This window comes from Cebidichthys violaceus, unplaced genomic scaffold (assembly GCF_023349555.1).
Source record: "Cebidichthys violaceus isolate CVI_PGR_0920_01 unplaced genomic scaffold, fCebVio1.0.p SCAF_13, whole genome shotgun sequence".
Lineage (NCBI taxonomy): Eukaryota > Metazoa > Chordata > Actinopteri > Perciformes > Stichaeidae > Cebidichthys > Cebidichthys violaceus.
This window is the reverse complement of record NW_027176296.1, coordinates 7184740-7246000: the sequence shown is the minus strand read 5'-3', so window position 1 is coordinate 7246000 and position 61261 is coordinate 7184740. Positions and strand designations below refer to the sequence as shown.

At 39.5% G+C, this 61261-nt stretch overlaps 3 protein-coding genes across 8 annotated transcripts in view; 1 reads left to right on the top strand and 2 right to left on the bottom strand.

Moving 5' to 3' along the window:
* Positions 1–1402: 1402 nt before the first annotated feature.
* rfx2 (regulatory factor X, 2 (influences HLA class II expression)) lies at positions 1403–29563 on the bottom strand. 3 transcript variants are annotated; one of them, XM_068707586.1, is made up of 18 exons: positions 29407–29563; positions 17324–17432; positions 16607–16696; positions 15424–15506; positions 14519–14789; positions 13185–13259; positions 12072–12253; positions 11753–11872; positions 10668–10789; positions 9670–9788; positions 6391–6503; positions 6125–6276; positions 5369–5466; positions 4812–4961; positions 4465–4673; positions 4220–4373; positions 4061–4103; positions 1403–3535 (listed from the first exon to the last, which is right to left on the bottom strand). In XM_068707586.1, the coding sequence occupies exons 2-18, from the start codon at positions 17429–17431 to the stop codon at positions 3414–3416; spliced, it is 2211 nt and encodes a 736-aa protein (XP_068563687.1). In that variant the 5' UTR covers position 17432; positions 29407–29563; the 3' UTR covers positions 1403–3413. The 3 variants fall into 3 exon arrangements, with proteins under 3 accessions (XP_068563687.1, XP_068563689.1, XP_068563690.1); XM_068707588.1 differs by lacking the exon at positions 13185–13259; XM_068707589.1 differs by lacking the exon at positions 16607–16696.
* Positions 29564–32688: 3125 nt separating this feature from the next.
* On the top strand, positions 32689–55920 carry acsbg2 (acyl-CoA synthetase bubblegum family member 2). 3 transcript variants are annotated; one of them, XM_068707584.1, is made up of 15 exons: positions 32689–32770; positions 41763–41898; positions 42401–42522; positions 44693–44964; positions 46269–46357; positions 47616–47736; positions 48099–48179; positions 48268–48417; positions 49292–49468; positions 50338–50519; positions 51080–51322; positions 51445–51662; positions 51882–52021; positions 53136–53382; positions 54322–55920. In XM_068707584.1, the coding sequence occupies exons 2-15, from the start codon at positions 41786–41788 to the stop codon at positions 54438–54440; spliced, it is 2274 nt and encodes a 757-aa protein (XP_068563685.1). In that variant the 5' UTR covers positions 32689–32770; positions 41763–41785; the 3' UTR covers positions 54441–55920. The 3 variants fall into 3 exon arrangements, with proteins under 3 accessions (XP_068563685.1, XP_068563683.1, XP_068563684.1); XM_068707582.1 differs by lacking the exon at positions 32689–32770 and adding an exon at positions 37624–37784; XM_068707583.1 differs by lacking the exon at positions 32689–32770 and adding an exon at positions 39876–40043.
* A 2215-nt stretch (positions 55921–58135) lies between these two features.
* mllt1a (MLLT1 super elongation complex subunit a) overlaps positions 58136–61261 on the bottom strand; it is a 20089-nt gene continuing 16963 nt past the window's right edge. For both annotated transcript variants that reach the window (XM_068707580.1, XM_068707581.1), the window contains exon 12: positions 58136–61261. This exon is cut by the window's right edge and continues 3321 nt beyond it. The gene's annotated coding sequence lies outside the window, so the exon portion shown is untranslated.

Here is a 61261-nt window from a genome sequence, read left to right as displayed (position 1 = left end):
ACTCCTCCATTAGGGGACTGCTTCAAACAGTTTGTCCAGGGAGGCTTCCTTTACAATTTGTCCTGCCCATCTATGGGTCCAGGAGCTGGAAACCACACTGTAGACTTGAAGAGTCACACAAGGTGATTTTTTTTTTTTTTTCTACATACTATACTAAAGATTTATTATGACTTTTTCGACATACTTTGACTTTTTTGTTTTTTATCACTTTTTCCTGCATACCATACTATTATTTTTTCGACACACTATACTATGACTTCTTTCATGACTTTATTGACATACATTTTTTCAACACTATACTATGACTTTTTGCGACGTGTGACTTTTTTAATGACTTTTTCCACCATACTTTTCTATGACTTTATTTGACATACTATGGCTTTTTTATGACTTTTTCAACACTCTATACTATGACTTCTTTCATGAATTTTTTAACACTTTTTTTTCGACATACTATTACTTTTTATCACTTTTTCTGACATACTATACTATGAATTCTTTGACTTTTTTGACATACTATGACTTTTACGTTTTTCGACATACTAGTCTGACTCTTTTTGACATACTATACTGTTACTTTTTGAAACATACTATAGTTATGATTTTTTCCGACATACTATAGTGTGACTTTATTATGAGATTTTTTTTCCAACCTACTGTATTATGACTATTTGCCATACTATACTATTATTATTTTTGACATGGTATACTAGGACTTTTTTTAATCACTTTTTCCAACATTCTCTACTTTGACTTTAATACCTTTTCCTACATACTATGACTTTTTTTCGATATACTATACTATGACTTTTTTAAATCACTTTTTCCGACATACTATACAATGACTTTGTTTGACATACTATACTTTTACTTTTTTGACTGACTACAGTTACATTTTTCATGACTTTTAACATGCTATAATATGACTTTTTCTGACATTCTATACTGTGACTTTGTTTGACACACTTTACTATGACTTTAATACCATTGTGTTACTTTATGGGGGGTTTTCTACATACTATAATATGACTTTATTCGGCGTACTATAATAGGACTTTTTTTAATCACTCTTTCGACATACTATACTATGACTTTTTTTCAATTGTTTTCAACATAGTCTACTTTGGCTTTTTTCTACATTCAATACTATGACTTTATTCAACATACTATACAATTCATTTTTAATGACTTTCCATAGGCGCCAAACTGCCCACTGCTCCTAATACTAGGATGAGTTACTGTTTGGAAGAAATCTCTGGCGCATCTCAAAAGATGAAACGAGTCACTTGTGAACAAAATATCTTCTACCTAACCTTAGAAAAATAAATTTTGTAAATCTGATGTTTGTTCCAAGTAGAGGTTTTGTGATGTTGTTTAATAAAAAGAAATGTGCTCAAACATGTTTGGTTTACACCAATTTATTACACATTGTGACCAAGTACAAAATACAGCTGAACTATGCAGTTTATTACAGACCATCATCTGTCCTTGGGATAGTTAAAGTGTAGTCAAGAACAGGTTTGAAAATGCACAAAAATAAGGGTTCAGTATACTTGTAAGAAGAACCAAATCTAGTTCAATAAAAAATAATCCTCCGCCAAAAATCTAAAACAGCCTTACAAAACATTACAAAGTACATACAGAAATTACTTTTTGCTCCAAAGCACTTGAAGGCAGATTACTGTGACAGGCACAAGTTACAAAAAGCCTTAAATAACTCAAGGATTCTCATCGCTACAACAAAATCTGGGGGGGGGGGGATAAATCAACCAAACCAATTTCAACACAAAGCTGATGATCAAATCAGAATAATTCATATAAATAAAATGTTCTTTTGTGAAAGTTTAATAGCGTACTCTGTACCGTAACGCCACAGTAATAATTGAATTCCACACATTGAACAATTGAATTGGAAACAAATTTATAACACACACACACACCAGTCTAATCAATTACACATCAAAGCATATTCTTCTGATACAATGTGACCAACCAAGTACAGTGTGAGGAGAGAGATTAGGCAAAGACTGAAGGCCACTGAGCACACACTTTCTACATCATACAAAGATATATATATTTTAAATGTATTATGGACAAACTCCCCAAATAACACACTGTATTTTTATATCTATTTTAAACAGAACATAAGACTTTAATCTGAGTAACAGCATGAGGTCAAAATATCTGAAGTCGGGGAGCGTGTGCCGGCTCAGATGCCAACGAGATCCTCTTTCTGTGTAAGAGTTTTGGTTTTACAGGTCCATCGCTCTAACGTGTAGTGATTTATCTTCCTTAAATTAAATGTACAACCACTTTTTTTAAATCAAGAAATAAGGCTCAATATGAGAGACCAGATTCCAGTTTAGATATTAACATACCGTCTCCATCAAACCGAATAATCTGGATTTATTCCCAACTCTGTGGCAGTTGAGTGAACCACCACAGGTCTGCACATATGAGTCCCTGTATTCGAACTTACTGAATGCATCCTTACACTGAGGAGCAATCACAGGATTGAAACCATTAGTAGAGAACTTTTTACAGTGGGAGACACAAAACTGCAATGGTGGCTACATTTTTATTTTAATACTTTCCTAATGTCATCTGAGCCGAACAGAATATAAATCTATTGAGGTAAACAAACCAACATCTTACACAGCCACGGTAGCATACTGAATTCCCTGCCTTCCTGACTACTGCGACACTGTGAGGCCCTACAGAGCCAGGCCTGTGGTTGAGCTGGTGGGAACGACTGAGGGAAAGGTCCTTTGGGTCAGTAGGTTGCATGTTGTTGTTGTTTTTTTTTTAATCTATTTTTTGTGTGTTTGCTACGAGGTGCAGCAGAGGCAACAGGGAGTATACACACCTACACACTTATCAATATTAAAGGTGCTTTGAATGTCTGAGGTTTGGAGACGATACATTCATACTGCGGTAGAGGCACAGCTGAGGGACAGATAGACATCGGTAGTGGTGGTTTCAAAGTTAGGATCTAAGGCACTCAAATGACACTATGGCACAGCTAGTTAAAATTTAAAAAATGAGAGAAGAAGAAGAATCACAAACACCACACACCACCACTCAAAGTTACACATCCAATAAAAAGGTACTGCACATAGTCATTCACAGTTGCAACAAAAACAGAAAGAAAATGTAGACCTGTGTTATGCCCCTGTGAGTAAAAAAAAAAAGAAAGAAGAATAATAAGTGAGCTTCCATGGAGAAAGATCACTGTCCATATAGTTGCTAGTGAGGGAAGGACTGACATTGCTACTTTCTTTTCTATGTACATTGCACACACTGACTGAAGAGGGACACCGTGAGCTCAGCCCCAAAAGCCACTTTAGGTTTCGCCTTTTAGAGGGAGATGCTGGTCCTTGTAGCCTTGTAGTCCGGCCCCGTTCAGACTTGACTCACATCTCCTGCAGAGGGTGGCTCATTTCAATCCTCTCTCTTTTGACAGCTGGTTCAGTAGGGCCCCTGGACGCATCAGCATCACTGCCAAGGTCACTCATCTCATCAGAGAAGGACGCATCTAGTGGCACAAAAACAGCGAGGGAATGTTAAAATAGTTCATTTACAACTATGAGCCTAAAACCAGTCACTGGTGCAGAGAATGTAGAACAACAGAAGCAAAGGGACAAATACAGTTGGGTTTAAAGCTATAGTACAAATCTATTCCCACAGTATTAAAAGATTACACAAAAGATTGTATACTAAGCATTTAAATAGCAAATCATACCTAATTTTGTTATTGTCAACAAATCCCATTGAAACACAAAAATATGTAACCGTTATTGTCCTCAACTTTGGCTTTGGTGAACCAAGTCATCAGACATTTGGGGGTAATTGTGATATTTGCCTACACATGAAATACTTGGTGGAAAGATTTATTAAGATTTAATGTACAATCAACTGAACACTGTTGTTTTTTTTAAGAATATCCCCACACTGATCCGTTTAACATTTTTTGCGGAAAAACCCAGATCCAGTTAGTTAAAACTCTCAGTTAGCACAATCAGACTAATATCAAAACTAACAGTGTATAATACAGGCTTACCTTTTTCCATTAGTGATGGTATCATAGAGGTCAGATCACTGAACTGTGATTAAAGAGATGAGAGCGCATTAGTCAACAAAACAACTCTTTTATTTATCATTATGATTAAAATGTTCTTTTAAACTAGAGCAGTTTATACATAAATATCTTCTTTCTTACCTCTCCCATGACAGCAATAGGAGTTTCTCCGGTGGCTTGAGCCACTCTGTGTTCCACCAGGTAAAACATGTATTCATCATACAGCAGGCGAATCAGGTGGAAGGAGCCAAAACTGGCTGCACTACGCAGGGTCAGGTCTCTGATCACCATGGAGCTACAGGAAGGAACAAACAAACAGATAATGTATAAAATGCTGTTTGTAGTAAGGAAAGTGAAACAACAAACTCACTAGTCCCCCCTCGTACCTGTAGAAGGACCATTTAAGCAAGAACTGGCGTGCAGCTTTGGGGAAGCTGGGGCTGCCCTGGTGAGGCTTCAGGACCTGAGAGACCACATTGTCGAGCCAGGTAGCCCACTGGTCCAGAGAGCTCTGCTGCTGCAGGGTGACCTTAAAGTCCTGCTCCAGACGCTGAACCACACTTTCGTCACACTGACATACCCATGATGCCTGCTCCTGTTAGACACAACAAATACACCCAACCACATTTAGCAAGAATCCACAAGCAAGAAACGGAAAACAGAGAGTTGAAGGGAATCAACCGTCTGCACCTTCTGACATTTTTTAAACAGGGAAGCTGTGAGATATGCTAACCTGGACGTTGGCAAAGTCCACCCGGTTGAGGTCAGAGAGCATCTGGTTGATCTGGGAGGTGTTCTGGAGGACGGCACGGGCTGCTTGGGCCAGGTGGTTCAGACTGGTGTAACGTCTCAGCGTCTGGGCAAATGCACTGACCACCGCCACCTACACCAGAGAGACAGAGAGTCCACGATAAACCCTGAAATTTGATGTCACTATGTTTTATTATTATAACCAAATTATGTCTTAAATGCAAGATGTTAGAAACTAGTGTGGGTTTCTAGGGCTGTCTGTCAGAAGTTCACCAAAATGAACATGTAAATGTGATGCTGCTTCTTGCATCTACATAAACTTGAACACTCTTTAATGCGTAGATCTACTCTGGTGGTCAGCATCACTCTGTGACAGGTTCTGTGTGTAGTAATATATAACACTCATGGATCACAAATCAGCCACGTGAGATGATTATAGGTAACTGTCAAGATTGGATATGTGAGGAACTGATCTGCGCACGACACATGTTTTAATATCAAACTGTTTAGCGGCTGTAGAAAAGGAGATTTTCTTGTTACCTTGGTGCGAATAATCTCTTGAGGAAAGTTGGTCATGGCATTAGTCAGCCAGCCCTCCAGACTCTTGGCAAAGTTACGGATGGCCTGAGTGAGAGTGCCTGAAGACATAGAACAGCCTGGATTACAAACAGACTTCACTACAATCATAAGTAGAGTTATGCAAACACAGCCAACTTGTGTGAAATTCAAGCAGATCTGGAAAAGAAAATACCCTTATTTCTGTTTTATTAAACACCTAATCATTTGTGCTTCAACATTAATTTAATGGCATGGCTGATACTTGTGAATTTGACTGTTAGCATGATATTAATAAATACATGCCCAACAGTATCTGTTTACAACCCTGCTCAAAAACGGGACTCCTTTATCTGTATGAAAGCACAAAAAGTAATAAGATATCGTTTTGTGTTAGGCCACCTTGTTACTATTGTTTGAGCTGTAGCTTTAACATGATGTTAATAAAAGTCTTGGCTGATGTGTTAACTGGTCTCTGTTGTCTCACACAAACAGACTTAACTACACTGTGTATGCATAAAACATCGTACTGAGGTTTCAAATAGGTAATACTGGAACACTGAGAATTAGATTTAGCTGAATTGATATTACTTGTGTGTATTCTTTGTATTTAAGTGAGGTCATTCAAGAGTTTGAGGATTTTGGCAACCACTGACAACTAACACACACGTCTTAATACATTGTACTATGTCATAGTATCTTATTGAAATCATAATGGATACAGATATCAATAGTACTGACTGGGAACAGGACGTAGCACATCAGGGATGAGGATCTCTACCAGAGCCTGGTAGAGGATGTGGTCACAGCTCCTCATCCATAGTCTGACTGGTTCATATTTACACAGAGACACCAGCTTGTCTCTGGGGATCACACCCTCCATGTCGTCATCACTACACACAGACGGGAGGGAAAAAAACTTAATTTAGCTTAATTTAAAAGTAAGTACAGTAGTAGTTCTCTTTTCAACACTGAAGCCTCAGCTCTTCCTGTCTATGTCATCTGACCTGTTGGGGATGGTGGTATTTCCGTCACTAGATGGCGGTGTTGAATACCAAAAGGTCTGCCAGAGTTTCTCAATGTAGTGGAACTGGAGGTTCATTACCACATCCAAAGTAGCCTGCAGGAGAGGGGGAGGAAGGGGGGGACAAAACATACAGAGCTGAACCATGGCAACCAGACACACAACAAAGTTTCTACAGGCAGGAAAGCAGCCTCTCGCTCACTGCAGGCCTTCCTGGTTAGACAATGAGCCAGCTCAAACACAGCTCCCTGCACATTAATCATCAGGAGGATCCGAGAAGCCACGTTTAGGCTTCATCTGGAGTTTTTTTTGGGGGTTGATTTCACTCAGTTATTTTTGATCTTGGTTTCCTTTAAAAAAAAGCAGATTAGTATCATAGATCTTTGCATGCATTTGCCTCCTTTTAGCAGCGAGGCACTGACCTGAACTAACCCACTTGATTTCCTTTTTCCTGTTCATATGTATGAGGCTCTTAGAAAGCAGAGTATGCTGCACTCAAGTGAACACTGAAAGACTGCAAGAGAAGCTGTGGCTGTGATCTAAAATGATAAAACTACAGTTCCAGGGCTTTGTCAGAGAAGAAGCAGTAACCTGGTTCTAAACTCTAAACCTGAACACGCATACATCAAAGTAAAACCGTAAAAGTTATTCAGTCCGCCTGCCTCCACATGAGGTCAGACTCTGTTGTTTCTAGTTCAGTGTATTTCTACGTTGAGCGTATGATTCACACCGTGCAAAGAGATTCTCTCCAGTCTCTGTGTGGCAGGACATGCACTTGCCGCTGGATCTTGTTACACAGCAGCGGAGGCTTCAATCACATGATATGTTTTTGCTTCCTCTCCAGCTGTTGCCATGGCAACCTTGTTTACGGTTGCCCCGGGCAACAGGTCAAACACAGAACTCCAAAACAAAAAAGGAGAATTCCCCATCCCCGCTAAACTAGAGCGGGTTTTTGCCTCCACAGTTTTTGCACCACACAGGAAAAACAACTTGCCTGACAGAGAAGAAAAAAAGTGCGGAGGAGACATAACACATCTGTGCACATACACATCACATGTGGTCAACAGGGTGATTTACTAAACACCTAATCATTTGAGCTTAACCATTAAATTATTGGCATGGCTGACACCTTAATATTTGACTGTTGTTACCATGACATTAATGGATTCAAGTCCATTTACAGCTCTGCTCAAAAACTCTAACTTTAACTGCATGAAAGTAAAATAAGAAATAAGATTTTTGTTTTTAACGCTTTAGTCAACTTTATTTGTGTTGTAACTTGAAATGATGTCAATAAAAGTCTTGGCTAATGTGTTAATAGGTCACTGTTGGCTCACAAAAAAAGTGAAATGCATAAACATTACACACAGAGAGGCAATGAGAGCTGTGAGAGTGACAGAAATGTGCTGGCAAACAAAGACAGGAGCCCATGTGCCTGTCCACAGACAAGGCAACACAAAGGCCCACAGGGAGGCCACCACAAAGACACCAAGATGTCCACCCAGCGCGCTGAAAGGTTAATTGGCATGTCTTGAAAGCTGCACAGAGATGAAAAGACGGCTGGAACAAAGGGAGCGTGGTGAGGCTGGACAAGGGAAGGGCAGGGCTAATATGATAAAGCCAAAGCATCGCTGCTTTAATCACAGCCTCACTCCTGTCTGAAAAAAATATATACCAAAATTTGAATCTTCAATATTATTTCTACTCTTCTCATGGCCTGTGCATTTCATTTTGGCGGGTTATTCTTCTGCCTACTCACATTGTTCTACCAAGAGACTATGAGCCCTGCAACCTGTGAGATGTCATTATGCAATGCACTGTTTCTTCATCTTTATACTGAAAGATACTTTTATACTGATACTTTATCCTCTTACAGTTCTTCATAGATGTTTCTGTTGAAGCTGCACACCTCTTGACTGCTGTAGTTTGCTTCCATTGTGCCTCCTGTTTCCAGATAGGTACATCCACTTATTAAACCAATACACTATGATAAGGCCAGCATTATTCTAGATTTTTGTATTGTCAAGAAATTCCACAAAAAGTCCAAAACCAACAATGATTACAATACTTTTTGAGCCACTTAACTATTGTTTAAGATGTCTGTGGCACTCGGCCTCAAGCCCACTTGTCCCTAATCAAAGTAAATCTTTAAAAACATAAAGTGTATATATTTGGATTTTTCTTTAAAGGCTTGGTAGTTATTTACAACAGCTGGGCACTATTGTTTTAAGTAAACGGTACTCATCCAGGAGTAATTAGTGTATTTGATGAGGACTATTTTCAGCAGTGGCTTACTACACATTTAGTGCTCTAGTGCAGTCATTCACAAAGACTGGGTCGGGACCAACAGGTGGGTCGCAAGAGATTTTTTGGGTTGCCAAATAGATTTGTAGAATTTCCTCCATAGTCCTTTATTCAACATTTTCATCTGCAGTACACCCTAGAGAAAATTGCGCTACTTCTCACTTGATTTATTACCTCAGTAAACATTGTAAACATGAGTTTATGGTCTTGATCACTAGTTTTAAGTTTTCTTCAATACAACTTGATGTTTGTTTTGTACATTTTTATAAGTAGACCATAAAGCGGAGTATGCTTTAGGGCAGGCTTACTGTGATTGACAGGTCGCTACCGCTACCAGAGCTGGATACAGTGTCACTACGTCACTCCTCCGTAGACCATATATAGTCACTTCCGTTCACCGATTCCAAAAATCCAAGATGGCGACAGACAAAATGCCAAAGTTGAAGCTTCAAAACCACAAACCAATGGGTGAAGAAACGACGACTACGTCCACTTCTTGAATACAGTCTATGACTTTAACAAAGTTGTAATTTATCAGTCGTATACCTATTGAAAAATAATATACGGTGATGCGGAAATAGCAGTAAAAATGGTCAGGAACGCTCATTTACTCACAAATTCGCTGTGCTTACGATTTATAGATAAGGCCTATTATTAAATAGGTCTCTATTGTTTGTCATTTTAAAAAAGTGGGACCCGAAAAATTAATTTCAGAAAACATTGCTCTAGTGATTGAGCTGGACAGGGCAGTTTGTGGGATTGTCTCAAAATAATCTTTAGTGTTAGTGATCCTGGTTACATGATTTGAAGCAATCACACTTCACACAAAAAGCATCATACATTTTTCCCACATGTGCAGTAATACTCCCAATGACCTGTAAACAGTTTTTGACGTTTGTTCATATGAAATTCACATGTTAACATAGCATCAGTTACAAACATATTCATAGAGCTGTACCTCACAGTGGTCTCTGTAGAGTGTCTGCAGTTTCTTGATATCATTCATGTTGATGCGCTCAGGCAGAGGCTGGGTGCCCAAGTCAGGAGAGAGAAATGGAGGCAAGGAGTGGGACGTATCTGCATGAAACAAAGATGTGGACAGGTGTCACTCATTACACACACACACACACACACACACACACACACACACACACACACACACACACACACACAGTCTAAAGTTTAGACTGAGGAGTAGACAGAAGGAAACTGAGGAGAATAACATAGGTTTAGACTCTATGTTATTCTCCTCAGTTTCCTTATGTCCCCTTTGTTTTTGTCCCTGTCTTGTTTTGTATAATTTCTTGGCGTGTATATGTGTTTATGCACTTGTCTGCCCTTGTTTTGTACTCGCTTTTCTACACAATGAAAAAAAGGGGTCCTATGGACAGATCTTGACTGTGAAGCTTTCCAGCCCCTGCAGGGTTATCTTTGGTCTCTTTGTTGTCTCTCTGATTAATGCCCTCCATTTCCTGTTCCGTCAGTATTGGTCCTCTTTTGGCAGGTTTGTGGTTGTGCGTTATTCTTTACATTCTTTTGTCATAAAAGATTTAATGGAGCTCCGTTAGATTGCACACAGGTGGACTTCATTTCACTAATAATGTGACTTCTGAAGGTAATTGGTAGCACCAGATCTTATTCAGGGTTTTTGTTATTTTCTAGTTTTTTTTTAAAACAAGTTTTTTTTTTTCAATTTACCAATTTGGACTTTTTTGTGTACATCCCTTACATACAATCGAGATAAAAACATAGTTTAATTCCAGGTTGTAATGCTACAAAATAGGAAAAAGGCCAAGGGGGTGAATACTTTTGCAAGGCACAGTATATAAAACTGTATGGATAGATCATAGAGTGTCAACACAGAAACACATATCCTATAACTGTCTAAACAAACAAGATACTTGACAGTTAATGATTATTTGTATATTTGTTGACATACTGCTGTCCTGTCCTTACCTATGTACTGCTGGTGGTGTTGGCTCTGAGCAGCCACAGACTGCTCTGGAGTGCTGTTACAGTTCTGAGAGCTCCCACACAGGCTGTCAGACATACCGTCCACCTTCTGTAGAGGTTTGAATCTATACACACAGCAGAAGACACAACATGTATGTTAGCTGGGTTTTGAAGGACTAAGAAAACAGGAATAATAAAAAAATGTGCCATTGAGGGCTGGGACTAAGCAGGTTTTCATTCCAATGAAAAAACACAGATAACTCCCGGTTAAGCACATCTTTAACAAAAGCTGCTTAGTGAATAACCAGGGTTGTGATTAAAAGGAAAATAACATTTTCTAACAGTTTTCAATATTGTTTTTGGTTTACTGATACGCTTCTTCCCATTGTTGCAAAATGTTTTGCCTTCGAGATGTTTTTGCCTCAGTTTGCCTTTACACTATACATAGTGTAAAGGCAGCGCAGTAGTGACCTTTATACACACACTACAAAGAATACTGAAGAGTAACTTAGAACCAGGCGGAAAAGCAGTTTTTCACTCCTCTCTCTAATTTAAAGTTTCAAGTCTGTTTCACCTCTGAGACAAGGTGTAGTTGGAAGTGTACTTGTACATGTAGACACACACAAAAATGATGTCTTGGTGTACTGACAGACCGTGGAATACACTTCTGCACACTTCCCTGCAGCAAGGTGAGAAGGTAAACCACTGAGGTTAGCATTAATGATTTTCAGGGGTGCTCAGTTACTCTTTAAACATACATTCAAACCTTCGCTACCAGAATTCTATGAACAGAAATTGACTTTTTTGCCACAATAGGTGCAACTGGTATCAACACCTTGCAAAGAGTATGTTTTGGCAGCACTGAAAGCAGTCCTGTTCTAGAGTTAGAGGTAAGAAGATGGGCGAGGAAACATTTTTTATTAACACATGATATGTATTCAAATAGGCACTTAAACAATAATAATTGCCACAGAACAAAATAACCACAAAATGGCATCGGATGAATGGAAAATGGCTAAAATTTGTGACAAATGTAACAGAGCAAGACAAGGAAACGTTTAAACCAGCAGACAGGGAGAAACGCTGACCTCTGTTTCTGGTGGACAGGCTGTTGCCTCATGGCCATGTACTGAGTGTCTTCCTGCAGCCTGTTCAGCGGTGAGTCTGGCTTCACCCGGATGCCATAGTAATGATACTTAGAGTTGCCTCTGGTAGATTCATGAGAGAAAAGCCAGAAACCAGTGAGGAGGAGAAGACTTGCCATCAGTGTAATCACTATCATTATCCTCTCCCATCAGCAAGACTCCAATGCCTATAAGCATCATCATACCCGTCATATCTATAATGATTACATGATTACTGTTATCAGCATCTTCAGCATCGGCAACAACCTCTTCCTGTTTGTACCTGGTGCCGAGGCGACGGGTCCGCAGGCCCATGAAGACTGAGCGGATGAGCTTGCCGAAGGAGGCTGCGTTGACCGGGTCCAGTTTCTGTTCCTGACAGTGCCGTAGGTAATGGTTGTACAGGGAGCACCGGGGCAGGCTCACACCCTCTGCTGTCTCATAGTTGTCCAGCAGCCACTGCAGCTAAAAACACACACAGAAGAAGACACAGTTGCACAATCGGTGAAACCCAGCAAGCATACTAATCTCTGTAACACCTAGCAAGAAATGAAGAGGAGCAGTGTATCTTATTGGCACATCAGACAGATAACACACACCACACACACACACACACATCACATAACCTCCTGTTTTAGGAGGTTAAGCACCAAAGAGACCACTGCACTCCTGCTGAGGCTACGCTTCTATTCTTGACTGAACCAGTAAGAGACTACAGCATAAAGAAATGCTGATTGAGTGAACACTCAAACATCTGAAGTGCTATTCATTATATTCTCCAAGACAAGTTAATATTGAGGCAGACACAGTTTTAGCTCTGTCTGTAACGGCACAATCAAATATTTGCATTAAAGCTCAAATTATACATTTTCAAATCAGATGTAAAGCAGGTACTTCAGACACTATTCATACAAATGATGTGGCGATTGTGAGATCCCAGCTCAGGTTAAGAGCTGGTAGAGAACAAATCTAAACTTCTAAATTTCCCATGGGAGTAAAAGTCTGGATGGAAATACTACATGAATCTTCTTAGATTTCATTATAATCGAGTCACAGGGAAGTGTCACTGCAATAAACTTTAATGACACAGAGTGCATGCCTAAGTGTAAATCATGCCTTGGTGAAAAATCAATCAATTTAAGTCCATGCAGGGTATTAAGAAATAAACACAAGATGCATTATTAAGAAAAAAGTGATAGATAGCATATGCAAGTTCAAACCAAGGATAAAAACTATTTGGAACAATTGTGCATGTCAGTGGGACGGTGCAAAGTAACGTTAGCAGTAGGCAGCGTGTTCAACGTTGCAGGTCAAACACGCTGCCTTTAGGTTCAGCTTTTGTTTGGTTTTTATATTCCCTCATGTCGTTTTTGAAGAAAGTTCCTGGTTGACTTACATGGCTGTTGAGCAGGCTGCTTTTGTGACTTGCAATTCCTTCAGACTTTTGGAGGTTTTCAATCGCCATTTCAAGCTAAAGAAGGAAGCATGCAAAAAAAAAAAAAAAACAGAAGAGGGAAGAAGCAGGGAAGTGAGAGAGATAGAAAAAGAGAAGGGAACAACAATAAGCAGGAAAAACACACACAAAAAATAAATTAAAACAGATAAAGGAAATAAGACTGTTAGCAAGCAGCCAGATCTCTGCATTTCCATTAAAATCAGTCGGTGTTGTAGCCAAAACCATTATCAGCTGACAAAAGCATGCAAATCAAGGGACTCATTGGGTTAAGCTGCTCAGTGACAGTTTACGGTCAGGCACTCTAATGTATGCAAATAGGAACCACAAACAGGGGCACAGGTCACGTCAAGTTTGAGGACAACAGGTCAACAATGTCTAACCTAACCCCACTCCCAAAAATGTATCAAACAATGTAACTCTGAATTCATATTTAGATAAACAAAGAATCAGACAGAGTGAGATGTATCTACAACATCAGCAGGAGTGCCATGGTATAATACACAGTACACATGGCATATTATTCTGTCTTTGGGCAAAAAAAGTAATAATGGAGTCCAATTGGTGGGCAAAGTGAATGACAAAACCAGGGACATTCTGTTGAGCCGCAGAAGAAAATCAAGTCAAAAAAGAAAAGATATGTGGTTCTGCAGCCAAACTGGAGACATAGAAGAAAAGGAAAAGAAGCAGGCAGCGTTCCAAACCTTAAGAAGGCTCCAGAGGGCTCATGGCCAAATGGTAATGAGCCCCAGGGGTTGCTTTGTTTCACAGGGCGCTCAAGTGCCTGTGAAAACCTCTGAAACAAGGCATTGCTGAATTATTTAAGCCAGTGTCCCGATTCTACAGGCCCTCTGCCCTGTACCGCTCTGCTCTCTATGCGGTACTGCAGAGCCATGAGGCCCCAACTCAGGTTGCCGTAAACCCTGTCGGTCTCTCTCTCTGTCTTTCAGGCTCTGGCCAGTCTGGACACAGGCTCAGGTAGCAGTGATGACAGGATGAATGTATATCTCACAACGCCGTATGGTAGTTGGGATGTCTACTCAGTAAGCCACGTTGTACTAAGAGTTAAAAGTAAGGATTTATTTACATATTTTAGAAAATAAAAACTATAACTTGGCCACATAGCAGCTAAGACAAATTATCCCAGAAGTATATTTGGTCAGTCACTCATTCTTTGTTGGTTGTGAACCACTGATTTGGAGTTTGTTGTTGTTTTTACGGGAATATAAGACCCTCTCTATTGGAGTATCACAAACATTGGTATGGGTGTTGCTCACCATAGCTGAGGAGGAGCGTGATGAGTGCGATATGTGGTTGCGGCTTCCCTCCATACTTCCTCCATGAATCAGGTAGGCGCTTCCACTGGAGATGATGTGGCTGCTGCCCACGTCCATAGCGATGCCCACCATGCCGTGAGGGGGCACCCCACCACCGGCAGAGGAGACCACCGTGGTGACATGAGCTCCACCGGCCTGTGAGTCAAAGTACGTGCCCCCACTGCTCTGCCCATACAACTGAGCCTCGGGGTTGTAGGAGTAGGCTGTTCGGCTGGGGAGAGATCATTGTAATTAGGAATTGGGATGTATTTCTGTAATAATGCTATACAAAGCACATTTAAGGACAAATGATCAATTGTAGGAGGCCGATGAAGAGCATTTACAATCTTCAATACAGTACATAATCTTGCTTTCAAAGACAATAATAATATAACTGGTATTGTTAAAATATTTGGCCATGCTGGAATCAAAATACATAAACTGTGAAGAAAAATCACGTTGGCTTTAATTAGCTTAAATGGTGTTTTGATTAGAGCCTCATTAACCTCATTAAAAGCAGTTGGCTATAACAAATCATGAGAAAAGTGTTGTGGAAAGCCTCACTTGTCCTTATGCTTTCTATCAAGCACATATTAATTCATAATTCAAGAGTGGAGCTAAATATTACGCACAGTACTGTCTCTGTTTAATTTGAAAAGCAAAAATAACATAGTGGCAACCAAATTAAACTATGTTAACAAAAATGTTTAAATGTTTAAACCTTCTTTTTTTAAGTTATTACTGTAATCTATTTCAATAAAACCATTTACATCACTGGGTTAAATTCAACTTCATGTCTACTTTAACTACACAATGAAAAATATGTATCCTTTGATGTAATTATAAAGTAATGCAACATTGCTTACATAGTTCCATTGGTGTAAACAGTCTCTCCGCTTTCTCCTACATATTGGACCTGGGATGGGTAGACATGTTGCACCTGCTGCACCTACAAAGAGACAACAGGAGATCAAAGCAGGGAAAGGAAATCTTTATTTATGTTTCCCTATTTGTACACATGCAAGTCAACCTGGAACTAGAATTGTAAGAGTAACTGACTCTTTCTAATCATAAAAGTACTGCGTGAAATGAAAACATTTGTTTGTGGGTGTGAGCATGTGCGAACCTATTACAGGGCGCACATGAGGTGCAATGAAAAGGTCTGTACACCCCTTGTTGTTGTTTTTAATTGATTTTAACATGAACTGATAAAGACATACATGTGGTTTAATAAAGATTAGCTTGATTTGACAAACAACTTATGACGAATGATATACTGAAGAGCAGTCTATCTGCTATTGGCTAATGTTGTAACGTGACATCACATGGAAATATAAGACAGGTACCTAACGCAAGCTAATAGTAGACAATCAGGTCAACTCCTGGTTTCCACCATTAGAATAGACGCTACACACCACAAAGAATTCATGAAGGGATTTGGTTCAAGCCCCCAGGAATCACCAGACTTTGCCATATTATACACTGAGACATCATCACAATAAACAGCTGTAAAGCTAAGGAAAATCACACACATTTAAAAATAATTATTTTAATCACCAACCATTGCTGATTTGAAACCTACCAAGAGTTTTATTAAGATGTCATTTTCATGTTATTCATGTATGCAGGCAGTGGGCCAGGCTCAGCCAGAGAAAGACACTTTAGCACATGAGGGGTACAGGAAGCAGGAGAAGCAGTCTGGCACAAGCTCGGGATGAGCAACTTTCAAACACGGTTTGGTTACTGTTTAACTTGTTTACAAAAGGTCATGCCTACAATGCCCCCATCTGTTATTATTTAACCTGTATGTAAATTCTGACCTGAATGAAAAACTCATCAATCACATATTAGTAAGTGACACAATTAAGCCTGGATGAAGCTAGCTATATGTTTACTTGCTTATTTAGTATTTGTGTTACTTTCTTGTGGAAGAAAACACAGTATAGGTCTCCAACTCAGTCACAAAAGCCAAAATAGGTCGATCTAAAACCGTCAAGGGGTGTACAAGTATTTTCACAGCACTGTATAAGTATGTACAGCACTGTGTACCTGCTGAGAGACCTGTTGAACCCTGGGTACTGAAAGCTGCTGTACTTGTCCTCCCTTCTGAGCTGAGCCTGTAGCTTGAACCAGCACCCTCTGTGTGGATACAAGACATAACTCAATTACATAGGTATGCACGTACAATCACACACGTACACACATAATTGTAAACATATGACAGTCAACACAAGACGGGCAAACACCCCCCCCCCCCCCCCGAGATTTGAAGCACATCCTGAATGTCAGTGCAGGACAGTGGTGTGTTAGTACAGTACTGCAGCACTGCATGTTCTTAGTGTACTCCTCTAAGAATCTGACACCATGCACAAGCACAAAAATAGAAAGTAGCTGGTTTGGTTTACAAAATAACTCTTTCATATATTTTATACTTAACATTTGGAAAGAAATAGGATGGAGCAGTTAAAGTTAGAGTTGGTGGAAGACTCATTGCACCAGTGCAATGAGTCTTCCACAAGCTGCTAGCTTGACAGCTGTTAGTACTAACAATAGCCGTATTTGCTGTCTACGTTCATAATAATAATTTTAGGGGAGTGGCTTTGGAGGGAGGTCTGAAGAGACGGGCTGTCAGTGTTACTGACGTGGTCAACTTTTTTTGTTACTTTTACTAGTTTTTTAAGTTTACTAACTCTATCTTTAAGGCATTACAGACTTCCCCCATGTGTCCCGTCATTACAGTAGCAGCAGAGCAGAGGTAGTACCTACCTGTTGGGAGGCTGGCACCGGCTGTACCACAGGGGCCTGAGCTGATGATGAGGTCCGCAGCGCTGCCACGCTGGTCGTGGTGTCTGACCCTCCTTCTGAGCTCTGCATGCTGGGTTGCAGGGGAGACATGAAGAAGTGGAAAAGAGAAAAGACATGAAAAGGGGGGATTTAATACCAGACTGAAGAAATAGTCTTACAGGTACACTGGAGCTTGAAATAAAAGAATAAGAGCATTTCAAGTCTTCCACCCCACCCTTTCTCTCTTGGAGCCACCAGGGGATTCATTGTGCCCCAGGGGATTTCTGGCTTTACCAAGTCAAGCTGAATCAGTGAAGCTCTCAGAGCCCAGGGGGCTGCCCACCTTTGGCCTAATCACTGGCAAAATAAGGAGCCCAACAGTTTTACACTGCTGGTCCAGTTACAGTACAGGAGTTCAAGTTATCAACAGGACTGAACTGCTTCCTGAGGACCAAACGTACTGTCGCCACTCTGCTTTCCACTGGGTGACAATGTGCACAGCATAGCAAAGGGGAACTAAAAATGGAGTGACACAAAAGGCTCTCTAAAAAAAGTACAGAGAGGGAAAGAGCGGGAGTAAGGCCGGGACAAGAGAAGAATGGAACTGCGAGGGGGAGTGAGTAGATAAAAAACAACTTCCCCACTCCCTGAAAAAAGAAGAAACTAAGGGGGAAAGATGAAAATGTCAGTGGGGCTCCAGCCCCTGACAGGGTCGTGATGATATCCAGCGATTGTTTCGTATGAGAGCTGTTCTCTGAGGGCTCCAATAATCCAGCTGATATGAGGAAATTCCTCAATGCTTTGTAAACGTTTGTCGGTTGCTATGGTGAGGAATCCATGACGACCACCCCCAACTCAACCCTCCTCCTCCTCCTCCTCATTCACTCCTCTATCCCCCCTTATAAAGCTCTTGGACAAGAACTTTCGAGTGCGACCGCAAAGAGAAGAGGGGGAGGAGGATAAGAATAAGGGAGAGGAAGATACGGCACAGTCGAGGAGGGGGGGTTGATTTGATGAGCAGAAATCCGGGAGCAACAGGAAACGTCAGTAAACGAGAGAATTGTGTTCACCTGGAGCCACAAGACACAACCTGCTCTAGACATGCTAGTCACAACACAAGACATGCAATATAATGTTATTTGAACTGGAAGAGATCTGACGAGCACTACTTAAGCTGCAGTAATCTGGAGGCTGAGCTATTAGATACCAGCAACAGGTGCAGACACACTTGTATTTTGGCTTTCTTGAGACTCAACCTAAAGTTTCTGATGGAGCGGCACCAATAAAGCCTCTGCTTACAAAAGAATTAAAAAGACCTTCCTGCATCTGTTGCATCAAATCAAGTGCTCTAAATGTATCAATTAACAACATTGCTGCCTTACATCATCTAACAAACACAAACAAATCTAATATAAGAGAATAACTAAAAGGGCTAAATTAATCCGAATCAAGTAACCCAACCAGTGACAGATAGGAAGAGGAAATAAATTCAACCAAAAAGTTCACACCAAAATAGGAATCACACACTCTTTGGTGGAACATTTTCAGAGTTAAAAACTATGCTGATACAGGATAACACCAGTCATTTATACAACCGCCTAATTGTTGGCACTAAATACGATACGATGATGAAGATATCAAAGACGCTGAAACAAAATCTTTCCCACAGGCAAAAGGAGATTGCAAAGGCATATGTTTTACTAAAAAATGGTTTCCTGACGGATCTTCCCACTCGAAAATAGTGATTGTCATTTTACCCAGAATCGAGCAGGACCACTTTTGACATAGCTCAAGATAGTGTTTGAGGCTGCATCACATGTTGACTCACAGGAGGAGAGAGTCTGGCACTTTCACTTTTTATTTTTGTTTCAAATGTCAATTAAAGCATCAGTCTGCCAATTACAGCTCTCTATGGTAGGTGACCAAAATACAAAATAAAAAGAAATACAAACTGCCTGTGAATGGAACATTATACTTACACTTACATTACCTGAAAGAACCAAAGACATTAAACAGATGGACCTTGACTAGATTAACCTTGATAAATACACTACTTGATTTTATATAACCAGGAGCACACATTTGCTTAACAAACGTCCCTGCTACAGCCGCATAACTAACAGTTTTCAAACTCAACTCACAACAGTGTTCACTTTTACCCATCAGTAGGAACTTGGAGGGATAATTAGGGTTTGGGGGGCACTAATGTATGCTATATCCAAATCAGAGAGTATACCTTTAAGACAGAAAAACAACAGATTTGGGTGTGCCACCACTTGTATTTTCCATGTGTGGAGATTTTGCCACAGGCAAAGACACTGCTCTGCATTCATGACTAACAGGCTGAGAGGAGGAGGCCAATGTTGAAACTCCTGATACGATCAATCTTCAGACATGTGGTCCAAGCAACACATCAAGCAGCCCTCTGAGTCCATCTTCAATGTATTTGTTAGCACAATTAGCACTTAGATGTCAAAGCTCTCAAATGCCATTACAATTTTTCTTCACACCTCTTTATTGTATGTCATACCAAAAGACTATTATTAGAATGATGCAAGCACAAGTAGTAAACATTTTAAAAGTCACTACAATGCTAAAACATCTTTATAAAGAAAGGGAATGTGTCTATGGAGTGTCACTTGAGTTATAAATACACTTAATCCCATCATTTATCTTCAGAGTTTTCATTTTCACCAGAGGAAGTGACAAGTGGCATGGCAAGATGGTGGTGGGGGGGGGGGGGTCAGGAAACACTGACCTGCACGTTTTCATCCATTAAAGCATTAGGGTTAGCATTAATAGGTATGGTGAAGTGTGCCAAATCATTGATTAAAGGGGGACAGACAAGAGTGCAGGCAGAGAAGAGTCTTTTTTTGCTTAGTGCTCAAGGAAGGTCAAAAGCCACACAAATACCCCACCAGCAGCTCTGAGAGGCACAAAGGTAGAACACAGCAGGAGACATGGCCACAAAATAGCTCCTCCAGATGGGCTTCAACCCAGAGACTCTCTCTCTCTCTCTCTCTCTCTCTCTCTCTCTCTCTCTCTTTCTCTTTCTCTCTCTCTCTCTTTTCATGTCTGGTCTGTGAGCCTGGTTTCATTCAGGGAAATCCCAGATGAGCACTTAACAACATTACAACAACAGCCCCTCCTTTCAACAGTTACCTGAGTTTTAAAAGCTCAACGGAAACAAGAAAACACACATTTTGAAAATCTCCTTAATGCTCTGAGCCTACAGTGGTAACCAGATTTAAACATGTGTCACTGACAGATCTAACTTAAACAGGGCTCAATCAGAGAAAAACACATACAGATGTTCAATTAGAAGCCGGAGCCCACAGTCTTGGCTCATGTTTGCACTGGCCCACATTGTTTGCAGAGCAACAACGGTTGCTAGTGGCAACACCGTCCACTCCCGTTTCCAGGAGCCTGTTGCTATGCAACCAACAGAATACTTCCCAAACCAAACAATGCCATCCCCCCACCTGATCCCTCTATCTCACGCTAAGTAGAAACTTACAACAATAAATACTAAGTAAGCTATTCATTTCAGACACCAGGGGACATGGAGGTGGACTTGTTCCTGAGTTTATATTATAGTTATAGTATTATAGTTATATACAAATATTCAGACTTTATGCTAGTTTACACTTGACTGAAGAGGACAGGATGAAGTGCTCTGTTTTTGTCTCTACTTGGTGCTCAAAAGGAGGAGGAATGTTTAAGTCTATTCTTTATCATGCCACCCAAAAACAACACTTTAAGAAGCAGTTGAGTCTTTAAAAAAGTTCCTTCAGAGGAGATAGTAAAACCGCTTGAGCAGAGCAACTCAAGGGAAGATAAAACTAAATAAAGCAGAGACAGACAGTTTTAAAGGGACATTTTTTTCAGCACTATGCATATTAATTCCTTTGTCACACCTTTAATGTACGAGGACAAGCAACAGGTCTTTGATGAAGCTTCAGCATGAGTTCCCCGATGTGAGAATTATATATTTTTGTAAACGCATTTTTTGGGGTTTAATTAAAAAAAACCTATAAGATCACAGAGGCACACGCGCTCACACAAAGAGAGAATTAAGATATGATCAGAGATTTACACAACAGAGGCTGTTCTTCAAGCCTGTCGCATTAATTCATGGATAATCCAATCAAAGAGGCTCTTGGGGTCTGTAGATGGCAGAGAGAGAGAGAGAGAGAGAGAGAGAGAGAGACAGAGACAGAGAGAGGCACAGACCTCTGTCTCTGATCCAAGCCCCCCCCCACTGACCATCTCAACCTGTCACCATGTGCGCTGCAGACCCAACAGCCACAGAAAGAAAGATCAAACCGTTGCCATGGAGATAGTGTGTTCGCCCATGCTCTACACTAGCCACTTCCTCCCCCAACGCCCCAACACCCCTCCTCTAACCCTTTGCAGATTTCCACGGCCCTCATCCTTAACATTTAACATCTACAGATATAGAATGAGGATTTGAAATGGAACATTTTGACAAAATAAAACGGAAAACATATTAAAAAAAGACAAACAGGGGAGATGGTCACATCTGGAGGGTAACCAAACTACTATTGTAACGTGTGGGTGTCTTTCACAGGTCGTCATCAAATGTGATCCAAGGCTGCTACTGAAGACACAAAGGATGAAACTTGACTCAAGTCAACTGCAGCTTCAGGAGATGATGGGACTGAGGAGTTACTGCGGAATGCTGACAGTTACAGTATATATATATTATAATATCTGTTTTATTCCCTATTTTCCACAGCATTATTGATACTTGGCATACACCAAAACATATTCCTGATCATGATCCTGGAATGACTTCATGACGAAATGTATAACAATATAGTATGTTTTCAGGTAATTCAATAAATCATTTATTAATATGAAATAAGCACATGGTTTTGTTGAGTCTTGTGTGACTTAAATAATAATAACAAATTTAAAGTGCTGAGTATTACCTCATTTTATTAAAAAACTTTAGTGCAAAATAATAAGACATTTAAGTTAGCATGTGCTTGACGACGATGTATTTGTGTCACAATATCTCGATATATGATTTCATCCTGATATGATTCCAGTGAAAGACCAGAAGTTATTGCATTGAACTATAGACCAATGTCACAGCTAGATCCAAAGCATCCTTTTAAAACTTTACATATTCACAGGACAACCAGAAAGAACTCACATACCCTTCAGGACTGCACAATCCTAACAACAGAATATATCAAGGGATTTAAAACATGTGTATTTATTTTAACCTTTTTGGACCCTAGACCGATTTTTAGCATACCCATACGATAATGAGTGTAGCGTTGCAACTGTAAGGGCTATTTCAATACTTTTGGTATTAAAATAGCCCTTACACTTGTGAGATGTGTTGATATGTGTAAACAGTATATATGTTACTTGTTAAGAGTAAATTAAGATGGCACACAGCACAAATTGAAAAAAGCAATTTCAGGATATTTCTTTATTAGAAATCATGTAGATCCAAGCTTTCCAGCTCTCCCAGATCATAGAACTATATGTTGAGGGTCTCTAAACAAAGTTTTACTTTGATATAGTGATGCTTTATCTAGTGCATCTTGATCTAGTACGGAGAGGTCAAACGAGGTCAACCAAAATGTAATTTTGTTCCAGCTATTTCATTGTAATTTTATATACTATATAATTATATATTTCACTTCTTTTATCACTAATAGTGTTCAATCTATCTATATGCAGCAGTTTGGCATCATTTTGAGAGCCTGGATCCTCTCTGAGACTGTTAATGTTTGTCATCCATGGGATTTTATCGTCTGAATTCCATTTTTTTTTCTCCTCCAGAGCCTTACAGCCAGTGTGAAGGGCCGATTTGACCCAATGAATGTTCCATAGACGTGTCACAGCCTGCTCTGTTGAAACAACCTAACGTGACTTTGAATGACAGAATCCGTTAGCCAATCAGAAAATAAAAACTACCCGAGTGTCAAATTTCTCAAATCCGATTTGCTGAGACGTATAACCCTGCCCCTTCCGCTAGCAGACACACGACGGCAGCGCCAGCTTTGAATTCACACAGAGGATGATGAGCTGAACAGATAGAGAGTAAACATAAACAGATTTTTATTTTTTTTTTGCTGCAGAACATCTCAAAGTAAGGAGCTGGTTTATGATGTGATCGATTATGCGGATTATGATGATGGCTTGTTTTGTAAGTAAAACTGCGAGGCTGTGTCGTAGCGGAATGTGAAAAAATGGCTGCGACCGTCTGGTTGCTAGCGATCTCCTGAGCTAACGAGTGTTAGCATTGAATTCATTTTTCAAAACGTTATTGGCATAAATGTGGCGAGTGGGACTGCCTAGGGGGCGCTATATCGATTGTGTTACTTGGTATTATACGTAGCTTTGTCATATGTTGTGTTTGGAGTGTGTACAAACAGCTGAGATGACGTTGTAGCGCAGGAGCTGCAGTTTGAGCAGGTATGCGGCATCATTATATTCGTTACTGATGAGTGCACGTTATGTTTGGATTAATTTTTGGATGCATGCATTGCCCCCGCCGGTGGGGGCGCTTGGGCTAAGCAAAAACAGTACTTCACAAGAAAATGGTAATATATTTCAAAGTGAATGACAATTTTGAAATGTCTTATTTTTGAATGGTGCATTGTATCCACAAGGATCCTGAATATAGATCTGTATCAAAACCCTAATAATTTATTCCTTGGGCAATGGCCGATCTTTTCACTTGATTTTATGAAATCTGTTAACAAGTTAATGAGATTTTCCTGCTAAATATCAGACGAGTAAAAAGAACTTCAAACATAACATACTCATCGGAGGTAATGTTGCGACCAAAACAATCCCCAGTTGGTTGAGTAACTAGCGCTTTAGCATCCTGTTGTGGAGTATAACGATACTCACACTAATGCTCTCTAAATCTGCTTCCACTTGCTCTTCCAACGTTTTCAACCTGTGTGCTTCTATTTCCCAGAGAACCACATTCTGCAGAGATGACCTAAGAGGCTGGCAGCGTGCTGCCTCCATCGTGACCGATGAACCGGAGATAAAGCATTTTGTTACACTGGAAGAGTCTGCCTTTTTGATAAGATTTTGAAAATCATCATACTGTACGTACAGTATGCTTTCACAGGCAGTACTTGACACAAACATTGAGTCATCAGTTAATGCTGGAAATTTGAGAGGGAGCCAAGTGTTTTCCTGCAGTGAATACCGCATCATGCCGAATACTTGCCATCAGATATAAGTATTTAATAACACACATAATATAATATTACGTACAAATACAGACATGATATTTAGATATTAAAATGGGTTTACTCTGCATTTGTCATGACATACCAGAATAGTTGTCACAACTAGCTGGGTCTCAAGTCTGCAACTGTGCTTATTTGTAAACTGCTAATAACTACAGTTACAACATTTAAATTTAATTTAATGACTTTAATACAGTGGTGCCGTCTCAACACTGGTGAGTCAACATGGTGTAATGTTAAAACGCCAACTTTTGATCAAAACTCATACTACATAATTATAATTAAACTAAAATGCAACCTAAATCCATCAACCTTTAATACAGAAACTGAACACGGTCTGGATTTTGAATCATCATTTCTGCAGCCAGATTCAGTGACATGCTTCAGATATGAAAGATTGTGGGTTACATAATATCAGCAGCATTCACATCATAATTCAGCAAATCCTATTCAGTGTCATTTCCAGACCATTAACCATTAAATTACTTAAGGATCTAACAAGTGTTCCTGCATCGCAATTTGCATCTAAATGGCAATCATAGATCACACAGAATGACATCCTGTCTCTTGGTCTATATATGGTGCTCTATAAGTTCAGATTTTTTTTAAATGAATCCAGATGTTATTTCATTTTGGGTTTTGGGCTGAAATGTTTTATAAATGTCAACATTTCCAAGATGAGAATCCAGACTGGTTTGACTATTTTGTCAGTGGCAACGCTCTTCAGTCAGGCAACAAAAATGCTTATAATTTTAACATGAAAACAATTAGCATACAATGCTGCTTTTAAATTTACTTTGCAACATTAACATTTGTTCTTCTTTGACGCTAGTGAGTGGGGAAAAGGGATTCTCAAAGATCAGAAATGGGATCTGAGGACAGCACTATATAAGGACATCCACTATTTAGCTAAAACCAGCTTTTCCGTCCATCTGTGATAATAGGGTCCTCTGCACCAAATCTCGTAGCTAAAGAGCTTCTTAAAAAGGTACGGTGCAGCTTATTTCATCCAAAAATACTGTCTGGGTCTACTCCTTTGCAAAGCTGGTCCAGTATCACTCCACTTAAGGCCGAGTCTTGGTTCTGGTAATTTGTGGTAGGTTTACACTGACAGAAGTTCTTTTTTTAAGCCAAATAAACATCTCTTAACAAGCTAGCATAAAACTTAACAAAGGAAAGGAATAGTGAGGAGAGGATTGGGGGCTGCTACTATCCCTGCCTGAAAGAGTGTGAGTGTGAGTGTGAGTGTGTGTGTGTGTGTGTGTGTGTGTGTGTGTGTGTGTGTGTGTGTGTGTGGGGGGGGGGGGGGGGTCATCCATTGTAATGCAAATGTCAGTGCCTTGTCTGCTGTTTGTGGCAGGAAATTTAATTAGCAGTTGTGTAGCTACGATACAAACAGGTGGAATGCTAAGAATGCTTCTGATGACACACAGACAGGCTGAAAAACATTTCATTTCACAACGTGTTGCAACTTGTTGCCATATGCGAGGGCCAATCAGTAGCAACAAGTTTTGGTTTATGACAAGATTTGTTTCTTTGTATCCTAGCAGTGTAAGCCTACAATGATTTCCAAAATCTTTTTAGCTGGAAGACGTGATGCGAGAGTCACGAGGACACTTAAACTACTTTCCTTTCAAGAGATTCTTAGAAAATGGTAACAGCACATCTGTTGAATGAAAGCCCTTCACAAATAAATGAATTGTAGAAATTATGAAACTGTAACATTGTGAACAAATGACACTATTAATTTCCACTTAACAAGCCCCACAAGGCATTCTCCTCTCACTTCCTCTGCTTTGCTCTGTGATTTCCTGACATGCCTTTGACTGGAGTTATGGGATAACCCATTAAATGTGTGTTAATATCAGACAATGAAATGTGCAGAAGCCAGGCAGTGCAGCTAGCACTGACTGGGTCCATGTCTATATCTGTAGCAGGCTATTGGATTGAGAACTTCTCCCCAGGGCAGCAGTAGACCTCATCAAGATAATCTAAATACAGCAATAACAAACACATCCACACAGCACACTCATGTATGTGCCTCACACTCACACTCACTCACTCACACACACAAACACACACACACACACACACACACACACACACACACAGAGAGAACATGTGACCAAAAGCTGTGTCAGGACATCCACTACCCAAGTGACCACAGCAGCTGTCCTATTGATAGCTGAACTGCACTGCACACATGGGTCCATTAAACACTCAAAATGGCACACGGGTAAAGGCGGACACTGCTACGCACAATCATACAAGCAACTCCACAGAAGGCTAGAGTAGAGAATGTTATGCCTAATTTTCTTTAAATCACAGGCTAGTGTGGCAGTCAGTGCTAAAAATGGTCCAAGGCACAACCTCGATCACAGGCTGCAGGCTACACCAATAAAGGCAAGGGGAAATGAGGATACAGACAGATTACAAGTATCCTACATCAGAATAAAAATAAAAGAAATCATTGTAGCACCCCTTTCAAATTGACATCATTAATAATTTCCCGTATAAGCCAGTTAGAAACGTCTAATTAACTGCCCAACCACCGGCTGCTTTCCACTTTGTTTAAGTCTCCTTTCTGAGCACCATTTCTTTGTGACCTGCCTCTGCAAGCCAACGCTATTCACTTACTACAAAGAGAGAGATGAAAATAACCTGATTAAAAACACAGACTTTTAAAAGAATAACATTTCACCCCCTGGCCCACTCCATCCTCTTTCTTTCCATGACTTGGGTGTTTTTGTATATCAAGTTGCCATGTAAACATAACAGTGTCACGCTCAAATTGGGGGGTGGGGTTGGTGGGGGTTACACACAGTCTCATTGCTGTCATCTCTGTATTTTCTATGTAGCTGCGGTGAGTTGTCCGACCAATCAAAATTAATTTCTTCCCCGAACACTTAAAAAAAAAAGTTGACTTTTCTGTTAATGTATATTCAATTCTTTCCTCAAATATTTCTGCAAATATGGAGTAGAATCATGGGGGAGGAAAGCTTCATAAACACTCAATTTTAACCTCTTATACGGCCTAAATATTAATTATAACACTCAGTCCTGTGTTTTTGACCTCTTTTCACATAACAGGAAACAGATATTGGGCTGAGTCAATAATCCGTTATCTCTCTTCTTTTACCGGATATACTTTATGTAGATACACACATCCGAAAATGTATAGCTCAATTCTTTAATAGCAAGCACAAGCAAATAGTGTATTAATTAGAGAAATTGTCATGCTGCAAAGATTCTTCCTGATGCTTCAGTAGCAAACAACATTACAAATGACCGAGCACCTGACGGCTGTCTCGGAGAAGATAGTCCATACGAATTGATGTATCTCAGGGGGCAGAAAGAGAGGAGAAAAAAAGGGTATGCAAAGAACTGGGAACCAGCCACAGCCACACTGTAAAGCTAATGAAAAGGGGGATTTAAAGCATTGGGGGTCCTTTCCCTGGGTTTTCATTATTGCTATAGCACAGATTGATATGAGCCTTCAGCTCTGAAGAGAGGTCAAACAGCAACCCTAATGAGGCCGCTTGAACAATGAAGCACAACACCTCGACTATTGACAAACTGCTCTCCTTTAGGCCTGTCCAACCGGCATAGTATCATTAAAACTGGAAAGATTAGTAGATGCAGCTTTAATTTCACTTACGATGAACTCGGTGAGATTCATTCAGCTCAATCTAAAGTACACAAGTGTGTACTAAATGGTGCTTAGTTTTAAGAGTGCATTTAAAACCGTAACGTTACTTTACTAAATCTCTCACCCAATATTGAAAAAACAAGACAGACCAGTTTTAAAGAGCCATCATAGCACCACCTAGCTGTGTCATATCAAGTTATTCAAGCTTCTGAAATAATAAAAACAACACAACTTTGTGAAGTACTTTGGTGTTTGGTACATTGAATAATCTGATTAACAGAGATTATATGATTTGTTTATTGGTGATCACGTTAACTCTCTCCTGAGGTGCTTCCAGTGGTCTATTGGAAGCACCAGGTTTGGTAAAGTTACCGTTGTTAGCGTCGTAACGTTACCGCTATAAGTTAATATCCGTTCTCGACTGCGTTATATTTTAATTCCTTTAACGATCTAAGTTAATGTATGCGTGACAATCACATCAGAGGAGCTGGAAAACTGCAAATGAAAGTGATCCTCCTGCTGAGTGAACGCTCGCTCGGAGCGGACGTTAGTTGCAGATCGAGTACCAGGACTAACGTAGCTAACGCTAGCTTAGCCACATGTCCACCTGCTTGAATACGTTTCTAGAGAAACGTAAACAAGAATCTAGTGAGTCTGTGTGGTGACGATGAAGACAGAGCGGCCGTTACCAACGAGACTAACGGCTCAACTCACAACTGAAGTCGCACTCATCGCTGTCGGTAGTTAGCATTAGCTTCACTGGTAGCATTACCGTCCATCCTGCTGGGACTGAGCTCGGCACACACACACACACACACACACACACACACACACACACACACACACACACACACGGAACAACAAGTGTAAAGTGATATTGAATCTATTTTGAGATGGAGTAACGTCGTCGCTTTGTATGACGGGTGGGTTTAAGTGTAGCAAAATTAGGAAGCAGAAGTGAAACATATTTTTTAACGAGGTGCAGAAAGCTGTTGCAGCAATAGGTGAACGTCCGTTAACGTTAAACCGTCCTCAACTCGGTGCGGATGCCTCAAAGAAGGGAAAGTTATGTTGTGGAGTGATAGCAACGCACTCGACCCCAGAGCATTTCTCTCCAAATTAAGCATAATTCCGCATTTAAATCCTTTAAAAATAATAGTCACCTTTGTGTTGATAAAAGTTGTGTCTCCGCTCTCTTTCCCCTCTCTCCCTCTCGCTCCGTGACTTCCAGATGCTGCTGCTGCTGTTGCTGAGTGTTGGTGCCCGTTGGTAAGTAACTGTCTCCACGGCTACAGTCACTATGGCGCGACGGGGTCTCGAGGCAACTGTTGCTACCCTCGACTGAATACGTCATGGCCCACACTATGCCCAGGGAGGGACCAAAGGGACAAGAGCCCCGCCCAGTTTAATAAAGATGTAAATCTGTATCAAACCACTAGGGGGTGGTCTTAGCTAAGGAACGGATGGAAGTGATCGTTCAGATTCATTTAGTTTATTCATACATTTTGTTTATGATTTCAAGGTATATAGCACATGTATCACCACTATCAGACTGACCCCTGTTATGTAAATATGGTATTTCTTTAGTAAAAAATATATGGTTGCTTCTTAATTAAACTGATAATGTACTCACTTTATTGGTGATATTCAGCTATATTATAACACTTTAATTAAGCTCCAATAAAGGAGAGTTGCAAAATATATTCAAAATCTGTAATAAAACTGATCTTTCATTTAAAAAATGGATACATTGTACATGTACCCCTCCCTCCTCTGTCCCCCCTGGTGAGCGTGGACACATAGCCCTCAACTTCAAAGGGCTCTTCCACCACTGATGCCATGACCTACCTCCCCCCCACCTCTCTGTGACAACTGGCCAGGTTAGGAGACAGCTGGAGAGACTCCACCAATGCAAGGCTGAAGGACCTGACGGCATCAGCCCCAGGGTCCTGAAGATCTGCGCCATCCAGCTGTCTGATGTCCAGCAACACCTCTTCAACCTGAGCCTGAAGCAGGATGAAATCCCGGTGCTGTGGAAGACATTGTGCCTGGTTCCTGTTCCAAAGAAGACGACTCCATCTGGCCTCAACGACTACCAACCAGGTTTCCCTCACATCTCATGTGATGAAGGTGCTGGAGAGGCTGGTCTTGGCCCGACTCCGACCGCAGGTGAAATCCTCACTGGACCTTCTGCAATTTGCATACCAGCCTCATGTGGGAGTGGACGACGCCATCATCTACCTGCTGCTACGAGCTCTCCACCACCTATGCAGGGACAGACTCATCCAGCTCCGCTGTCACAAGGACAGATACAGAAGATCATTACTGCCCACTGCAATAAGACTTCACAATAAATCACCTCTGACCAAATCAATCACACAACTATAACACCGTTACACTGTTGTTTGTTTCTTTGGTTAGACCTTTAATATTATTCTATTTTATTGTATATATTGTCCATAAATCTGTTATTTGTATTGCTTTACCTGTATGCTGCTGTAGCGAAATAATTTCCCTTTGCGGGATTAATAAAGTATCTATCTATCTATCTATCTATCTATCTATCTATCTATCTATCTATCTATCTATCTATCTATCTATCTATCTTTTGACATTTGCAGTAGTGTACTTACTTTTTCTCTTAGTATGTTCATTGTTATGCACCAAAACACCAAGGTATACTACTTGTGAAAACCTACTTTGCTGTTAAGTGTTTCTGATGCTGATTATCAAGGGATTTTACTAGAGTGTAAATCTTTACTTCTTATTTTTCTTCCACATATTGATTTATTTCAACTGAAATAAATACTCAACAGCTCCCTGTATTATTCTATCATTTACTGGATTTTTTAATCATTGTGTTCTTATACATCTATATCTGTTACTGTGTACTTAATTTTTTTTATTGAAGAAAAGGTTAAAAAAAAAAAAGAAAAGAAAAAAGCCTATCATACATAAATATTATTTTTCAATTCCATTTTCTTCTTGTAAAAAGGTGAAACCAGTCACTGCATTTCAGATCTTCAGCACATGGTGGCAGCATATATTGTGACACAAGATAGTCACAGTGTTTCAGATGAATAGATTGCTTTATCAGGTCTTCTTGTTAGAAGGGAGATAAATGCTTTACTGAGCAGTTCATACAACGCAAAACAATAGTGAGTTTGCTTCCCTGTGAACTTGTTATTGATTTGCCAGTGCAAAAATCATCTTAACATTAGTCAGATCACATACTATGACATCCTCAAGAGCCTATATTGCTTGAGCTGCACCTTAGTACATTGGGGCAGACGTTGGCCAGGTGTCTGAGGACGTTCTAAGCACAGCATAAACACAAAATAAAGCTATCAAATCATATTTATGTCTGCCCACTTATTATTTTTCATGGATTTTTGTGCTTGATAGTGAGGTTCATAAAAGATTCACATAATACCAAAATAAGAAATGGCCTAACAAGGAAACTGAAGTATTGTCTTCCATATTTTGTTCAAGCCAGGGGAACGTTACATGAATGATGCTTTTGAGATGAATATGGAATACTGGAAACTAAAAGCCAGGTTATCTCTGCCTCGGCTGCTTCCATTTTGGCCGTCCATTTCTAAATCTGCTCCTTAGTCCCAATACTTGTGCAACACAAAATCAACTATACGAATTTACAAGATTCAAGTTATTCCAGATATATACTACAAGTGACATTGAATATTTTGAAGTTTGGGTTTTGGTTTGAGAGCTTGCTGGTGTGTGATGTGAAATTTGCCAAAATCAAAAGCAGATTTACAATGTATAAACATATCAGAAACTATCCTTTTCCTACTTCAAACTGCACAAATGTTGCTTTACAATCCACAGTCACTTCTTCTTTAAAGAAAGTATATCATGTCAGTCCAAAATATTACACAATATACACAAATTAGATGAACTAAATTCTCCCAGCATCTTTTACAAAAAGTCAAGAATGTGTCAGGGTCTAGTTTACATTTAGATTATTTTAAAAGAAACCTCTTTCACATTGTTTTTTAACAACAACCAAGACCATGTCCAAATTATGTTGCATATCTAAGAATAATGTTGTTTTTAAACATTGCTGGTTGCTTTATAGACACTCTTCACTGGGCTCTAAGGAGGATATGTTGCTATCTTTGTCTTTAAGAGAATAAGGTATGAAACATTTTGAGATTCTCTTTTTCACTTGGATCCATATTTCCAATGACCACAGCAGTGGCCTGGGCCAAACAATCAAATTGTATTGTTTCCCTTGTTTATGACGGGAAATTAAATTTCCTTTGGCTCATTTTTTTTCTTTTCTTCTCTGCTCCACGTGAAGCAGGGTGAATGTCAAGTGAGAGTGTTGTCTGATGCTAACTGACTCAAAGAGGTGACATATAGAATAAGCACATCGTACCGTAAACTGGACTTCTCTGGCAGTGAACAGACAAACAGGCGCTCACAAGTTGCTCTGAACACACGCTCACATTCAGGAACAGTCAACACTGAGAAGCGTCTAACACTAAGAAGCGTCTGCTCGTGGTAAGTCGTGCCATTTATTCATCACTCGTATCACTTATCGCGCTGATTTCATCATACATCATCAGCATCAAGCCATGTCATTTTGACTTTATCTGTTATGGGATTATTTGTACGTGGGAGTAAAAATTAACATCATTAGTGTGTGTTTTGTTACTTTAAGATACATTCAAGTTGCACCACATCGCAAAGCCGCTTAACTTGAATGAAAAGTGTCGCAACAAACCATCACAAGGGAGACGAAGGACAGCATGTTAACGAGCAACGTTACACGGCTAATGAGGGTACATTGTTACGTTAGCCTCAGTTCTTCACCTATAATATAGGCCATTCTCCTATTTCCATCAAGTGGCAAAGCCAGGTCTACAGATTAAGTCCCACCCCTTGGCTACTATCTACCACCTGCTCTGCTAGCATCTGTAACTCAACTGGTTTTCATCTTTAATCCTTTAAATTGTAAACAATACTGATGTATTCTGTCCATAATCTAACCAAAATGGGTTTGTAACACAATAGGCTACTGGATGGTTGAATTTGAACACCTCATTTGACTATTACTAGCACTCTACAACAACATGTCCCATGAGTCTTAGCCATTATTGCAATGCCAAAACCTGCTGGGAGAGGTAGTTTTTTTGGAGGCTAACAATGCTTTTATTATTTATTCCTTGTTACCTGGACATTTGACTATCCAGGTAACAATAGAAAGTTTGTTAAGTCAATTTTTTTGTTTTGTTTTGAGTACTACTGTTTTTATTAATTAGTCTATAGATTTATATTATTTAAAAATGTATTTATCTAAACTTTATTTAAAACTATCTTAGGATCAATTTATTTAAAAAGGTACAATATAAGTCCTGACAGTCCAGTTAGTCAGTTAGCCTCTGTATTGCAACCTGAATTCAGGCAGTTCAAACCCCATTGAGGGGGGTATCATCCCACGGGACTTTCCTGACTCCCCGCCGGTGTAGAGAAATTCTGCTGCAGATGTTGCACAGATTAGACCCACTGCTGACGCGGTGAGGTTTTATTGTTGAAACAAAAAATGAAATTACAGAAACTCCATGTAACAAAAAAATAGAGTCGTTTTCTCATTTCTGCCAATTTGGATTTAATCCAATATACAAACTATTAAAACATGCACGGACCATACAGCCCGCGGTTAGTGTCACAGTAAACGCAAAGATAGCCAACTTAAACTATAGGCCGACTACACACCACATGCAAAGATTATAAGATAGCAGTGTTATTTTGATGACTGTAAATAGAGCCAGTATATAGGTGAAATGCTGCTCCTTATTTGCTTGGAGCATGTGGCCAGACATTTGACTTTAGACCCTTTAGGCCCTTGAGTAAATTTTATTGTAAATACTGTTGTACTAAAATAGACGATTTGAATACTTCTTCCACCACTGCAAATCCCACGTCTTCTCCTTGTCAATGTACTTTAGTGCTAGGGTATCGGGTGTCTACAAGCCGTATAATTGATCTTAAAACTGTGGTATTTCTGCAGTAAAATCACAAACATAAAAACACTTTTTCATAAACATTATCATGAAAACACATTAACATCCGCACAGTTTTATCTTTGTAGATGAGACTGATAAGAAATCCCTCCAGTAGCTCAATAAACCTCTCTTCAACATAATGTCAACTTAGTGATAATGACTGTAAATGTTTAATGTTTTATCACTGTTTGATATTTGGTTAAACAGAAAAACGTCAGTTTACAGCACTGCCTCAGCAGAGCATGGGACGAGACAGAGGATGTCACTGACCGACTATAACCTCAGTGCAGGGTGCATCAGCACTAAACCCATCCTGCAGCATTTCAGCGTTTGCGCATGCGTGCACTGGATCAGCCGGCCTCTGGATGTCATGTGATGCTGTGGTGTGGTGGATCTGCATTTTCGTCTCTCATGGCAATTGGCTGAGACCGATCTTTCTATAGAGTAGTGATGTGAGCATCTACACACGTGAGATATTTTAAGACTGATCTTTAAAAGTAAGCCACATGAAATAAATAAGAATACATTCAGTTGTAGCCCCCTTCATGCCACAAATATAAAATATTTAGATAGATAATCAACACATATTTAAATTAGAGTAAAATAAAATAGAACAAAGTTTATAAAAGTAGCACTAAAGGAAGTATATATATATCTATATTTGTATAGATATAGATTTATATATTATCGTATTTTATTACATACAGGTATGATGCTTAAATGTTAAGAGTCAGCTTTCACATTTCAAAGGGTCAGGTCTAATTTAGTCACATATTCTAATCAGTTTGAGAAGGAAATGTGCTTTCTGCCTCCTCTACTTGACCTAATGAACTCTAGAGCTGGGAAATTGTGTAAAGGAAATTCAGTCTCATCAACCAGTGAGAAATGATAAGTCTTTATACCTGTGAATCCCACTTCCCTCACAGAGACAGGCACCTTTACAAGGGGTCATGTTGCCACACCTTTATTTGTATAGTTGTGGAAGTATAGTGATTGCCAATAGCAAATATTTGATATGGTAATTTCTTTAAGTTTTGTTCCTCTTCCTGCAGTTGTTTCCTCTCCAGAGCTGCTGTCTTTCTTTTAGCACCCTGTATATCTGGTCATGGCTCAGAAGAACCAGAAGTACAGGAATGGCTTGTCATGCTGTGTACTTGGGCTGAGCTTTGATTTTCAGCCAGAGGGCTGAATCTAGGTTTGCAAACAATGTTACGAGTACTATTGTCACAATGTAGATAAATTCAGTTTATCAGAAAAGGTTTCTTTTCTTAATAGTTCAGGTATATATTTATTACTGCTGCGATGCAGTAAGCAAGGTTTATATTTTGATTAGAAGCTTTACTAAGTTACAATAACACACTGTAAAAATACTGCGTTGAAAATGTTACTATTGCTATACGAAAAGTATAGAAGTATTATAAGCAAACAAATGTATTTAAAACACTAAATACACTAAAATGGTCCCTGTGATTATCATCACGGATGCATAAATGCTGTTTTAGTTGGTTGAGCTCATTTAAGCTATTTTATATAAGACAAACCTCCAAACTATTCAGTTTAGTTTAATTTAGGACAAGCACAACAAGCAAATCATCACATTTTAAATGTACTTTGACATTTTTGCTTGAGAATCGACTTTTCAAATTTTTCAAATAGTTAATATTCTGTCGATCGACTAACTGATGTCTCTGTTCAGAGCATATTGTACACCACTCTACACTGCACACTTGTGGTCAAACTACAAAAAAAAGAGCTTACAGAGACTTCAAGTAGCTTCTAATGACGCCATGAGAATACTGCTAAAGAGACCGAGATGGAGTAGTGCTAGTGAAATGTTTGTGGCTGCACAAGTCAATACTTTCCAAGCTGTTTTAAGAAATCTCATGTATAAATTCATTTGTCGACTTAATGACTCTGAAAATGAGATCATAGTTGTTTTAACCAACATAAGGTTTAGTAGCACACGCTACCAGTCCCAGCTGTGGCGACATTGGTACAGCTGTCTCTTTGTAAGGCATTGCTAGGCCTATGTACTTTTACTCTTTGCGTATGTCATTTTATGTATTTGTCTCTCTGGACCCTGAGTCTGAAATAAAGTCTATCTATCTATCTATCTATCTATCTATCTATCTATCTATCTATCTATCTAGCTATCTATCTATCTATCTATCTATCTAATTGATTAATCGTTTCAGCTCCAATTTTGTATGGAGCTAGCTGGGTAATTGAATCTATAACAGTGCCTCATATTCTACGAGGTCATCATATGTGAAGTTTGTAAAGTATATTTACTATAGCTATGAAATAGTTACAGTGGAGGAAAAAGTATTCCCTTTGGAATGGAAACGAAGCTAAAGTGGTGTGAAATGAAAATACTTGCATAATCAGATTTGTAGTTTGGTACAATACTTGAGGAAATGTATTATGCTATTTTGAAGGTTTAGGGGAAATTGTAACGTTGAAACAATTAGTTGATTAATCTGCAACTAAACAACTACTAAACTGGGCATCATCAGTTGGCATTTGACATTTTTTCACAACTTCTTCATATTTTGCAGACAAAATGATTAGTTGACAAGTCATTACATTTCACATTACAGTCATTTAGCAGACACTTTTATCCAAAGCGACTTACAATTCAGTATCTATCTATATACCGTAGGCACAGCTACGGGAGCAATTTTTGGGGTCAAGTGTCTTGCTCAAGGACCTAGTGACATGAGACTAGTGGAGCAGTAGCCGGGGATCAAACCTCTGACCCTCTGATTGAAAGACAGCCCTGCTCTCCACAGTCCCCCCTCCAGGGGACAATAATCTGCAGATGATTTTATAATGAAAATAATTATTATTTAGATTTGTTTAAAAAAAGGAAGATTGGATGAAGAAGGAAAATAAATATGTCATATTTTTATGAATGTAGATCACAGGATGGTGTGTCTTTGTACTGTGCATAAGAATGATATCAGTCAGTGGAAAGTCATGAAGTCAAACCAGCACAGCTGCACTTGTAATCTGGTTTGTCCGATAGTAACCCAGCATAGCTGCAACGTGTGTTTTGAGTGTGTGTGTGTGTGTGTGTGTGTAGGGGAGTAACTCTGTAGGGGGATGGGTTGGAGTTTCATAGCATCATCTGTCAAGTGTGTGTGTGTCCTCTGAGCTGCTTCCCCCACCTTATTCATTTGGCTTGCGTGGCCTTATATGGAAAATGGATCGTGTGGTGTGAGCAGTTTTAGCCAATCAGGTTGGTTTTGGATGATGGAGGAGGAGGGGAGTGTTTCTGTAGGAAGCTGGCTGGCCTGGTCTGGGTGGGGTTTTTAGGGGGTGGGACTAACCAAGCCGGCTGCTGTTTGAAAATGAATGATATGCTGCTCAAGTTGTAGAAACAGTGGGCTGTTGGGGTATTGTGTGTTAACCGGCAAACAGTATTCACAGATAAGGGAAATTGGACGATTTCAGAGAAAACCTGAAATACAAACCGAGGAAAACATAATATTTTCAAGCAATGCAATGTGAGTAGCTCAATTTAAATGTTTTATTTATTGTAGCTGAGATGTAGTCCTCTTAACTTGAACTCAAGCTCTCACTCAGACAGATCAGGTTTGGTCAGAAACAGGTTGGTAATGATGCCTGAGAAAACAGCTTACTTATATGTACGTATGTTTCATGTCCGACACTAAGAATGTTATATGAATTAATATCCCCTCCATACTCAGGTTTTATGCCATATGTCTGATTTCCCTTGTTATAATCCTTAACCACTCCCTCTGCCGTTTTAATTAAAGAGTTCATTTATATACTGATCTTAGCTCAGATGTCATATAATACATGATATATGTAATCTGTAAATTTCAGTAGAGGTGAAATGTGTGGCTCTTCACAACATGTGGACATCTGCTCGCTTGTAAAAGGGTGTAACCCAACCAGCAGATCTGTGTAAATTTGCCGGATGACAACTAATGTTAAAGGATGCCTTTAAAGCCTTTTCCCTTCTTTTCTTTATAAATGTCTGCATTGGCTTACACATTTTTAAAACTGGATCAAAAATGTTAAGCTTGATGTGGTAGCTGTATTGAGGATGCTTATGATTACAACCAGTGGTAAACCACTGCAGGGGACTGTTTAGAGGCAGCATCTGGCCGAGGATGCTGATCTTTCAGAGGATGTATTGATAGAAATCCAGTTCATCTCTGTTGTGTTCTGGGCGACACCATTAGCTTCAGATAGTCAAGTGGAGATGGCTGGTATCTTGGACCAGGGGAGACTATGCATAACAATAGAGAGAGACACCAGAAGGGAGGGGGTGGGGTTTTGTCTGAACTGTTTGACAAGGGATTAACCTAACTGAAGTTTGCAGGCATGGTGGTATTGTGTTGGGGAGAGCCCCTCGTTTGGCTTTAAGCATTCATGTTTTTGGCTGAAGATAGGGTTGTGATAGTTGTCTGCTGTCTTTATTGAGTAGAGACGTCTACATTAATCAGTGATAAAACTTAAAAAGGTTTAAGTTTCCTACTGTTACATTTTCCCTTTTTAAATCAAACAGCTGTTGTTGCGCACAAATCTGCTACATTCATAATCCTGTCCTGATTTAATGAATGCAGTTGCAATAATGATGTCAGTTTGCGCATTGCTTATTCCATTAGATAATTCATCCTGAGCATTAACTGTGGTGGCTACATGACACGGAAACTTAACAAAACCACTCAAGAAAGGACATAAAAAATGTCCTCCTTTCTGAAATCTAAATTAGACAGGTGTGGTAGAGCAGTTAATAAATTTGTTGGGTGACAGAAGATTAATCAGCAACTATTTTGATGATCAATTCATTGATTCATTCATTGTTTGAGGCCAAACATTTGCTTGTTCCAGTTTCTCTGATGTGAAAGTTTGCTGTTTTTCTCTGTTTAATATCATTGTAAATCAAATATGTTTTGGTTTTGCACTGTTCATCAAACATTTGAAGACGCCACCTTAGTTTCTGTGATACATTTTTTATTATTTTCGGACAATTTATAGACAAACAAAGTCCATCAGCAGTTAATCTGTACTGAAAATGCAGATTAACTTAATACAGTTGATGCAAAACCATGGTCTCTTGGGAAAAAGGGGTGCACATTCAAGTAAAGGTGAAGCCCACAAACGGATCACAAGGGTGATATCGGTAAACTACAGCAAACAGGAAAGGTAATAAGACAAACCTAAAATAGTTTACCACACAAGCAGTAGTTTCATTTTTGGAGATCTCAGCTCAGTAACATTGATGACAAATGATTGATGTAAGCAGCAGAGGGTCGCCACACCAGAGATAATTCAAAGGCATGCATCTCTAGCATTTATTCATGAGCTAAACATCTAAACATCATGAGCTCATGTGATGAAACCTCCTCAGACCAAAATGGACAGTGTTGAGAGGAATTTAAAAAGGGGGCAAGCAAGAAATAGCCCAAGGGCTTTTTCAAGAAAAGGGGGGGGCTTTTAGGATGCCTGCCTAAACCACACCCCAGTTCACTCCATATCAGCCTGCCTCCACTCTCAACTTAACTCCCTTTTAATACTGCTGGAAACCCACATCCACTAACAGCTGTGTCTTGAGGAATATGCAGCTGTATTGGAAATGACAGCAGTGAGATCACATCTTGGCTGAAAGTCTCCTCAGTGTCAGCTGGCTGCTCGTCGTATGAATTAAGTAGGATTGCTTTTCTTTACAACAGTGATGACAGTTTGAGGTGATTGCTGCTGATCCTTCAAAGTCCAGAATTTCAGGAATGCTGGTAATTTTTTTGCTGCTATTTTAGAAACTGTTCACACATGGCAAATGCCATTTTACCTGTTGTCATTTATTTGAAGGTGTGGTTGGTTGCGTGATAGAAAATATTTTTGTTCCTGCTCTCTGAACTCTCCGGAGTCCAATTGTCCCTGACAAGCGAGTCACGATAGGCTGCTGCCACAATAGGCAGACGAAACCGCTGGTATGTGTTTTCAGCCACTTTAAATAAACAGGCCAGCAGCAGCAGCAGCAGCAGCTCAGACCTGTGAGTTACCAAACAGAGGGGCTTGAATGAGAGGGAGTGTGTTTGATGTTGGACGAGTGTTGATGGTTTATTGTTTAGGAGGCTTTAACGTGTTGCCTGTGATGACATGTCATGTCAGTGGGAGAAAAGGATTATCCCTCCAGCTCTTTTGAAATGAAACTGATCACCTTTTAGACGCTCTAAAACCATGTAAAGGATACAGGATGATTGATACAGGAGAAGAACAATCTGGCTTTTATGCTCTTGTATCTTAAAATTTGGGTTTAGAGGGTTGAGCAATAGAAACGTTGGTGTTTTGTTGACCAAGCACTGCAATGAAAGGCAAGCCATTATTTGCAGCAAGACAATGTTATCTGCAGCAAGACTTTCCACTTTGCCTGCTCGCTCCACGTTCCCCACACTGTTGCCGTGCAACAAAATTTGTCAATAGATCAGGTCGTAGTAAAGACGAAGACTATGTTTGTTTAGCAGCTCATGAAGTCAGCTAGAAAGGTTAACATGTCAGGATGATATTTATTTGTGCAGATTACAGTTTTCCTTTATCTGTATGAATTCAGCAGAGTACAGTAACTATATGCCATCAATATGTAGAGTAATTCATGTTTAAATAACTTTTGTACACTGAATGCATGTGTAAATATAACATCAACTATAGCTGCTAGAAAAAGTAATGTGACCTGGTGCCAACATCACTCAGGTGTGGGTCTTGTGAGTACTAGAAGCTGCCGGCTTTCACACGTTGGCGTTACTGTCTCACAATTAGACCAAGCAATTTTTTTTTTTGTCAAAAAAATATCTTCTCAAAAGATAGTGTATCTAGATTTCTAATCAAATAAAATGCACCCTACCCAGAAATAAATTGAGCTCAAAGTCAATTGACAGAAGATGAGTCAGCAACTATTTTGATAATCATGCAAGTCTACTTCTAAGCAAAAATGCTACCATTCTCAGGTTGCAGCATCTCAATTGTGTGGTTTTCGCTTCCTTTCACTGTTTTATATTAATGTAAAATGGATATGTTAACGTTTTAGGCTGTTGGTTGGACAAAGAAAGGCATTTACAGTAAAGACGTTACCTAGGGTTTTAAAAAAAATGTAACAGACATTTTTCACAATTTTCTCACATTGTGAAAACAATTCAGTTGCTGCCCTTTACTAAAGGGCAGCTCACCAATGGAAGAGCTCAGTATAAATTGCTCCTAGATTTGCACATTATTAAAAAGGTCTATCGTCCACCTCCTCATTCAGTCCCTGGGGAGTGTTTTTGTGAAACAGTTTTTGCCTTTTTGCAGATGACCCGATACAGTTTTGGGATATTCTTATACTATGTTGCGTATACACACATAGCTTATATCTAGTCATCTTATTCATCATCTGTAAAAGCCTTCACTTCACTTGTTGTGAGTGCTTGTTGAGTATACAGAAGCTAACAAGCCCTGTGACTCTTCTCTCCTCTCAGTGACCGCGTGTGAGCCCACCGCCATGTCTGAAGCCGTGGTGATGGAGCCTCTCAGAGCAGGCGGCTTGCTGGAGTCATCCTGCGGTGCAGGACACAGCGCAGCCTCCCTCGATGACTGCATTGTGGATAGAGCAAAGTACGTCCACACAAACATATCGAGGACACCGTGGCACCAATGTCCCAGAGAGCTTTGTTTAGAGGATGAATCTGAGGGGTTACACAATGTCAAATAAGTTAGAGAAAAATGTACGTTTATATTTTAACAGCCAAAAATACCACCCAGCCTAGAGCTCCAGCGCTCAGTGGTGATTCACATAATGTTAATTGTGCAGTTTCATTGCGTGTATGATTAGTGTAATCATAGTGGTTTCATCACTTTTGAAGCTTTAATTGAATGCAATAATACTATAAACATTACTTTGAGACTATTATTGTGAGTGTTATTATGATCTACAGTTGACATGAAGGTATAATATGTACTTTCAGGAGGATGATGAGGAGTTTGTGTGTGTTGGGAGCCAACGTTTTCCCCATACGACTCAGAGCAGGTTCAGGCTTCTGCCTCTGATTTTCCCCAAGGATGCGACAAGCCACTTTTCTGTTTTAAGTGACATGTGTTTTCCTTTCACCTTCTTCAGTGAGTCTTCAGAGGAAGAGTCCGCAGGGGAAAGAGATGAGGAAATTGGTGCACACGATGAAGTCGCCAGCAGCACAAAGGCTACAGAGGTCCCTGCTGAACAGACCTCAAACACACAAACAGGTGAGGCCTAAAGAAAAGCCACGTGACGTCAAGTGTGACTTGAATGTGTTTACTCTCTTTGTCCCTTCCTGAACTCTTAACAGTTGTGAGGGCGGTGCAGCCGTATTAAAGTGTTGAATACACATACAGACAACTGAGATAATATTCTAGTTGAATCCAGTCACTGTGTTGGCTCTAGTCGCTGAAGTCAGCATAAGTGAACACATTTTTTCTCTGAACTTTTCCCCTGAGGAAGTGGGCCAAACCTAAGTGAGCGAACTCCACATTCTTTAGAACAACTTGACTTCCCTTTTCCTGCCGGCTTTTTCCAGTCCGAACTTTGACATTCCTTCCTGTCTTGGTCACTGAGGGAAAATCCTGGCCCGAGTATTTCCCTGATATTTGTTGTTACACAACGAGAACCTTCATAATTACCCTGAAAAATCATGTCAGTGGAGATGTTAATCTGATAAATAGGTCATTATATTGGTTTTATAAGATTAGAAACTGAAATCACAATTTTAGTTACTCAGTTTCCCTACTGATTGAAATGTCCTTGAATTGAACTATGGATGTACAAATTCACATCCTGCCCTCTCATCAGCTCTGATAACCAGCTGTTTGTGTTCTACCACATTTAGTTCATCTGTTTAATTTGACACCATTGCATATTGAAAACATGCAGCTAGCAAGGGCACACTTTTCTTAGTGTAAAAAACACAAGATGCATTTCTAATCAAAGAAAATCTTTTTATTTCAATTTTTTTTTTTAGCACGAGCCATTGATAATGTTAATTTTGTATTCACCAAAGTGATTGTTGACATCTCCGAACACTGCAACATTGCTACAAAGGGGTCAAACGGGTGAAGAAACATGTCGGTAAGATGATCAGACAAATTTCACAACAAGCCCACAGTTTGATTGAAGGTTGGAGCACTACAAATGTTGCTAATGTTCCCTCACTGCACAGGAAACTGGGTGCACACACAACTATGGCCCAAAGTTGAACCAGGAAGTCGTTCTGCAAAGAGTTTTTTTTTTTTACTCGTTGCTTTTATTTTCTCTTTTGAAAAGGTTTGGTTGACATTGGTGTTTGTTTACAACCTGTATGAGGATCTGATTCATCTTTTCAAATTGATCTCTGCAATTACGTTGCTGCATACAGTTAACATAAAAATGAAACCCCATGTTGTTGTTGTTTTTTTTGTATTAAATAAAATAACCTTTTGTGTTTCATGTGAGAACGTTTGTTTCTCCAAAAAGCCAGAAGGGTTGGTGTGATCATGAGATAAGACATTTAGCTAATCAGGAGTACCGTATTTTTCGGACTATAAGGCGCACCGGATTATAAGGCGCACTGTGAATTAAGGTGTCTATATTCACACATAAACCGCACCGGATTATAAGGCGCATTAAGCAAAACAACACAGTCCGGTAAATCAAACTTTATTCTACTCAGTTGTAACAACAAATACCGGTACAGAAAAATACACTCACTTATCGATTCATTCCTCTTCCACAAATCCATCGAATTCTTCATCTTCAGTGTCTGAGTGAAACAGCTGTGCGATTTCGCATTCAAGAATGCCCGAATCCCTCTCGTTATTTTCCGAGTCAGTCTTGTTGCTGTTATCGGTACTTGGCTGTTCAGTGATGATTCCAGCTTTCGTGAAAGCTCGGACGACAGTTGCGACCGATGGTTACTTGTTGTGCTTATTGATCGATTTTGACTTTTAGTTTAGACATTACATTCCTGTTACGGGGCCGATCAGGTAGTGACACAGCGTACCGTAATGCTCCGAATATCCATTGAGCGGAGCGGCTTCGTTGCTTACCAAAGTCGTACTTACACATTTCGACAGATTTTTGAGCGCATTGTACCACATAAAATCGATCAATAAGCACAACAAGTAACCATACATAAGGCGCGCTGGATTATAAGGCGCACTGTCAATTTTTGAGAAAATTTAAGGATTTTAAGTGCGCCTTATAGTCCGAAAAATACGGTAAATGCTTGTTTGTATTTTAATGTAGTACCAGAGGGTGTGTGGCATCTCCTCTAGTACAATAAATGCAAGATGTTTGAAAACTAGAGGAACAAGCAGAAAGTTTAGTTCAGCATGTTTCTTGGAAAAACTGAAATCCCTCAACCATCTTTATCTTATTTTTCTAAATGTCATTTTCTTCCAGTGAACACCCAGCGTCCAAACTCCCTTCCGGTGCCAGCAGCAGGAGGGCTCAGCCTTTGGACGTCACAGGGGGACGCAGAGGTGATACTGAGGATGGGGGACTCTGGCCTGGCTGCTGAGACCCCTCTGACCACCAACCAGATGTTCACCTCAGCTGTGGAGCGCTTTGGCGATTATACAGCTCTGAGCTGGAAGGAGGGCGAGCAGCAGAAGAGCCTGAGCTACAAAGAATATTACCAGACCTGCCGCAACGCTGCCAAGAGTTTCCTTAAGGTAGCTTCTTTTATCTATTGATTAATCCAGTATAAATGACACTCATTTCAGAGGATGAAGCTTTCATCTATATAGTTAGATATTCCGATTCCTTCTATTGTTATTACAATAATATTTGGGATGGTTTTAGCAGCACAAACCACCAAAATCTCCTGCTTTTAAGTATTAAGTATATTTTCCGCCTTCTCAGTAATAAAGAATACGAACAATTCATTGATTAATTAAGTCACTTTTTCAGAAAAAATGCCAAATGTTCCAGTTTCTCCAATGTGGGGATTTTCTTTTTCTCTTTTACGTCATGTTTAATTGAATATCTTTGGGTTTTTGGATTGTTGGATGAACAAAACCAGACAAAATAAGAGAAGAAAAAAAGACTAATCTTACTGTGACTGGTGTTTAATATGGTTCAATGCTGGAAACATTGGTGTTGCTTAATTAGAGAAATTCCTCACAGTAATCTCATTACGTGTGTGCTCCTTTTAGTTTCTATTCACCCTGAGCAACAATTCCCCTTCAGTATCAAAAGGTCGAAGATTTCCTTTTTGTTTTAAACAATCAACTTCTGTTATTTTTGTTTTAAAGCTAGTCCAAACAACACATCACGCATCACAAAAGAGCCGGGGTGAAATGTGAGTGAGGCCTCAGCTATTTGTTCAGCACAGAGCACTTCATTGTTTGTGAAACTTAACAGTTTGTCAGCATGGAGACTCAGCAGGACGTCATGTACACACACACATAAAGACATACTTACATATGGCTTTCTGCATTTAAACATACACACTAACCTGAACCTAAACCTCTACACATGCACACCCTTTGACATGCGACATGATTTTCCATCTGCAGGAGTGGAGCTTCAGATTTAAAGCCTCATGTTGTATCTCAACTACTGTTGTGAAAGACTTCACGAGTTATTTACAAAAGCTCATTGCAGTGTTGGTATCAGTTCCCTTTTCCAGTCTCCTGTGTTATTCATCTCTTTCTATAGTAACAGCTGCCGTGGCCATGTGCCTCCAACAACCTGTTTGTAGATTCAACAGCTCAAAACTGCCTCCAAATGTTTCAGGAATATAGACAAACTTTGTTGTACACTGATTTCAGTGCATGCATGATAGAATAATTTCTCTATTAAACTTGCGGAGGATCTCATCCCTACAACAGCAAACACAGCCAAAGAAACAGCCACAAAGAAAAAGGAGATCACACTCTACCTGCAATGTCCCAGCTAGATTACAAATGGACTGAAAATGGATGTAAATGATATTCCAATATAATTTTAAAAAAATATATTTTTTTTTACACAGCTTGGTTTGCAGCGCTACCACGGTGTTGGCATCCTGGGTTTCAACTCGGCTGAGTGGTTTATCTCTGACATTGCAGCTATTTTGGCTGGGTGAGTTGCATCTCTAAATTTGTCATTGTGTTCCCTCACTCACGTTTTCATTGCCAGCTCTGTGTTCATGCGTGAGTTCATGTGTGCATGTCTTCCATACCTGAGCGGTGTGATCCAAGACTTGAAATGTGAGTTCACCAGAGCGCAGGCCTTCGAGTGTTATGCAGTTCAGCACGTAGCCTCTTAGCTGAAAGACATCTTGATTAATAGGTGACAGCACAACGCTTAAAAGGAAGCTGATGAACTGCACTGTTGAAAGCAACTAAGCACATTTACCATAATATTACTGGCATTGAGTATTTTTCATTTATACTACTTAATTCCTCTACATTTACAGGAAAATAATGTACTTTTTTTCCCTCTCCCAGTAATCATATCAGGCCTTTGGAGGGGCCTGAGCCCTAGGTTAAGAACCACTGTACTAAACTACCCAAACATATAAAGTAGTTAAAACTTGCTTCTCCTCTTCCAGCTAAAACAGTGAAATGCTGTTAACACGTCAATTATTTCAGTATTTAACAATATAATTATACGATCCTATGAGTCAAAAGTACTTTTAGTTTTAAATACAATACTTTTACAATAATGTAATGGAGTTGTTATACATTGTTGTATTGATCATTTTACGTAAGTAAAAGGATTTGAGTACTACTGACGATCTGTAAGCAGATCACTTAGCAGTAATCACAAGCCTCTTCTGCGGTGCTTGCATCAATATTTAGAGTTGGAGGCTCCAACAGACAGAAACCTTGTGCTTCCTTCAGTGAGCTAAAAGGGATTGAGAAATTGATTCCATCTGAGTAACAAAAACCTTTCACGGCATCTGCCCAATTTCATCCAGGATTAAGATGACAATTTCCTGGTACGCCGATAGCAAGAGTGCATTGAGAATTGGGAAATAAGTTTGGTTATTCAAAAGATCAGTACATGCCGTTTCTCTAAAACTGCGATACACATACTGTTTGCGGATTCCCCAGATTCCCACGCCTACAGTCTGCTCAGTGCTGAGTGACGCATGACAACAGGATTGTATTGAAACTACGGTTAACCTGTGAAACTGGTCCTGATGAGACAAATCACTTTTTTAGTTTTTTAAACTCAGTAGAAGACTGCAGGTCATGTAGCTGGAAAGCCAAAAGACAACAATGCTGCTAGGTCAGGTCATTCGTCACTAGGAATGGGACAGAGTTTCATCGGACTCTGTGTAAATGTAAAAGTGAAACTGCTGTAAGTCTGACTGTTGTTTTGTCTGCTGCAGTGGATTTGCTGTTGGCATCTACACCACCAACTCTCCTGAGGCATGCCAGTATGTAGCAGACAACAGCAAGGCCAATATCATTGTGGTGGAGAATCATAAACAGCTGCAGAAGATCCTTCAGGTGAGATCAGAATGAGTTGCATATAAACACTGGACATCTATAAATCAAAGATATCAATGCAGGTTTTATTGTGCTCAGAGATGTGATCAGGACAGCAAAAAGGCAGGGAAAAAGGAAATGGGTTTTCTATAAGTTCCACGCAAGAAGATTCATATTTTTCTCCATTTTGTTGCCACCATTTATCGTCAGTGCTATCAATAATTAAGAGACAGAAATGTGAATTAGCGGCATCTTTTAAAACGGTATAGAGATTTATTAAATTGACATAACCCTAATCGTTTTAAATACTCCAGGGGTGTAGTCTTCTTATTAACTATACTCTGCTTTATGTGCTCATGGGATTATACTTTGTTTGTTTACAGGTTGAAGACAAGCTGCCGCACTTGAAAGCCATTATCCAGTACAAAGATGCACTTAAAGAGAAAAGACCAAATCTGTACTCAGTAAGTACACAATCTGTTCATGGCAAACATGAAACGATTAGTTTAGTTAAATTAGCATCATCTAAGTGATTTTGTTTGTGTACTGCAGTGGGCCGAGTTCATGGAGCTTGGATGCGATGAGCCCGACGCACCCCTCGATGCGATCATCTCCAGCCAGAAGCCCAACCAGTGCTGCACGCTCATCTACACCTCAGGGACCACAGGCCAGCCCAAAGGAGTCATGCTCAGCCATGATAATGTAAGTTACATGAGCCAAGTGTGTCTTGTATCACACGTTTGTCTCCCAACACTGAGAGCAGTTGTAAAGGGGGGAAAGTGCAGATGGAGTTGACAGACCTTCACATTTAAGTACAACATGTACACGGCTTGTTAGGCAGGTTTCTATTCAGGTAGGGTTCTGGACCTCAAGGAATGACTCAGACTTTTTAGTACTGTTTGTTGAAGACAATTAATGTGGACAGATGATGTGATGGAATGTAACCCCAGGTACAATCAAGTACTATACTTACTTACTATACAGAGAACTTCTACTCCACTACATCTCAGAGGGAGATATTTTGAGTTTCTTTGATAACATTAGTTACTTTGCAGATTCAGGTTATTAATGAATAATACAAAAAGGAATTATTATAGATTAAGCTGCCCAGCAGTATAAAAAGTAGTTGAAATTAGCTCCTCCTTTACCAGTTGCAACATTAGCGATGCTTACATATAAAAAAAATATCAAAATTTTTTATTTTAATGTAAGCACACACGTACTTTTACTTAAGCTTTTGAATGCAGGGCCTTTACTTGTAACAAATTATTTTTACACTGAGGTATTGCTTCTTTAAAAGATCTGACTACTTCTTCCACCCATGGCTGTAGTCCTGTTAAACCATAGATTCATTAACATGGCGCCTGGGTGTCTCAAACAATTAAAAACTTCTCATGCACGTATTTTATTCTTGTCAAAGTTCACTTATAGGAGGTATAAAACACTGGCCATAAACTTTCACCATTGTTTTTGTGTAATTATCTTCATCTTGTAAATAGCATGTCTGTGTGTGACCTCCCATACATAAAACAATAAAGATACCTCATTAAATGTATTGCTCTCTCCTCGCCCTCAGATAACATGGACCGCGCTCTCCACCTGCCGCCATGTGGGTCTGACAGATGCCACTCACAATCAGGAGTTGGTGGTCAGCTACCTGCCGCTCAGCCACATTGCTGCTCAGATGGTAGACATCTGGGTCACCATGAGGGTCGGAGGGGCGACCCACTTTGCACAGCCAGATGCACTGAAGGTGAGATACAACAGTGGTGTTTAGTACACAAACACACAAAATATATGGCCCATTATTAACGGCAGAGATTTAAGATAAAAATTCAAATATTGAACAACATTTTCATAGAAGGAAAAACTGGTGATTTTAAATCATCAGCAGCTGACATTAACATTCATTTGTCTTGATTTAAATAACATTTGCAATATCAATATTGACTTGTATAGCTCCTTTCATGCAGAGACAATGCCCAAATTGCTTTACAAAAAGAGGATTCAAAATGTTTAGTACAGAACTCAAGCAAAAACAGCGAATGAAATGTTTACCAAACCAAACAATAATCTTAAAATATTAAGAACAAAAAATGTACAGGGATAAATAGAAAAAAAAACGCAGTTCTTATAAATTATGATAATAACAAATAAAAAGCCAGAGTAAAAAGATTCAAAATGTAATTTCAGTTTGCCACTCTAAGATCAGGATGGAGGGTATTTCGTAGTTTAGGAGCATGAAAACAGAAAGGATCAAGTTAGTGGATGGTCATTATCTCTGATCTTTGAACACTAATCATGTGCATCTCTCCATAACGTGTCCTTTCATGGCAAGATTGTATCCGTCTGGTATGCTAAGCTGCAGCCCCTCAGGGCTCTTCGTTTCTTAAGGCTTCTCTCATTTCACCATCACCACCCCTACACATTCATCAGCATAGCCTGAGGGTGGACATATGAGTGTGATACAGTAGATATGAAAAGCTCATTTATGTTTCATGCAATAGTTTCCAAGAACATTGTGGTGGCAGATTTAAACCTTTCTGCTCATTTCCTCTCCACGAGAGCTGTAAACTGCATGTGCCATTTGTGTTTAAATCTCTGCTTTCTTTTAATAATCAGGGCTCTCTAGTAAACACTTTGAAGGAAGTGCGTCCCACGGCCTTCATGGGCGTCCCACGTGTCTGGGAGAAGATGCAGGAGAAGATGAAGTCTATCGGAGCCAAGTCTTCAACTGTGCGCAGGAAACTGGCTGCCTGGGCCAAAGATGTTGGCCTGCAGACTAATCTGACCAAAATGAATCAGTAAGTACGTGTTATTAAATTACAGCTATATTTGGACATGCTTAAATCACTCCTAGTTCCTGTTTCCATCCTTGGGTTCTCTCTTTTTACCAAACTGCTATTTTTTTTTTTAAATGTTTTGATGACATTGTGTCTCATTTATTATTGGTTGGATGCTGGATTTATGGTGCCTTGAGTAATTACATAAGACCTAAGAGTCTACATCAATGATTGCAGCTCTGTGAGGTTGTGCTTTGAGCTAAATGCTAGAGGAGAGCTAAAAGGCAACATGTCTGTACCAAATAGTATGGCATCTATCTAATAGTTGTTATATTTTACTTAAAATCACAAATGTTCACCTCGTTGTGGCACTAGAGGAAAAGTCAGAGGATCACCAATGCCGGCATGATTCATTGTCTGGATATCATGAATGTCTGTACACCATTTCATGGTAATCCATCCAATAGCCGTTGAGATATTCCAGTGTGAACCAACAGACTGGCTGACATTGCCATTCCTAGATCCCAAGCTGCTGGCGTGGCTCAAAACTCTTACACTTGCTGTTTTGTGTCTTTCCTCAGAAGCGGAGCAGCTGGCCGCACGCCGCTCAGTTATCAAGTAGCCAAAAAGCTTGTGTTTAAAAAGGTGCGTAAGGCTCTGGGCCTGGACCGCTGCAGCAAGTGCTACACCGGAGCCGCTCCCATAACCAAAGACACCCTGGAGTTCTTCCTCAGCCTAGACATCCCTCTGTATGAGCTGTACGGCATGAGTGAGAGCACCGGACCTCACACAATCTCCATCCCTGAGGCCTTCAAGCTCACCAGGTACATTTTTTTTAATTTATTTTTTTACTTCCAATTTGATTTCACGCAGAATTTCCTTTACACTGACAAATCAGAGCCAATTCAAAGCACGTGGTGAATTATGAAAATGTTTTGTCCTGCAGTTGTGGTAAAGAGATCCCAGGGTGCAAGACGAAGCTGCACAACCCAGACGAGGAGGGAAACGGTGAGATCTGCTTCTGGGGCCGTCATGTCTTCATGGGTTACCTCAACATGCCCGACAAGACGGAGGAGGCTCTTGATGCAGAGGGTTGGCTGCACTCCGGTGACCTGGGCAAACACGACCAGAACGGATTCCTCTTCATCACCGGAAGAATTAAAGGTACTTATTCGATATTCCTGTTAGAGCTAGATAACACTCAAGCAGGTGAATTTGTACTGGAGCCAGAGCCAGAGAAAGATAAAGACTTTGATTCTCCTTTACTGTCTACAATTAAATTATGGACTCGGTGTCCTGTTACAGGAGATAAAATCTCTAAGCCTAGGAACATTTTTCTTTATCTGTGATCAATAAATTATGTTACTTAACTGTGAATTTTAGAGCTGATCATCACAGCAGGAGGAGAGAACATCCCTCCTGTTCCTATCGAGGATGCTGTGAAGGAGGCTGTGCCGCTGATTAGTAACGCCATGCTGATCGGAGACAAGAGGAAGTTTCTATCAATGCTGCTCACCATTAAGGTGAGTCTTAGAAACCGGGGCTGCGGTCGAATAGTCAAAACAATATTGTCCTGTCTTTTCCTTTACCTTGATGGAAAACATGAGGTCACGGAAAGATGTGAAGGAAAATTCATAAGGACTTAGAAAAAGACAATCGTGGTACTCAGAGAAACCAGCTGCTCTGTTATAATAACACTGTTATATTTTTTACGCAACTATATAAAACACAAGAGAACAGAGACTATTTTGATGCTGTACAATTTGATTCCTGTCCAAAATAGAGTCACACCTCCTAAATTACAATTAAACTGCGATGTTATTGATGGCCGAATGGTGCGTCACTTTAAATGTAGCTGCCGTAAGGAATGGGGGACAGCATTATCTCCTTTCTTTTTGTAAAGGATGGTCCACTGCACTCTATACTAAAGGAGATAAGGAAGCAAGCATTAAAGCTGATTTCGCTGTGATATCGCAATCATTTATTAAGAAGGACAATCAATTCATAATTTATAGAGCTCAAATTGAAACAGAATCAATCTTTACAAAAGGGCTTCACATCTGAGGATAAAATGTAAAGATCATTGACAGGGAAATTACAGCTCAAATGTTAATAAAGACATTTTACAGAACACTGTTGTCTGCCATTTTCATTGATTGTGTTGGTAATTTCCAAACAATTTGGTGTAACCTTCCAGCAAGCACGGTTCTGTTTGTGCACTTTAATCTCAGTCGAAGAAGAGGACAGCAGGGCACTGTAACGAGAAGGGAAACTGTACTCATGAAGATAACACAGGATGTAACAGGCTGTTGAACAGAGTGAAGGATATCAGATGGAGACTGAAGATATAACCTGTCAGCCATTCTTTATCTGAGCCTTGTAAACATCCTATCATACTTTTTATCTAATCTCAGAAAGAGCCAATATTCAGTATGAAAAAGCAGCAGCATAAAAAAGTGAAGCATTTGCTTTTTAGACATTTCTTTTCAGATGCTGCCATCTAGAGGGCTTTCAGGAAAACAGACCCCAATTCCAAATTTTAAATATATTAAGGCTTTGAGTTGCATGGTCAAGAATATATATACATAAAAAAAAATAGGTGATATAATTCAACTTTTCAAATGTTTTTCTCTCCAGTGCCAGCTAAACGCAGAGTCAGGAGACCCAGAGGACGAGCTGACACCGGAAGCTATTGAGCTCTGCAGGAAGCTGGGCAGCGACGTCACACGAGTGTCTGAGATCGCAGGTGGCCAAGACCGACTGATCCACGCCGCCGTTCAGGAGGGAATCAACAGAGTCAACAAGGAGGCGACATCCAACGCTCAGCGCATTCAGAAGTGGATCATTCTGGATCGTGATTTCTCCCTTACAGGAGGAGAGCTTGGTGAGTGAGTGTGTGCTGACTAGGGGATCTTTATTTTGCAGGAAGAGGACAATTGACTCGTAATTATGTTAAACCTGCAGTGTGTGTGGTATTCACAATGGAGAGTCCAATGCTTCAAATTGACTTCCTGAACCACTTGTGATGAAAGGGCTTCTTCTAACTCAGTGGTCTCCAACCTTTTTTTAGATACAAAGTGTCACATGGTGCGTGGCTCTATGGGTTGCTAGAGTCATTTTTCTCCTCCTCAGATTGTTTCCTTTGAATAATTTATAGAGGCCTGGGGTGGTAAAACTGGTAGAAAACAATTAGTTGATCGACAATCAATTATTAAAATAGTTGACGATTCATTTTCTAATTGTTTCAGTAATTTTTCAAGCAAAAATACCAAACTTTCTCTCACTCAAGTGTTGAGACTTGTTGCTTTTCCTTCATGTCAAAGACTTTGTCATTTTATATGGAGCCTGTGGTTTAGTACAAATACTCTTTTTTTAACACATTAATATGGGCATTTTCACTGTTTTCTGACTTTACAGACAAAACAATTAAATCAACAAATAATTGTCTGATTAATTGGTAATTAAAAATGAATAACTGTTAGTTGCAGAAAATATTTCTGAAGCAGAACTTTGATTTTTCTTCCTAAAACCATAACATTAAGAGTCAAATGCACTAGCTTAAATTAGAGTGATTTACATTACTGACAAACTGTCCATAAGGCATATGATAATAATAATCTGGACTCAAACCTTTGACCAAGTCGACAGTCAGGTTCAAGTTAAACCTCAGAAACAACGACCTGTAGTGGAGTGTAGATGACATCCACAGGGCAAAGCAACTAGTTTTAGACTAAATCATGTGTGCTGTTTAAACTATAGTTTTAAGAAGTGATATGATTAGTTTTAAGTGTTTAACAATATGAATTCCTTACTTGTTCCACAGGCCCTACTATGAAGCTGAAGAGGCCAGTGGTGGCGAAGATGTACAAGGAGCAGATTGAGAACTTTTATAAGGAGCTGGCAACTCCAACGACTCCCGAAAACCCGCTGCCTCCCAAATAGAGCTGCTCCTACTTAGAGACTGTCTGAGTTAACATGCAGACACACCTCACCTCATTAATCCAGCCATTTTTCTTTTGTAAAAATGTTTTGATTGCCTTAAATTTTGATAATTTGTCTTTGTTTACATTTGTAGGTGTTGTGCTGAAAACAAGACGTCATTGTAAAATAGCTTTATGATTTTGAAGACGTTGTCAATAAGTCAAGGTCGACTATTTGGATTACTGGGATGAACAGTAATATCCGACACATGAAGTAGCAGCAGCTGTATTTAAGAAAAGTTGTTGAGTTTATTTTACTGTATTACTTGAGATAAGAGACAGAATCCAAAAAAAGCTTATTGGATGTTTTTAAAGAATTTGTCTTAACATGTTTTTCTTAATTTATTTTTAGTTTGCCAAAGTTTACATGAGCTTCAAACGAAGAACATTTCTAGGAAAGACTCCATTTGTAATTTAACAATCATATGCAAATGTTTACTGGCATTTTACATGTATTTGGTCTTTTTTTTCTTGTCTTTGTCAGCTGGGTTTCAAAGAAAATAATCATTTATTTTGTAGACGTTTTCCGCAGAGGTAGTTGCAGTTAGAAAGGTATTGAAATCTATTGCATATCTCATTTAGTTTTTCATGCTGTAAAACACGTTATTGAAGCCATATCTATTGCCTTTTGTAATTGTAAAGTCAGACTCTGTTGTTCTGTATTCTGACTATTACACAACTGCCTGGTCCTGTTGAAATGTTTTCCAACAGTCCTTCTGCTGTGATTTCTGTGGAATATTGTAAATATGTTTTGCCTATATCATCATCTTTCACTTTTTTTTTTTTTTTACAGTTGATTTTTCAGACATTTCTTCAGCAGCCCAGAAAACTCATGCATAATTTTATTGCACTCAAACTAAGAAACAAAGGCTAACTTGGAATGGGAAATGTACAAAAGTTAACTTGTATGTAGCTTCATGGCAAGTATATTACCTGGTCTGTTGCCATCCCTTGTACACATACATGTACAAATGTTTGAGGTTTTGATCCAGAGACTACATGTCTTTAACCTCCTTAAAGACGTTTCACACGTCTTCAAAGAAAAAGTTTTAAAAAGGAAGTAAAAGAGTTCGTTGTACTCCAAAGAGCTGATCTTGTATATGAAGTAATTATGTATATAATAAGCATATCGTAGGTATTCATAGTACTCTTAGCAGTTCACAGTGAAGGTGGGTTTGGCGGTTATGGTTTGCTCAAAGTAACTGAAGTTCAGGGTAAACCGAGCAATTTTTACGTGCGTGTATAAAGTCAAATAAGGAAATGACGGTGATTCAGTGCGTCTGGATTTACTTGACCTGACAAAGCTGTTGTTGACAATATCGGGGTTGAAATATTGAAATATGCATGAAGGAGAAAAAGGAAGCAGGCCTGTTTCTGTCTACAGACGTGAATGTTGGGTGTTTGATCAGTTACGGAATAAAAGTTGAATAAGCTAATGTGAACTCTGTTGTTATTCTATGTGTGAGGCCTATTAAATGTAAAGTATCTAGATCAATCTGATCGTTTACTTAAGTAAAAGTAGCAATACCACAAGAATATAGAAATACTGTTAGAAAGTCAAGCATTCAAAATTTGAATGAAGTAAAATTAAATAAAACTATTAGCTTCAAAATATACTTAATATAGCAAATGTATAAAGTACCTGTTTTGCAGAATGAGTCCTATTTCAAAATATTGTATATTATTGAATTATAATCATTGATGCATATTTGTGCACATCAGCTGGTAAAAATGGGGCTGATTTTAATTAATTTACATATTGAAGGGTAGCTAGTGAATTTCTTCCCAGGGAGCAATAAGGTTTTGTATTAATCTATAATAAAACTATTTATAAGTTGATTATATTTTGCATTATTTCTCTGAATCTGCAAAATAGGTAAAATTCTCAATAAATATAATTAAGTAAAAAGTACAGTAATTCCTATTAAAGTACATTGGAGTAAAAGTATTAAGTGACATAAAATGGAAATACTAAAGTACAAGTACTTCAAAAATTGTAACAGTGAGTAGTTGCTGTCATTACTGCCCCTGCACAATGTAAAGGGACACTCAGCAATAAATACTGACTTCAACTGTTTAGCAATTGTATTGCTTCAATTCTCAAGTTTCACAGCACTGTTGTAGTATATTTGATTATGTTACACTATAAAAAACAAAGTGGTTATTAGTCCAATACAACACTACCACAAACCCACAGCCTTAAAACAAACCAAAGAACTGAGTCTTTTTTGGCTGCTCAGAGTAATGACAGTTACTTACCTTCCATCACAGCTGCTGAGGGTCTTCGAGTTTGTCACCAACAAGCTGAAAGTATGAAAAGACCTCAGATCTTCACAGCAAACAGTTAGAGCGTTCAAACGTCCTGTGCTGGAGCCCTCATTAATGTTTTTAGTTAACACCTGTTTCTCCTGTTATTACAAATAAAAATGTCCGCAGTGAAAGATCTTAACAGGACTCTTAATTAGTGCTTCATTAAAGGCAGGTGTGTTAAGTAACAGATAATTTAGGTCCACGTCATTTCCAACAAAGTGAAAATTCAGACACATTTCTCAATTCATTTGTTGTGAAATTAAAATTTCACCAAAATGCTAAAAATAAAAGGGTAAACTTGGAATGGGTTATTTCAATCACGTATCACTGTGTATGTAGTTATATTGCAATTTAAGATTATATTCTTTATCAATAAATCAGTTGATCACTTTTTCAAAGAATAGATTTTTTGGCAATAAAATGTCAGAAAATTGTTTAAAAAATGCACATTATATTTTATAACATATTATATCAAAACAGTTGTCAATTCATTTTCTGATTGGCTTATCGGTTAACCAAATAAAAAGAAATTCAAATTCCTGCAAAGTTTAATGAGAACAGTTTTTTGGTTTATCCTGCAATTTAAATACCTGACTAATGTATGCCATCAAAACATGAAAGATCATATAAATATCCAGTATTGCCATACAGAAGTCTTGGTAATACATTTGTAACATTGCCCACAGTGGTGTCTCACACCCAGAGACATAAATGTATGGCAAAAACCCACATTAGGTTTCTTCAATGTGGAGCTTTACAATTTATTGATAAGCCTTCGCCAATAAATGTCCCTCTTATAATGACATTTCCGCGATAGATGGTCAATGCCTCATGAGCGTTACTGGCCGGCCCGCTGCGTGTCCTTTTAACCCCACAGACTGCATTGACCATCACATGAACCTTACGTGAACCCTGCACACGCACCCACGACCGGGTCGCACAACGGTCAATGATGATCGGACACACGCGGGGACAACAGTACTTAATGACTTTATTAATAATATGATTTAAAAATTAAAAATAACATTAAAATAACAATGTTTTGTCCTCGTTAACAACTTGCATCATATGGCCACATGGTGGCATTGTAATGCCAAGTTTTTTATTTTCAAAAAATACCAAATCGTTCTGCACATCCAGTTTGTTCTTCTTGGACCACATATAAGGGACACATTTCAGACATCATCACCCCCCCCCCCCCCCCCACCACCCACCCCAAGTTAAAACAAGAAATCAGACCTTTATAAATACAGGCATCCCTGTACCCTTGTCACAGACACATTATGACGACCACTGATGCAGGAAACATCCCGTCTGCACATGCCCCCCCCTCCCACCCCACTCCACATATTTGCAACCATTTGCTCTATATTTTTGCTTTTTCCTCATCCTCTAAAGATCCACACAGTAGATATTCTACCTTTGCTGTATTATACATGTTTTATATATAATATAGTCTCAGCTGAAATGTTTCACTCCAACAGACCTGCACAGGGTTGCAAAGGGAAAGGGACCGGAAGTGTTTCTCTGCAATCTTTATTCCCATTTGCACTTTTTTCCTTTCTTTCATTAATGTCTTCAGTGTTGCTCAACACAGAAACAAAGGGCTCTCAGGAAAATATAACTGTTATAGTGGTTTACATTAGGACCACCAGTTTCAATTATTAAAAACTTAAATTTCTGAGAAATCGTGTTTAATGCGTCATTTTGGTTGGCAGGCGGCTCAAAGTACTACAATACCCATGAGCCTCAGCAGTCATTGAAATAGAGGAGCCACATAGAGGCACAATGGAGTAAGAAACGCCAGCAGCTTTTGCCAATGTTCTCTGAAAAATCTCTTCTTCCTGCATCCAGTGACGTGGCAGTGACGTCGTTGGAGGGAAAGAAAAACTACAGAGTGCTACTCCAGCTTTAGTAGCTGTGGGGCGCAACGCCGCTCAAAATATGTCCTTGTTCTTTTCAATTGTGTTACGTTTCCAACCGCAAAAATAGCATCCCCAAATTTGAGTGCAGCGGACATTATGGATGAGAATTATTATTTTTTGCATCCGAAGACGGAGTAACAAGCCGGTGCAGCGAGGCAGAGACAGCAGGGGGGAAAACAGATATAGAACCGGCATATTTTCACATCTTACTCTGTGAATTGAGGATTTATTTTGACCAAAACAGCGCTGAAGATTGTTGAAACAGTGGAAGAACCAACTCATGGATCTGATGAGTTTTAATTTGCTTCTGTCCAGTTTGAATGGAGTGTGTTTTACAATGAGTTAAAAGGCAATTAAGCTTAGTGAAAGAGAAACTTGGATTCAGAAGGTGTACGGTTGTATTTTTCAGTAGAATATTGTCTTCATGAATGTTTTGAGAGTTTATTTTGTATATTCATCAGCTGTAGCGAAAGCGCTGCTGAAGCGCAATGCATACTGGTACATGTAGGCACAGCCGGCACGGCACCACATCGAGAGATCGGCATTCTGGGTCAATATAGCACAAACTGGGGAATTTATTTCTTTAACGGACTACATTTACCGTCAACACTGATTGGAGATCCACGTTAAAAAGCTGGCAAATTTTCATTTTAACTGAACGCAGTCATATTCATCCAAAAGTGAACCAAAAATGAAAAGTAAACCGATTTAAGATATTATACAATCAGTTTTCTCAACAGCGTTATTAGCTTCTGCCCTTGTTTAGCGGCGCTTGTGACAGAATTTTAAGCCCACTGATTTGATGTTTCTGGCCACAATGCTCCTTGGGAGTCATAGTTAACTAACTGTATATTTTCTAACGTGGTTTTTAAATCATTTGGACTTAATGATTGAATTAGGAGAGTTTCATGTTGATCCAAGCAGTAAAAGTGATCCAACTCTGACGCAACACTGACTGTGGGGGAAAAAATGAATGGGATTTTTACTTCCGGTACCAGCAGCGCTGAAAACAGCTCCAGCCCACTTCACAACTCTATCGTTTCCTATGATGCATTTCTTCAGCCTCAAGTTATCATAACATAACTAAATTATGTGACCGCTTTTGTTTTGGAAAAGACTTCTATGAATGAGCAGAAAACAAAGACTCAAATCATGACTGGACATGACACAGAAAATAAACAGTTCTAGCTCAGGAGTTCAGTCCCCTGAACCAAAGTGTTGGACTCCTTTTGTCCTCATTTTGAGGTTTAGCTCATCCAGCAAACATTTTCCTACACCTGCTTCTTGGTGTTCAGCTGTCATCAAAATAATGACACACAAAACATGAAGGGAACATCCCTCATAACGTTTCACACCTAAAATAGATCCAACGGGCATGTTTGCTTTGTGAATAATAGTGACAAATCATGCCAAAATAAAGACAATTAAATAAGAAACAAACAAAAAGGTTGGCAAAAAGAAAATCAATTCATATTGTATTGCATGTAAATATTGTATAAAATCCTTAAAAATACAGTTCAGGTAACTACTTAAGTACTGAAGTCATCACAGCCAAAAGTGCAGAGGTCCATAAATAAAACATTGACTGTGGGTAGACAGTAGGGCTTCTCTCGAGTCCCCACGTAACCTCCCCTTCTCAACCACCACAAGGGACTGAATGAGTGCCTGGTCAAAGGCCAGAGTTCATGAACTAGGACTCAAAAGTTCCCACATCGATGCACAGAGAAGAGGACAGGAAGGTTGTTCTTTAAAATCTCTCCTATCGCTGACAAACACACTCGCAGACGCACAAACGTCACTCACACAAGTTGCAAAGTTCATTCTCAGTAATCACGGCCTGAAGTTCTGTTGACGGAGGCACACCTAGAGAAAATGAGGGTGGGACGGGGGAAGAAGTGAGGGCAGGAGGGGTGGGGGTGGGGGTGGGGAGGGGTTACTGCAGGGCACATAAGGCGGCAGGAATCCAGTTTGTTTTTTTTTTTTTTTTGAAACATTTTCCGTGCTCAGACGGCGTTTACAGTAAGGGCCGAGGGAGTGTGTACATGTCGCTGAGCCAACAGAAAAAGAAAGAGAAGTATTAAAGCTATCGAGGCGTCAGAATAAACACACTGTCGGCAGGAACAAAAACAAAACAAAAAAAGAGGAGAGGAGGGAGGGAATCGCTCATTGAAGGTTTATACCACAGTGGGCTGGTGTGTGTGTGTGTGTGTGTGTGTGTGTGTGTGTGTGTGTGTGTGTGTGTGTGTGTGTGTGAAGCCTAAAGGGGCCACAGGAACTAACACAACAGGGGCCTGAATCAAGAAGCAAGTTCACCTCATTCTGGCTTTCTTTGGGGTTCTCTGGCTTCATAACACCGGCGATCCTGGAAACCGGTCTCACCAAGCTGGCTCGTGGCTCTGTTAACTCACAATTAACCAAAGTGGGTAGCAGTTTGTTTACATTAAAGAGGTGTGACACAAAGCCCATCTGATAATTCTAAGATAAAACTTTAGAATTTTGTCACCACAGAAGCAAAAAGTAATATTCAGTGAAATCAAAAAAACATCTG

Excerpts from the sequence above, each read along its gene's own strand:
- rfx2 (XM_068707586.1), bottom strand. The coding sequence starts at position 17,431 with ATGCAGAGCTCAGAAGGAGGGTCAGACACCACGACCAGCGTGGCAGCG. Across the intron at positions 13,260-14,518 it reads CACGCTCCTCCTCAGCTATG|CTTGAAATGGCGATTGAAAA; the intron begins GTGAGCAACACC and ends TTCCTTCTTTAG. Across the intron at positions 4,104-4,219 it reads CTATTGCTGTCATGGGAGAG|TTCAGTGATCTGACCTCTAT; the intron begins GTAAGAAAGAAG and ends CTTTAATCACAG.
- acsbg2 (XM_068707582.1), top strand. Across the intron at positions 42,523-44,692 it reads GACCTCAAACACACAAACAG|TGAACACCCAGCGTCCAAAC; the intron begins GTGAGGCCTAAA and ends ATTTTCTTCCAG. Across the intron at positions 46,358-47,615 it reads ATTGCAGCTATTTTGGCTGG|TGGATTTGCTGTTGGCATCT; the intron begins GTGAGTTGCATC and ends TGTCTGCTGCAG.